Source organism: Mytilus californianus, unplaced genomic scaffold, assembly GCF_021869535.1.
Source record: "Mytilus californianus isolate M0D057914Y unplaced genomic scaffold, xbMytCali1.0.p SCAF_10, whole genome shotgun sequence".
Taxonomy (NCBI): Eukaryota; Metazoa; Mollusca; class Bivalvia; order Mytilida; family Mytilidae; genus Mytilus; species Mytilus californianus.
Window position 1 is genome coordinate 41398341 of NW_026262582.1, and position 72089 is coordinate 41470429.

At 32.6% G+C, this 72089-nt stretch overlaps 2 protein-coding genes across 3 annotated transcripts; one reads left to right on the forward strand and one right to left on the reverse strand.

The window, feature by feature from the left end:
• Window positions 1–7701: 7701 nt before the first annotated feature.
• LOC127718121 (N-acetylneuraminate 9-O-acetyltransferase-like) lies at window positions 7702–58588 on the reverse strand. 2 transcript variants are annotated; one of them, XM_052224074.1, is made up of 22 exons: window positions 58454–58588; window positions 56228–56324; window positions 54983–55169; window positions 54214–54324; window positions 53085–53136; window positions 49415–49492; window positions 48791–48881; window positions 48002–48119; window positions 47197–47321; window positions 45329–45399; window positions 44404–44515; window positions 38867–38975; window positions 36535–36624; window positions 35048–35167; window positions 30266–30322; window positions 26260–26416; window positions 25243–25322; window positions 20988–21092; window positions 19314–19454; window positions 16817–16894; window positions 14821–14913; window positions 7702–14137 (listed from the first exon to the last, which is right to left on the reverse strand). In XM_052224074.1, the coding sequence occupies exons 1-22, from the start codon at window positions 58584–58586 to the stop codon at window positions 13880–13882; spliced, it is 2463 nt and encodes an 820-aa protein (XP_052080034.1). In that variant the 5' UTR covers window positions 58587–58588; the 3' UTR covers window positions 7702–13879. The 2 variants fall into 2 exon arrangements, with proteins under 2 accessions (XP_052080034.1, XP_052080035.1); XM_052224075.1 differs by lacking the exon at window positions 30266–30322.
• An 11679-nt stretch (window positions 58589–70267) lies between these two features.
• LOC127718134 (tripartite motif-containing protein 45-like) lies at window positions 70268–71242 on the forward strand. The gene has a single exon (XM_052224092.1). It carries the CDS (start codon window positions 70389–70391, stop codon window positions 71094–71096), a length of 708 nt encoding a protein of 235 aa, XP_052080052.1. The 5' UTR covers window positions 70268–70388; the 3' UTR covers window positions 71097–71242.
• Window positions 71243–72089: the final 847 nt, after the last annotated feature.

The window sequence follows — 72089 nt, forward strand, 5'->3', positions numbered from 1 at the left end:
AATAAAAAAAAAGTAATCAACAGGTCAGGAAAAGGAATTAGAGAAAAGAAAATAACCATCAATGTTATCATCTGTTTTATATGACTTATCATACTTTTAACTAAAATGTAAAAAAAAAAAGCGTTTTGTGACATTTCGACTACACACAAATAAAAAGATCGTTTTTATTTTCTTTTTAATATTTTTCCTTGAAATTTCTACATATATATTTTTCATACACTTAAAAACATCTTTTTACGTTTGAATAAAATTTAAGATCGTTAAAAAGACCGCAAATGCCTATTGTTTTTCATTAGACACTTAACAAATACGCCGAAAACGTCAAAAACGGCAAGTGTGACATTTCAACGGATTTAATATAAAAACGAACAATATAGGACATATTTACTAATGGAAGACATAGAAAGTTTTATATCAATTGTATAATTTTGACACAGGAAGGGTAGATATGTAAATTGTGATTTGTGTCTGCAGCATTCGTTCGAATTTTGATGAGCTCTTTTTAAATGAGAGATTTGTGTTTTGTGACAGAAATAAAAATTTCAAATAATCGTAAATTCTGCGACGATCTTTTGAAATATTGAAACACAACTTTTTATTTTTTTCCTTTTCATATACGGAATAAAATTATATATTATTTTCAGAATAATCTATTTGAATTATTTTTTAATATTACTCTTACATTCTCCCCTATCCATATTTTTTTTTTACTTTTTTCGGCTTGTCCACAGAAAAAGTGAACTTTTTGTCCTGGTCAGACGCGTCCAGTTAACTATGACGTCATAAGTAAAATATACGGCATTAATACCAAAGACTACTCTTTCTAGAAAGACCTCTTTTTTAAAAAGTTTAAACAAAGACGAGAATAGCATTAAAACAACGCTGGTCATATGTTGCGGTGTTACTTGTCCACACGCGCAACATCAGCGTAATTAGGGATCATTCGAGTTACAAAAAGAAAAAAAAGTATTGAGTTTAAGGCATATTCCATTTCTACTTTTAATTACACACATTTTGATATATACATTAATATAGTTATTAATTCCGAAACTTCGAACAAATATAATAAAGGCGAACTGAAAAGCAAAACCCGTATTATCACCAACACCGTACGAGACGTCTATGCAATTCCTGTATGTCTATTCAAAGAATAGGCCGTTCGGAATCTAAAGGACGATGGGTAATTCTATTGTTCGTACCCAAAAATGAAAATAACGTCAGGTCATTGGTTGAATTTAAATTGTTTATGACGTTTTTAAACAATCACGACGCTTTGGTGTTCATTTTTGAAAATATTACCCAGAATGCATTAGATTATGAAATGGCAAATTGACAGATCCAGTTAATTTTATCTTTATTGCGTGCGTTTGTCATAGTAACACAAGTAACTGAATGTAGTGTAGAAAGAGGTTGGAGCCACTAAATAACATGGATTTTTTTTTATTCAGCCATCATTATGATTTCATGAAGTCAATAATACAATATCTGTTTTATTTGATAAATAATCCGAATTGAAATGTCAGAAGTGTATGCTTGTAAGGGTTGTATAATAAAGTTATCTGTGTCTGAAATATTTAGTATCAAAAGGTTGTCAATCAGAGCTAAATTCTGAATTTACAGTGTTCAAGTAAAATTCTATGTCCCTTAAGTTGTCCGATGGGTCCTCACTTAAGTAACATTACTCTTAAAGTATATCACAGAGGAGACTTAAATCATATCTTTCACCGATTTTCAATAAATCTTCATACATACCTTTTGACCTCGGTATAAGAATTCAGCTCATCGAGCCAACAGACCATGACGAAGATGATTGATCAATGGTAGTTGTTTTCAAATTGTTGATTTACATCAATTTCACTTGAAAGATTTTTATGTCATCAACTGTTGCTGTTGATTATCGTACTATATTGAGATAGGTGTCTCAGTTTCTAACTTTCGGCTCAGACAAGTAATTTAGTAATACACAAGAAACGGGCTGTAAAATTCACAGCAAACTGGGTTTTCTGTATTTGAATGTGCTTTCAGGCTCGTTTACCTGTCATGTTCTGTGCCTATTTTCCAATCTATCAAGGACCAAAAGTCCGGACCGGCAAAAGTGAAAATAGTCAATACCGAATTCCGAACTTGACCTTCATTTTGTTATCAGTAACGATATTTTACCATTTGAAAAGCCTTGATGAAACGATTCATAAGTTATTGCACGGAAACGACATAACGTGTCATTTTTTAATATATCAAGGACCATAACTCCTAATGGCAAAAGTGATAATCTTCTGACATCGGACTCGGACTTCTCTTATACTGAGTTTTACTGTACGCACTGTTGTGCGTTTGTTTTTTCTACATTGGCTAGAGGTATAGGCCGGGGGAGGGTTGAGATCTCAAAAAACATGTTTAACCCCGCCGCATTTTTGCGCCTGTCCCAAGTCAGGAGCCTCTGGCCTTTGTTAGTCTTGTATCATTTTTAATTTTAGTTTCCTGTGTATAATTTGGAGTTTAGGATGACGTCCATTATCACTGAACTAGTATACATATTTGTTTAGGGGCCAGCTGAAGGACGCCTTCGGGTGCGGGAGTTTCTCGCTGCATTGAAGACCCATTGGTGGCCTTCGGCTGTTGTCTGCTCTATGGTCGGGTTGTTGTCTCTTTGACACATTCCCCATTTCCATTCTCAATTTTATGTATAATAACATTTTTTTCTCTGTTTAAAACTTGGAAAATGTGTATATTTGCATGGAACATACTTCAATTCAGTCTTCAATTGTATTCATAAATAATCAACATTGTCTTTTTGCACCTTGCAAATCGGTTCTGCAAGGTGTGACGACTGGGATGTAGGTCGGGAAAATAAAGGTTTGTAGGATAAGGGCAAAATCCTACATATCTTTTTGTGTCCGTCCGTCGTGCCTAACTTTTTTCCTAATCTTCTCCTCTGAGACTACTTGGCAAAATGTTACCAAACTTAATCTGTTCCTTATATATATGGTATTTAGTTTAAAAATTGTATCCGGGGATTGGATCGATCATCAAACATAATGCCACTGTTGATAAATATAAAACATAGGGAGTAAAATGCAGTTTGTGGCTTATCTTTCAAAAACTAAAGCAGTTAAAGCAAATCTGACATAGTGTCGAATTGATCAGTAGGTCAATGTAGGGAGCGTCTTTTTACCACAGAACACCACAGAATACCACAGAACACCACAGAATACCACAGAACACCAAAAATATACCACAGAACTTCGAAATATAAATACTTCAGACATTATACTATTATTATTGTTAATTCTTTTTATAATTTGACATTTATTATTCAAATAAATTTTATTTTTCTATTTAGGGTCGACTCACTATCACTTCGCCCCCAACTGAATTAACCTATTATTGGGTCTATACCAAAAACACCTACCGGTATTAAAACCAAAATATACAAAAAATATTTAAAGTCACAAGTCAACAATTGTAATTCTGGGGTATATTTGTGACATTTACTTTTTTAAAATACATTTTAATTTTTTCTTGTTATTTTTTTTTCTTCCATTTTTTAGAATGTTTAGATGCATAACGTAATTATATTTTTAATCTATTTTGTATACACCAGAATTTATCGTTTTTGTAGTAGTCATTTTTGTTTAATTTCATGTTAAGAGCTGTAACAATATGAATAAGTACATGTATATTATTAAATATTGAATAATATATAAAGCAGTCCTTTAAGGGCTACCAAATACTTTCAAAAAGATATTTGAAGTAGTTGTTGGACAGTTATTTGAGTTGACTAATAAAATATTATAAGTGTGTCTTTATAATAGTCAAAAATTTCAAATTTGATGATTTTGGGACTTTTATTTTGATGTGTGTGTATCTTCTCCAATTTATGTATAGAGTTTATGCAGGGCCTTAAATTGTGTAGAGGCATGTTGGTGTTTTGTCTGTATCCTGCGGAATTTTCAGAAAAACCCGGACAACCAATGTTGTGTTTTTTTTTGGACAAATTTCGCAGTTGTTTGTTATTATCTTAACAAGAGTGCACACGATGAAATGTCTCGCCTGCTTTACTGACCATTGATTTTACTTTGATAGTGCTAAATATTAAGTGTACTACAAGTATCACATAAACTTAACATGATCCAAGAAAATGAGGTCACGGTACGATAAACCAAACCGGAAATACATGTACACCTTACAATCATTCCATACACCAAATACAGTTGACCTATTGCTTATAAGTTTCTTAGAAACGAACTTAACCAGGAAAACTTAACATTGACCAATGAACCATGAAAATGAGGTCAAGGTCAGATGAACCATGCCAGACAGACATGTACAGTTCCTTACAATCAATCTATGCATTAAATATATTTGACATATTGCTTATAGTATCTAAGAAACAAACTTAACCATGAAAACTTAACATTGACCAATGGACAATGAAAATGAGGTTGAGGTCAGATAATACCTACCAGACAGACATATACACCTAACAATCATTCCATACACCAAATGTAGTTGACCTATTGCTTATAGTTTAAGAAAAACAGACCAAAACATAAAAACTTAACACTGAGTAATGAACCATGAAAATGAGGTCAAGGTCAAATAAAACCTGCCAGACTGACATGTACATCGTAAAATATTTCCATACACCAAATATAGTTGACCTATTGCATATAGCATTTGAAAAAAAGACCGAAACACAAAAACTTAACTTTAACCACTGAACCATGAAAATGAGGTCAAGGTCAGATGACACCTGCCAGTTGGACATGTACACCTTTAAATACAATCAGTCCATACACCAAATGTAGTAGACCTATGGCTTATAGTATCTGAGATATGGACTTGACCACGAAAACTTAACCTTGTTCACTGGTCCATGAAATGAGGTCGTGGTCAGATGAAAACTGTCTGACGGGCATGAGGACCTTGCAAGGTATGCACATACTAAATATAGTTATCCTGTTACTCATAAGAGAGAAATTAACATTACAAAAAATATTAACTTTTTTTTTTCAAGTAGTCACTAAACCATGAAAATGAAGTCAAGGACAATGAGGTATGTCCAGTGCACGATGTAGTGACGATATCGCCGATATTGTCAACTTCGTTCATGATTTATACCTGCTCGCAACATTGTCTTACTTGTTGTCTACATCGTTGATATCGCCGACATCGTTCTTCTCGCTGTCTACATCGTCCCATTTCCTGTCTACATCGTTGACATTGTCGACATCGTGATGTTGACAACATCGTGACGACATCGTCTACATCGTCCCCCTTTCCTGTCTACATCGTTGACATCGCCGACATCGTGACGACATCGTCTACATCGTCCCCTTTCCTGTCTACATCGTTGACATCGCCGACATCGTGATGTTGACAACATCGTGACGACATCATCTACATCGTTTTTCTTGCTGTCTACATCGTTGACATCGCCGATATCGCGATGTTAACAACATCGTGACGACATCGTCTACATCGTCCCCCTTTCCTGTCTACATCGTTGACATCGCCTACATCGTTTTTTTTTAAATAAAGAAGTGTTTAGTTTATCAATTTCAATTTCAAATAATGTATTTATATTACGCCTGTGTCGATGTTCTTAATAGTAGAACTTATTTGGACAGTTTTTTAATGTTTGCAAATCTCTATCCTCCTCCTCCTCCTCCTTTTCGTCCTCCTCCTCCTCCTCCTCCTCCTCAACATCTTTGCGATGTTGACATTATAGATTACGTTGTAATACAGTGTTTTGACATTGTCTTTTTCGCGATGTCGGCAATGCCAACCATGCAGAGACAAGATGATGAAAGGATATCGACAAAGTAGTACAACACAATGTCGAAATCGTTGTATTCAAAATTAACAATGTAAACACGAGTAATGTGTTAGCGATATCGGCAATGTCAACGATGTAGACAAGAGTATGAAACGATATCGACAACGTTGTACAACATCGTGTCGACATTGTCTACTTCGCGATATCGTCAATGTCAACAATGTAGACAAGAGTATGAAACGATATCGACAACGTTGTACAACATGGTGTCGACATTGTCTACTTCGCGATATCGTCAAAGTCAACGATGTAGACAAGAGTATGAAACGATATTGACAACGTTGTACACTATCGTGTCGACATTGTCTACTTCGCGATATCGTCAATGTCAACGATGTAGATTAGAGTATGAAACGATATCGACAACGTTGTACAATATTGTGTCGACATTGCCTACTTTGTGATGTCGACAATATCGGTACTACTTTGTACACTGGACATGAATGAGGACAATGGACATATGACAGACGGAAACTTAATAACATACGGCATCTATATACAAAGTATGAAGCATCCAGGTCATCCACCTTTCTAAAATATTAAGCTTTTAAGTAGTTAGTTAACACCGCCGCTGCCACCGCATCATTATCCCTATGTCAAGCTTTCTGCGACAGAAGTCACAGGCTTGACAAAGACTATAACAGATAGCGAGAAATCTATACAGTAAATCTAAAGTATATGATAGAGACTAATATTTCAGTAGGATTTGACAAGTTATTAATTCTGACCATGCAAATTGAAACAAACAAGCATTCTGAGAGTATTGCATTGCAATACATAGTCCCCTACCGGTTAAAAATTCATTGTACTGGAACAAAATGCTAACTTGGTCTATAACTTGTCATGGTGTTAACTATATAACAAATATCAAGTCAATATCTTCAAGCATGACGAAAAAAAGTGTAAAAAACTGATTATTTAAGTGAATTTTCTATGTCTAAGGACCAAAACTCTGCACAAAATCAGACCAGAACAAAATTTGAACTTGATCTGTAACTTGTCATGATAAAACTATATACCAATTATCAAATCAATATTTTCAAACATGACGAAAAAAATTGCGGAAAACTGATTATTTGAGTGAATTTTCGAAGTCCTAGGACCATAACTCAGCACAAAATCATCAGACCGGAACAAAGTTCGAACTTGATCTGTAACTTGTCTTGATAAAACAGTACACCAAATATCAGTTCAATATCTTCAACGAGGAAGAAAAAAAACATGGAAAACTGATTTGCCGGACAGACAGACAGACAGACAGACAGATGGACGGAGTGCAAACCTAAAGTACCCTTCGACTTCGTCGGTAGGTGACTAATATAGGGAAAATTGGATATACTTATTGAAAAGAAAAACAATCAAAGACCTGCCATCAGCACCCAACTCTTGATATATCAAAAAGTCATATGATATGTTTGTCTTTCAGTTACTGTCTCATTGATTTCTTTATCTTTATTGGTTAATGGATTGTTTGTTGGTGTTTAATGCCATTTTCAGCACTTTATCTACATGTATATCATGGTGGCTAGTTTTTATCGGTTGATGAAGCCAGAGAGAACCGTCTACCTTCGGCAGGAAAACTGGCAATCGTTGAAGGTCGAATCACACCTCCCAATGAGCAGGGTTCAAACTCTCAATCCTACATTAGATAGGCAAGTGATCACTGCAAATGAACTACTTAGACCACTAAGCCACCGAGTCCTCAATATAGTTTTTCATAATGAAAGGGAAACTTCAGTTTTGAACTTTAAAATATTCAGTTATCTCATGATCTGTCATATTTTTTGTCTGTTGAAAATTAACTGGACATTATGAAAGGCTGTCGATGAACATGACAAAAAGTAAACAAGTAACAGTTACAGCGCTGAGCTTGTTTATTTCTTTTTCTAAAAACGTGATTATAACAATATTTTGCGTAGAAAATTAATATACATAACACAGGATAAACACTTTTCAAATTATCTTCGATCAGAATACATTATCAATGTTTAACAGTAATTTACTTTCAGTGTTACCCATTATAATGTGTGCCCTGTATACAAATGTTAACTGCCAAAAAATAATATTGAAGTCTATTAATCAGTTAAGTTTGGAAAAATGAAATTAATTTCAAAATTTTTCTCCATGGATACTGTTTTTTGATCATGAATAAATTTGTCTTTGTTTCATAAAATTCTGTATAGACTGTTCCATTAAAACATACATTGTACCCAGGGAAGGCACTTCGAAAATAAGGAAACCACCCACAGATTCAATTTTAGAGACCTGCATACATTTCAAACCAATTGTTACACCCACCAATATTGACAAATTAAAGTTTCCTTTTCTGGATCCCATGTAAGGTTTCATGGCACAGCCCCAAAGGTTTGACAAAGTTATTGGTATAGTAATAAAACTTTCACAATATACTTAATCTAAATGTTGACAACACAGACAAAGCAAAGTAGGATGGCTATGTCTTGATTCGGTGTCTAAAATAAGGGGAGACAAAAATCGTATTCCTTTGAATAGAAAATAATTGTCATCAGAATGTTTATCCTGGTTTAGAAAATGATAAATGTATTGCAAACCATCTTTATTTTGATTGACTTATATCAACAACTTTTGAAGGCTATATTTTCTAATTTAACAAAGACTTTTCTGTAATCGGTCATTGTATTATTTAAGTGTATTTCTAAAATGTAAATGTACCAAGCACAAACTGTAAGCGCATGTATAAAAGTATATAGACAATTTATGTAATGTACAAAAAAATATTAATAGTAATTTATTTCTGTGTTTATTACTCTGAACAGATTTCCAAACATAATCAGTTTCAGCAATCGAGTTTGAGATACACAGTTTTATAAATTGCAAATAATCTATAACATCATAAAACAAGAAAACAGGCTATAACATTAAATTCATCAATGCAGATTTAACAATAACAGGTAAATAAACATTCTCTTTATATGTACTGTGGATTCATTTATTGCCGTGGGTACCAATTTCGTGGATTACGGAAAAATTTTATTTTCATGGATATTTGATTTCGTGGTTTTACAAAAGTCTGCATACAAGCCTAATAATAATTTGTACTTTTTTGATATTTTTAAAAATTCCTGGTTCACCTGTGCCCTCGAAATCCACGAAAAATTTGTATCCCACGAATAATAATGAATCCACATTGGTTGAGGCATTTTCCCCATACAAAGTGCTTAACATATATGAATAAAGTATTTTTCCTACAAAAAGTATACTTAAAAAGTATTTTCATCATTCAACACTTTATACTTAACTTATTTTTCCCCAGAATTTATAGTACTAAATGTACAAACCACTGTTCATATAAAATATACAATAATCGAGATACATTTCCCACAAAATGTTTGATGTATTAACTCTTTTAAGTCTAATATTTGACATTTTTCTTTATCTTTAAAAATAACGTCATTTCAGTACAATTGTAATGAAAATTATTTTACTATAACATTTTTCTGTAATTAAGATGATTTCTTTATCTTGTTTACCCTTCATATCTGTATTCATATAATATCACCTAATAATGCCCCCCTTAGGCAACGGGGCATTAAGTGTTACCCTTGACTGTCCGTCCTTCAGTCTCTCCGTCTGTCTGTCCCATTTTCATTGCAAGCTTGAGCAGGGGCATTCGTGTCCTCAGACACATTCTTCTTTTATTTTCCACAATTATTCTTGATACAAGCATTAAAAACAATTTAAAACAAGAAGTTGAACACAATCTAGTGCAAAGTTTAACCCCTAGTGTTAATTAGACAACAAAATTTAACTGCCTAGTAGACCTGATTGATTGATAGTTGATGTTTAACGCCACTTTCAGTACTATACACAATTTTGTGGCTGTCAGGTCTTCTTGGTGGAGATAGTGGTGATTTACTTATCTACTCAGTACAATTCATCATAATAATGTTCTAAGACAAAAAATTAAATCAGTCATCAATGCAGAAGCTCAGTTGGTAAAATAAAAATTATAAGTATTGTCAAACAGGAAGTGACTGCCAGCCAGTTCTGCAAAAGAAAGGCAAAGGCTACCAAGGGACATTCAAACTCACATTTCGAAACTAAACTGACAACGCCATGGTTAAAAAGATAAAGACACACAAACAACAGTACACAAAACACAACATAGAAAACTAAAGACTGAGCAACACGAACCCCACCAAAACTGGGGGAGGGTCATCAGTCTAGTTAATTCGTCGTGTCCAAAACATGAATTGAATACTGTATAAGGTAAACAGGTAAATATAAATCAGGAAACACAATTCAAACGACCATTTTGTTCATCATCCCATGTTAATCTCCCAGTCCAAAACAAAAGATAGTTCAACTTGACCACCAAACTATAATGACCAATGGAATACAATGATTCAAATAAAACCGTCATGAATATTCATCAAAATTTTCAGAATTTACACAATTTACAATAATTCAAATAGTCCTAAAAATTACTCTGCCACAGATGAATGGACAGAGGAATTATGGGCAAGCTAATTGCAGTATACCTGACACTCCGTGGGTGGGGATATAATAACATACGTTGACCAGAATACTTTCTACTTTAATGTTGATTCATTATTACAAAACACACTATTTAAAAACCATATCAGAATTTAAATAGGACACTTCATTGCGAGTAGTCGTCTACCCTTCTCCATGTCCCATTATACCTAATCAATGCATTATAAATCAGTTCCTAGCCTGGACTGCATGTTAAACGTAAAATTAGATGATTTGTAAAAGTTTATGATAAGAATGCCCATTTTTTGTACTTAACATGATTATTCAAATATTTATTCCTTTGTTTTATTTTACAATGATACATACATATCCTATTTTTCAATATTTCTACCTTTTAACAACGGTGCTGTAAATTCAGAAATTATTTTGTGCATTTATATCACAATTTTTGAAGAATGGACACAAATGCGAGATTAATTATTGCGATTTCAGGCAAATCTGCATTGCATACAGATTTATGTATAGAAATCAGAATGCAAGTTTATATCATCACATTACTCACCTAGTTGCATCGAATTCATAAAAACCTTGCAATAATTTCAAAATTTACAATACTTTCGCATGTTGACAATCATTAAAACAGAATTCTTTACATTTTTTTCTGCTGTCATCTCCACAACATTCGGTTATTTTGCGTAGTAGAATGAATTGCGTAATCTTTTGTATTAAATACATAAACACAGTTTTTTTCTGCTTTCTATTTCACAAAATTTGCATAGCCTAATACTTTGAATAAAATTCAAGAACATGAACAATCATTGCGATAAAAAGAAAAATAATTCATAAAATAAATACACACATATAAAAATAAAAATTACATGAATATAAGGTAGCACACACTATAATTAATCCCTCATAATGTATCACACACAATAACTTATCCCTCATATTAAATATCATTACTTGACCTCTTAGATACTTAAAAACACAGGTAAATAAACATCAATTAAAATAAGTGGTTCTAAACCTCAATAAAGCACCCAATTTGTGAGGGTCAAGAAGGGGGAATCTTCCTTTCTGTATACATAAATTTTAAGTCCATTTCCTCTATACTTTTTATTTTAATACTATTCTATGTGCTTTATCCCTCCCCCACCTGTTAAGGATGTTCGCTCCTCTTGTTTTTGAATTTTTGTCAGATATTCGGAATCCTCTGGTTTTATCCATATAGTGCCATTATAAAATTTTGCACACTAACCTCTTCATTTCTTTTCATAATTTTATTTCATATAGTTTAAAAATCTTATAAAATCCTTGTTTTTTTTAATTGTTTTTGTAAGAAAAAAGGTGCCAATGTTAAATGTATGAAAAATCTAGAGAGAATCATTTCCTGCCAAATTTTCAATTGCTTATATTTTGAAAACAAGCACATGAACCCTTCATTTTTTTCTGCTTTTTCAGTTCCTTTATTTTTATACTATCAATTTATAACAGTCTTCTTTATTTTTATACTATCAATTTATAACAGTCTTTTAAAAAGCTTGTTATTTTGAAACAGAGTAGCGAACATCCTTAATCCATATTCTGTAAACTCTGTCTAGACCCTCAATTGTTCATTATGACAACAATCGGTTGTAAAGCCACACAATATGATTATGAAAGGTGAAATCTGATTACAGTAATTTAAAATAATTCAAGAAAGCCTCCCATATTTACCTCCACTTCTCTCTCCCCACTTCTAAAAAAAAATAAATTAAAAAAAATGATTTAATATTCTCCCGTAAATTTTCCCACAACATAAATATTCTGTATCATGGCTTTAATAGCTTATAAGGATCTGAACAGGCTCCTTTTTATTTTTTTTCTCAGGAATTATAACATCAATCAATGAAATTTTTGCCTCTAAATTTTTGAAGATTTGCATCATCACCACAAAACCAGAGGATCCCAGAGAGGTCTTCAAAATAGAAAGTAAAACAGAGAGGGGTCAGACCCTTTCACTGAAGCTCTGACACAAGACCCTTTCACTGAAGCTCTGACACAAGACCCTTTCACTGAAGCACTGACACAAGACCCTTTCACTGAAGCACTGACACAAGACCCTTTCACTGAAGCTCTGACACAAGACCCTTTCACTGAAGCTCTGACACAAGACCCTTTCACTGAAGCTCTGACACAAGACCCTTTCACTGAAGCTCTGACACAAGACCCTTTCACTGAAGCACTGACACAAGACCCTTTCACTGAAGCACTGACACAAGACCCTTTCACTGAAGATCTGACACAAGACCCTTTCACTGAAGCTCTGACACAAGACCCTTTCACTGAAGCACTGACACAAGACCCTTTCACTGAAGCACTGACACAAGACCCTTTCACTGAAGCACTGACACAAGACCCTTTCACTGAAGCACTGACACATGGTCTGCATCAAAATCAAATTGTGATAGAACTTCAATCAGAAAATTAAGTTTTCAATGATATTTTTCAACGCTGTGTATGGTTTGCTGAACAGTTTTAAAATGGCAAGAAAGCACTATAAACTACATTGATGTACACTCTACATAACATTCCAATTAATTTGACAATGTAAAACAAAAATAGGATTATTCTTTGCAATCACGTAATTATACAATACTATTTAGGGCTATTCCATTAAAATGTATGTGGGAGGGTAGGAAGGGAAGTTTATTTATTGAATGTGGGTCACGGGTCTTTTTTCAGTATGCGTCTATTACCATTATGCAAAATTATCTAAAAAATGGTTCTTGGTTGTAGGGATATTTTGAAAGTCCCTTCCTACCCTCCCACATACATTTAAATAGAATAGCCCTTATACATAAATGTTTGCTGTCTAACAAGAAAAAAAGTTGCAATTCTAAATTGCTTTAACATATCAAGCAGTATATAGAGCAATATATATCTGTTCATTCATGAAGATAAAGCATTAATACAGTGGCAGTTATGTTCTCTAAGTTGAGAGATTTTATTTTAATACAAAGTCTAAACAAATGTAAACAAAAAAAAGAATCAAAGGAGTTTGGCAAATTTCTATTTTGATTTTCAGTTTCGTCTAAATTTTGCTCAGATCAAAAATATAAATGCAGGTGCACATTTCTTGTCCAAAAAAATGAATCTGTGTAAATTCAGATTAATTTTGCCAACTGTTTTCAAGGAGTAACTGATTAACAAAGTTTGATGTGGATGACAGGGACAAGACAACAGAAGTGATCCCCAGGTGTCACTACAGCTTCAGAGTCAGGCAACACAAAAATAGTTTTTCCATCCATGAGCAGTTACAATCTATATCTTTTAACACATTACAAAGGTCAGTTCCAGAATTAAGCTCATGGGTAACATCGGAGGAACTTTTATCAGACCGAAACCACCCATAAAATAAAAACTTTCATTTTACCGGTACTTATAATTCTTACAAAATTCTAAGAAAAATGCAACAACCCATATTATATTAATTTAAGTACCTCCAATCCCCCTTACTGATAAGTTTGGAACAGCCTTAATCTAATAAATAGCAAAACATGGAAATTAACAGAAACAAATTTGTTAAAAAGAAAGCACACCATGAGAAATACATAATGGCAGTAGTATCAAACAAAATATAATAAAGTTACGTAACAATGCCTTCCACTCTGACGGAATGGCGTGTTTAGTCAATGCCCCTGTTATTTTAGAGATTTCATGACTTATACATATAAATATAAAAGAAGTAATTATAACATTTAGAACAGGATAACTTGGTATAAGAACCAGTACTCCATGGGTATCAGCAGCTAACCAAATATGGTACTGAGATATAAAAAGCTGAAACAAAAAATAGTCAAATGTTATGCAACAATACAAAAAATAGTCTGTTGGTATTATCAGTCAGCTGTGTATGAAACTGTGATATAAACAGATGGAAGATGGAAACAAAAGCAAAAAAAAAAATTTCTTAAATTAATTTTTTTCCTGGATTGAGTTCAAAATGTACTCTCTGAATTTTTGATTTTGTGGTTTAAAAAAAATTGACAAACAAGCTAAGATAAACCTGGTTATAAGTATTTCAAAAACAGGAAGCTGATTACAAATGATGTGAAAATGCATCTCACAGTTTAGCATGCTCACACAAAGCTTGGTGCTTTTGTATTTGCAGCTTTCCTGCTGGACAAACAGTACTAAGGAGTTAGAGCAAAAACTGGTCTGCTCCGAGTGATATTGTGTCATGTTAGGGTGACATGTCTTCCTGCAGACTGTGCAGATCTTGTGAACTAGGAAGTTTAAAATACATGTACAGGTAATTGTGTCCATCTAGTACAAAACAGGATTAATATTCTTATCTGAACACGTTCTCGTCCTGATATGCATGTAATGTTGCCACCAGACATTAAACACCATCCATCCATCTTAATATTACGTTTAAAAGTTCATGTATCATGTACATACATGTTTGCCCTAAATCAATTCGTTTTTCTAAAAAAAAAGATAATTTCTAAGTGTGTACTTACTTCTAATGATATTTTACCAAACCATGCAAAAAATGAACTGTACTTTGTTCTCAGCCACCCAGGAACATTGCGTATTAATATGAAAGATACAATCTGAAACAAATAAACATTTGTTATATGACAAACTGTCTACATGTACATGTGTGTTGAATTATACATTTTTACTAAAAATATAATGCAGGTTTGACAATATTTCATTTTTTTTCAAGGTATTTATCTTTCAATGGGAAAATTATATATGACTATAATTTGCAAGTATTATAATACTAATGATTTAAACAGTAAACAAAGAAATCTTCAAAAGAACTTAACAAAAGGCTTACATTCCATTCATTCTGACATCATCACAGCAAAGGTTGTTGCATAATGTACACTAATTTGAGTGGGGTTGCACAATATATAAAATCTATCACCCGCAATATAAAATGATCAAAATTATGTATTATCTTAAAGATGTCTTCAGAAATATATAATCACCCACAAATTGTTTAAGTGTATTCTAATCCCCTCTTAAAAAAATGGTTTTATACTAGTTCTTAAAACAAAAAAGAATTAGAGCCATGGAACAGAATTCAAGAAAAAGCAAAAATTACATATTTTTGCCAAGTGTTCATTTATGATAATTTTCAAAACTACAAGATAAAAACACATTATTCGGTAAAAGTAAGAAAGTGAAAAGTTTCTAGTAGACAGAATTAGAATCAGTCATGTCTATAAAGTTATATCTAAAATCATCAAATATTAATTGATGTAAAGTAATGAAACTGGAAAGAATTTCTGAAGCAGCGTTTTAAGTAGCAGTCCACAAAAGAAACATGCAAAATTGAAATTTTGTGATACACCTCATGAAAGACTACAAAATACAATTATGGCCCGCTGAGGAGGTGAATATCCAAAATTGTCAACCCGAGTAAGGGTTATTCCACGAGGGGAATAACCCTTACTCAGGTTGACAATTTTGGATATTCACCGACTCAATGGGCCATAACTGTTTTATTATACCGAACAAACAATTAAGTGTAAAATATTGTAACAGATTGTCAAAACACTTACGTTGGAAAACTATTTTGTGTCTAACATTTCTTGTATGTACAACAAAATTAAAGGTAGACTCTTTCTGTAAAATATAGATGGCCCTGAAAAGGGCCGTTTACAAGAGATATCCTCGGCACTAGATGAATTTCCAAGCCTTGTTTGATCTTGTTTCTTTGTCACTTAATGGGCTTTTAACCTGTCCACTGCCGTATTTGTTTATCTGACGTTAAGTGACATCATACTTTAAAGGGAGTTAACTCGTGATCATTGAGGGATGAAAAGGGTTATTCACTGGGGAATAATAGGGTTGTTCGATGGAGGCTTCAACTTGTCGGGGTTATTCACCACTCCTGCCAAATTTTTGGAAAAACATCGCAATTAAACTATGACATGTGATTTCGTATTAGCCAATCAAATAATTACTATATAACGTAAGGTATAATAAATGCTTATATTTGTCAATCAGTTGCAATATGGGTGTTGATGAAAGGAATGAATAATGTTTTCCATTTCTTACACTACAAAGACAGACAATTGGTTTGCATTTTACAATTGATATTTTGGGATTCTGTATTGAGTTATCTTTCTTTAACCATGAGTTCTATAGAAATAATATCCCAACTAGTAAGGGTCAATATGAAAAATTATATATGAATTTCAACATACTTTTATCTTTTTAATAAGGCCAGCCCAATTGAAATTTATATCAAAGTTGGTTTGAAGCATGTGAAGCAAGTGTGTGTGTGTCTGTTCATTCCTTAGGTTGCCATGATATAGCCTTTTTGTGCTGATGTGGCGAAAAGCAAACACCAATAAATCAATCATTCCCTTCGATCAACCAACATGGATGCAACGGATAAAAATAGAACATCACTTGTAAGCTTCCCTTCCCTCCCATGCATCACATTTTGCATGTTTATTAAATGAACACTGGTACTTAAAACATTAAAGCAGTACTTACAGGTACAATTGTCAGATAGGAATGAAACTGATTACACTCAACTTTGTTCTTACACAGGAATGTAAAAATCACATAACTCTGAAAAACAATAAAAATTATTACATAATCATAACACTTATTATAAAACTTTACTGTAGCAACCACTTGTAAAAGCATTAAGATATTACTGTATGTTTTTTATTCCTTCAAGGAGAATAACCCCCTTTTCCTGCAACAGATTGCTCGTAGGCATAATAGAGTGGGTGGCGCATATTCGCCTTGGACACATTTTCGTTGTTTTGCTATTTTTTCTGTAAAATTTGTGTGCCTTTACACAATACTTGCCTAAATAGATGGTAAAGGCTGTTTGTAATGTTACACAACTGTTGATATTCCTCTTTACCCTATTTCCAAGGTTATTGGCACATATTGAGAAATACGCAGGTGTTTTAAATGATTTTGGCAATTATGTAAGATTTATATGGCAATCATGCGCACTCTTAAAGTAAATATTTGTGAGAAAAATAGTATAGGAATGATCTCTCAAGCTAATTCATGTAATTGCAAACATTCGTTTTTATAATATACCAGGATAATGAGGATGGCCATATCATACATTGCGGCTAAAATGTGTCCCCCATGGTACACGAACAACTTGATTTCCTCTTGAGTTTGCGTTCGTTTTTAGAACAATTAACCAATGTTTTGAAGATAATTTCTTTATCAAACATTTCTTTCATATAGTTAAATTTCTGAAACCTTCATAAAAAGTTCCAAATACTCAATGTAGGTCGGATGTAAGTGGAAATGAACGAATTATGCAGCGAATATGGGTCTCTCACTCTAACTGTTTAGGAATATGCATGCAGGCAAAATAACTGTTTGGGAATATACATGAAGGCCAAATAACTGTTTTGAAATATTTGCGAAGCAAAAATAAGTCTTTTGAATTTGGCGCACATTTGCACATCAAAATAATAACTAGGTAGTGACGTCATATCGTTTGATGACGTCTGGAAAATATGGCTGCCACCTCAAGATTTGACCAAACAATAATTATATCTTTGTATTCAGTTCAGTATAATAATATAGTTATGGCCTTCATAAAAAGTAAATATAAAAATAATAATTCCCATATAATTCCTCAATTTAATAATTTTTTATATTAACTTTTCACGAAGGCCATAATTGTATAAAGTTTGTTCTTAGAGAGGAAACAAAAGACTATCAAAATGACTGCAAACTGAGTTTTCTATTATCTTTTAGTAGCATAATGAATGGCAAAAGGGAAAATTGTCTTTAATTTTGTCATTTGAAACAACATGTTAAAATTTGAAAAATCTGATCAAGTGTTCTCAAGTTAATGCACAGAATTGACAAAAACTGAAATTTTCCAATCAATCAAGGACCGTTACTCCAGAATGGAAAAGGTGAACACATTCAATATTGAACTTGGCTCCATCTTATCTTCAGTTAAACCATATATAAAATGCTGCATGCTGAGTAAAGCAGTTTAAGTCTTTGGTTTGACCTGGCTAGTGCTCAAACCAGTAACCTCCTACATTGCTGCGGTCTATTGTTTTTATGTTAGTTGTTTTTGTGCCTTGTACCATTTTTTTTAGTTAAGCCGATTGTTACTGATTTTTTATTTGTGCTTGTGTTGTGCTGTTACACCACTGTCCCAGGTTAGGGGAGGGGTGTGTGCTTACAAACATGTTTAAGCAGCCACGTTCTATATGTGTCTGTTCCAAGTCAGGAGCCTATAGTTCAGTGGTTGTCGTTGGTTCATGTGTGTCATATTTGTCTTCCGTAAATTGTTTTGTTATAAATTAGGGCCTTAGTTTTCTTGTTTGAATTGTTTCCCATTTTTCATGTCTGGGCCGACTATACGGTATGGTTTTTTCTCATTGTTGAAGGTGGTACGGTTGCCCATAATTGCTTAAATCCACTTCATTTGAACTTTGGTGGATAGTTACCTCATTGCCAATCATACCACATCTCCTTATTTTCATATTGAAGTCAGTAAAAGGCCATTAGGGCATTTCAATAAAGAAAAGGTGTAATTTAATTTAAAGCACTGGGCTGAAGTGGAGTAAGATACAATAGGCATGTCATTATTTGACCATTAAAAATTTTCAAGGATTTATTATGTGTGGAAACAGAACTTGCAGTTTACAAGTTTTTTAAAAAGCTTATTAATAACACAATCAACTGAAGAAAGTGGTTTTGTTATAGTAATAATCTATATCACATGTATTCTATGAAAAAAGTTCTTTTTTGTTTCAGTACTTTTTTGAAAGTTTTCAATTCCTAAAAAAAAATCTCTTTACATTTTCAAATTCCTAGATTTTGTTTTTCAATTCTAAAATTTTCAATTTCCGAATCAAAATTAATCTTAACCTTGTGAAATTCTCAGATAATTCTACAAAGTCCAAATAAGAACTAATGTTTAATGTTTAAAACTATCTTATCTTTTCTAACATACCCTTTCCCCCCTTTATTTCTATAATATACTCACACCAAGACCTAGAAGGCCTAAGAAAACAACACACGTTGAAAAGATTCGGGAAAATAAATTCTCATTGTTGCTATCATCTATAAACTTGTATTTTTTGGCTAACTCATATACAAATCCAAATGCCATTCCATAAACAACACTCTGAAATGTCAAATAAAATCATCAAGTTAGCAAATTAAATCTCAAATCATGGTGTAGATACAGAGTAAAAAAACATACATCTATTAACAATTTTCTTGCAAGTGGGTTTCCTCAAGTATTAACAATCTGAAATATAATACAGATCCGGTGTCAAGGTTTTGTTTACAAGGGTCTGACAGGGATCAATCTACTTTCTGTTATAATTAAAGAACCTTAGTGAGCGCGCTCACATACCCCATGTCCCCACATTGTTATTGGAGAAATAAAATAAGTGTAAGAAAAAAAAATTGTATCAGAAAAAAAAATTGAATCATAATTTCCTGTCAATATGCACATCTACGTAGTATGTCCTTATTATCTGAAAAGGTTTCATGAAATTCTGTTGTGTGGTTTGAGAGGAGTTGCGATGACAAAAGGTTGCAGTAGTATATTTGGCAAATAAGTTCAAAGGGGCATAACTTCTGGAAAAAAAATTGAATCGTAATTTCCTGTCGATATGCACATCTACGTAGTATGTCCTTATTATCTGAAAAGGTTTCATGAAATTCTGTTGTGTGGTTTGAGAGGAGTTGCATTGACAAAAGGTTGCAGTAGTATATTGGGCAAATAAGTTCAAAGGGGCGTAACTCCAGGGAAAAAAATTGAATCGTAATTTCCTGTCGATATGCACATCTACGTAGTATGTCCTTATTATATGAAAATGTTTCATGAAGTTCTGTTGTGTGGTTTGAGAGGAGTTGCGATGACAAACTGTTGCAGTAGTACATTAAAGTAAATAAGTTCAAAGGGGCGTAACTCCTAGAAAAAGAATTGAATCCTAATTTCCTGTCAATATGCACAACTACATAGTATGTCCTTATTATCTAAAAAGGTTTCCTGAAATTCTGTTGTGTGGTTTGAGAGGAGTTGCGATGACAAGAAACAGGACTGACGGACTGACAGACGGACGGACGGATGGACGGACGGACAGACAGACTGATGGGTAAAAAACATTATACCCTCCGCAACTCGTTGCGTGGGGTATAATAACTATTACATAAACAAAGCATATCTCTACCCCAACATTATGAAGGTACTGGTATGTGTCCTGAGGAAAAGTCATGAGGATCCCAATATTGTATTTAAGATGGAAAGTTATTGAGGTTGTCATCTCCTTATAAGCCATCTGCTGACACAAGATCTGCATTTTTATCAGATCTTTATGTGTATGAATTCCAATATTTTTACACAGCAATGACTTTTAATTTAATTTTGAACCTTTTATGTCAACATATTTGTGAAATAATCATAAGAAAATGTATATTGCTATATCTTAACTTTAACTGGTTGTAACACATTGATGCCCATCTTAAAGCTATACACAGGTAATCCCTAAAACTTGATGTGAATGGTTTTACTATTCATCATAAATCTATTTGATGACCGCAAATTGTACACAACACCTTAAAAGTTATAATCTTACATGTGAAAGTCTAAATAGTTACAACAGAAATTTAGAAACTGAACACTCCATGTGAACTGGTTGTAACTTACGTATCTGTCTAAAGACCATCTAAATCTCCACTCTGATATGGAATCATCTTGTAGCACAAATAGAGATTTGATTGGCCTAAGTAGAAATACTTTATCAAAAAACACCTGCAAATATAAAACAAATGGACTTATCCATTAAGGCTATTCCCTTTTTAGAAGTATGAAGGAAAATTTTATTATTTTTTTTTTTATGGTCAGTCTTTAATTTTTGTATATCCATTTGGTGTGTGTAAATTACTCAAAATATGCATGAAAGTTCCCTATAATCCTTCCAAACCCAATAGACCACTTTCGAGTTATGTTCTTCACCAGAAAAGTTCGTCAATTATGTGCGCCTTTATGACGTCATTTACCAGTTAGCAGGGACCTCCTGTATCCCTGCACTATCAAAGTTCATCAAGCGTCTTCGTGATCGTCAATATGCAGGCTAATTTAGAAATAATGTTTGTTCCGTAGGTACTTAATTACAATTCCCTTATGACAGCAGTGCTTTTTATCAATTATAAGAATTTAATTTGCCGAATAATTCGTGCAATATAGCATCATGTTTTTTCAACCACTCGCTCAACATGGGAAGGAAGTGCCAATGCCCCAAAACACACGAATGATGTTCACTAAAACCAAAGTTTTTGATGGAATTGCAACGAACTTGAAAGTGGTCTATTACATGGAATAACCATAAACACTTCTAATTCAACTTTCCCTATTGTAATTTTTGAGTCAATTTTCCTCCCTGAACAGGCAGTATAATATCCCCAACAATTAGTCCAATAAAAAAATTACATATTTGTGTCATTCATTTAACTTCTTATCTACCACAGGTACCTTTACAGTTAACTACTAAACACTGCTGATTAGTTAGCTACTGCAGCTGAATTGTAGGTTAACTACCAGAGATAATTTGAAGTGAGAGAATTTTTCACAAATTGTTAAGGCTGTGTTATGAGTACTCTTTATTAAATATTTAATTAATCAGTATTTATTGTATATTAATTGAAAAATGAAACAAATACCAAATCAATTTCTTTCTTTTCCTAATCAAGCTTGAAAGCTGCCGTAAACGGACGTACAAAATTTCAAAGTATTTGTCCATGTTTGGCTTCTTCATCCTCGGAAGACTCGCAATCTTGTTCCGACAAGCTAAATTATCCCTTCCTATACTTCCAATTTTGCTTTCTAATTGCATAAATCCTTCAAATTCCTCACTTTCGCTATCCGATTTGAACAAAGAAGCCCATTCATCTGCCATTGTTTTAATTGCATTCCGAACACATGTAAATTTCATCATAATTAAATGTAAACACACACAATTTATAGAAAAGGAATGTACAAGTTGAAAGATTATTCATTGGTAAAACTGAATTTCATTGGTTCATTTCTGGATTCTCCAACAGTTTTGTCCAATCTAAAGGGTTTTAACAGTGGTATATTTTACGGAAATATCCGTCACCAGGACTGTGCAAGTGTATGTTTACAGCGGATCTATCAGTCACTGCTAATACACACTTGATTATGCAAGCGGATTTATCAGTCACTGCGGACAGAACGATGATAAAAACCGTGTATATATCCGTCAGTGGTAGATAAAGAGTTAAATACCTATTTATGAAAATTGCATGATTGTCATATATGGACTGGTTCTATATTATAAAAACTTGTTTATATACATGTGTATATGTATATATATTTTTGTCAACATTATGATTGTTGCTTAATATTTCATGATTTAATAAAAATGCTCGGCTGGGAGCAGCTTGATACGACCGCAGAGGTCGAACCCTGAACAGTTGGAGCAAGTATGGACACAACATTCAAGCTTGATACAGCACTGAATTTGGATTGTGATTAAATATTTGACACAGCATAGGTTTCTGACACAGAATGAATGTGGTCTAAGAACTTAAAAATTTTTAATTTACCTATTCACACCATATCATTATTATTTGCTTTTATATATAAATCAGAAATAACCAATTTAAAATGGAAAATTTTAAAGAAAAAAAAAAGAAAATAAAATGCTCCGCTGGGCGCAGCTTGATACGACCGCAGAGGTCGAACCCTGAACAGTTGGGGCAAGTATGGACACAACATTCAAGCTTGATACAGCACTGAATTTGGATTGTGATTAAATATTTGACACAGCATAGGTTTCTGACACAGAATGAATGTGGTCTAAGAACTTAAAATTTTTTAATTTACCTATTCACACCATATCATTATTATTTGCTTTTATATATAAATCAGAAATAACCAATTTAAAATGGAAAATTTTAAAGAAAAAAAAAGGAAAATAAAATGCTCCGCTGGGCGCAGCTTGATACGACCGCAGAGGTCGAACCCTGAACAGTTGGGGCAAGTATGGACACAACATTCAAGCTTGATACAGCACTGAATTTGGATTGTGATTAAATATTTGACACAGCACCGGTTTCTGACACAGAATGAATGTGGTCTAAGAACTTAAAAATTTTTAATTTACCTATTCAAACCATATCATTATTATTTGCTTTTATATATAAATCAGAAATAACCAATTTAAGGTAGATGGGGTGTCTAAATTATAATCCATAGAATTTTTTAATAATTTGCCAAAATGTAGTTTATATCAAGCTTTTTAAAAAAAAATTATAAAAAGAATGGGTCACGGGGCTTATTTTCACGCTACAGGTTGTTCAAAATTAACAGATTTTGTATAGATTATGCATGGAAAACCCAATTTTCTGCCATAAAACGAAAACTACACCATAGAATTTTGAGATAAAATATGAGAAGATAGCTTTAATAGTATGCTTTCAGATAAGAAAAAGAAAAAATGGGGTCACCGGACCCGTTTTCTTGCTACATAATAAAATAGGTAAATTCCTAACACATTCTATTGTAAAAGTACCTTTATCTGAATTATCTGCCCTTACATTTGAGTTGCCTCCCCTTATGTGGCAAAGTTGGAAAAAATTGAATCAAACAAAAGTTTTCTGTTTTTTGTAAAATACAACCATAAATATGATAAAACATGTCATTTTCTATATTGAAATGAAAATTCTTACACATGAATTACCTACTACTCTAAAAATTTGCACATTCTATTAAAGATCTAGACCGATTGTTTTCAGGTATTACAATATCCAAGATGGAGGAAGACACCCTATCTACCTTAAAATGGAAAATTTTAAAAGAAAAAAAAATCCCCCCCCCCCCAAATTTTTTGAACCCCCTTATGATTCATCACCCCCAAACTCAATTCCAGCCTTCCCTTTGTGGTATGGTACCTGCAGTACAATTTCAGAGAGATCCATACACTTGAACACAAGTTATTGTCTGGAAACTAGAAAAATGCTTGTTTTTTGGCCCTTTTTTGGCCCCAAATTCCAAAACGTTTAGGGCAATTACCCCCAAACTCAAACCCAGCTTTCCATTTGTGATATGGAACCTTGTAGAACAATTTCATAAAGATCCATACACTTACACACAAGTTATTGTCCTGAAACTAGAAAAATGCTTGTTTTTTGCCCCTTTTTTTGCCCCTAATTCCTAAAATTTTGAGGCAATTACCCCCAAAATCAATCCCAGCCTTCCCTTTGTGGTATGGTACCTTGCAGTACAATTTCAGAGAGATCCATACACTTGAACACAAGTTATTGTCTGGAAACTAGAAAAATGCTTATTTTTGGCCCCTTTTTGGCCCTTTATTCCTAAACGTTTTAGGCAATTACCCCCAAACTCAATTCCAGCTTTCCCTTTGTGATATGGAACCTTGTAGTACAATTTCAGAAAGATCCATACACTTACACACAAGTTATTGTCATGAAACTAGAAAAATACTTGTTTTTTGCCCCTTTTTTTACCCCTAATTCCTAATATTTTGAGGCAATTACCCCCAAAATCAATCCCAGCATTCCTTTTGTGATATGGAACCTTGTGGTACAATTTCAGAGAGATCCATACACTAACACACAAGTTATGTCTGGAAGTTACAAAAATGCTTATTTTTGGCCCCTAATTCCTTAACTGTTGGTACCATAACCCCCAAAATCAAGCCCAACCTTCCCTTAAACTAAAGTTAGAGTGCGAAAACCAATGTGTCTTCGGATGACGACGACGACGTCATACCAAAATACGATTTTGCGGTCGTATAAAAACTATTTTTTACAGTTATTTTTGATTTCTCAAAGTACTGTATATTGATAACTTTGTTTTGATTTGTGAATGTAAAAGGTCTTATAAAAAGGGAAAAAGGCTATCAAGGTAGAAAACATACCTCTGACATGTAAAACAAAGCTATCAATGTTATTAATATAACAAACTTGGCCACCATGTAGAAATAATGTACTTTTCTGGCTGAAAATAAAATAACAGATATATGTATTATATTATAGTATAATTTTTGCTAAAAATTTCTTCAAATCTGTATAAAACTACAATTTTTCTTTCATATATTAATGTGTCCATAGTACACAGATGCCCCACTCGCACTATCATTTTCTATGTTCAGTGGACCGTGAAATTGGGGTCAAAACTCCAATTTGGCATTAAAATAAGAAAGATCAAATCATAGGGAACATGTGAACTAAGTTTCAAGTTGATTGGACTTCAACTTCAGCAAAAACTACCTTGACCAATAACTTTAACCTGACTTGACCAAAAACTTTTACCTGAACCAGACGGACAGACGAACGGATGAACGAACGGACACACAGACCGGAAAACATAATGCCCTTACTACTATTGTACGTGGGGCATAAAAAATCCCTTTTTAACCTGTATAATCAGGAAAATGAGATCTATTTTCAAATCTTCATTTTGTTATTCTCATACACACTAACTTTAATTTACACTCCAATTCATAGAAGATTATATTATCAAATTCACTGCACATTGAGAACATAAAAAATCAGCCGAGAACCACAATATGAACTTTTTTTAGTATATATCATTTGTTAAGTATCCAAATTTATATTGCTATGGTAAAAAGGCTTGTTTCAGAATATTTTCTCTCAGATTTAATAGAGTTCCAGGCAGAACCACCTTGGAAGTACATTTTGAAGGAAAAAAAGGCAATCTGATTAAAAAAAAAGATCAAGAGTCCATGCTTTGCTTACAAGGACAGTCTTTACAAAATTTTTGACTTACAAACCAAATAATCAGTTAGTCATGAATTTCTATAATTTCACATAAGCCTTGTGAGGCCTCTTTTCATGAAAATTTTACTGGCCTGAGTAGTAGGACTTGAGAATACTGCAAGGATAAAAAAAAGTATTTCCCATAATTTTCTCACCTTCAGTTGAAGCTGCAGTTACATGGGGCCATATTGCCATGGTGACATACACAACAAGGAACCAGTAGGAAACCAGTGGCACAAAATAATAAAATTGGTATGGTCTGTTCATAACAAAACACAGCACTACAACCAGGAAGTTTAAACGGAAAAGCACCTAAAATATAAGATGATGGCTTGAGTACATAAGTATAATTGAGATAGAAGCAAAGCAAAAATTAAATATACACGTAGTTATACATAAAATAAGACATAATTGATAAGTGCTAGTTAATGTTCATTGTCAGATATTTCATGCATATCTAAGACAAAATAAAAAGATAGTGATCGAAAGCAAGACCAGAATATATATCCATATACTGTAAGCAAAGAAGGTACAATGAAAATTTTTCACTGAATCCATTTTGTTTTTATATCTTTTACCCAAGATGCAGCAGCACCACAATTTTTGATTTGATAATATACAGAAGACTTTAAAATAGAGACTACAAACAGCTTTCTGTATTCACAGTGTTCAGTTTATGCAGTGTAAATTACAATAAGCAAATAGGGAAATATATGGGACTTTGATATTAGCTCTGTTAAGCATGTAATCTCAAATGTCAGCGTTTCAGTTTAAATAGTTTTCATTATATTGCACTCCTGCTTGACTACCAATCGAATTTTGTTTAATCATAATCTTTCCTGTTTCACCAGGCCTGGATCCAGGATTTGGTGTTAGGGCACGCTCCTGAAAATTAGGAATAAGAGGACCTTATTTTGGCACAAAACTAGCTGTAATTTTACCTTTATTATATATTTTTTTTCTTTTTTGAGAGGGAGGGGGCACACGCTGGATGCACTGCACCTTAATCTGCACCTGGTCTCATAAGTTTCAACTTGAGGTAAATTCACTATATTTAATTTTCACATGTTTCATACAGTAACTTGGTGCCACCAAGTTGGTGGTCATAATAAAATGTCTTAGAAATTCTTAATATTTTTTTTTATTCACACTGTAGTGAATCCTGTGTTCATGGACTGTGTGTGCTCAGTTGCAATTTTGGGTTTAAAATTCAAGAACAAGAAATTTATGTTGATTGATAAAGACTGTACCATGATCCTCATTTTAGCCTTAAGCAGGCAACAAAAAAATTCAATAAACTTGACAAGATTAAACACTGTAGCTCAGATGGATTTTGTGATTTTCATCAGTCCATGGAGGGCCCACTCAAATGTTAACATAGATTTCATTAAAATATTGTATACAAAAGGTTAAGTCATTCTAGTTTTCAAAGGTATATATAGGTTTCGATTGACACATTTTAAGCAAGAGCTACTGCCCTTTTGTCACCATGTCGGAGGTCTAAATGTGCAACAAAATCCTTCATAAATCAGCCAAATTCAACTTGTTATACTGATTGCTAGACTTTAGAAAAAGTGTATTTCTGAACAATTTATATTTCCCTTAGCTTCCTTAATTCATCACTACAATCTAGTAAGGATTTCTTATCATGCTTGCATGTATTGCATGTTTCAATTTGGTTTGTCATTAAACCATTCAAAATGGCAGCCAAGGGAAATAACTCAAATTCAAATTACATCATTTGAAACCTATCTACTGTATGTTCAATTCTTGATAAACTAGATGTGTTAGAACGACACGAATGGCCCCATCTCAAAAAGTTGAATAAATCTGCAATTTCAACAACACATGTGGACACAAACATGCATGGATAGTATCCAGCTCTCAAGACCAATACTAGTTTGATGAAAAATTTCCTTGATCAATGAACACAAACATGCATGGATAGTATCCAGCTCTCAAGACCAATACTAGTTTTATGAAAAATTTCCTTGATCAATGAGTAGTTAAATTTCAAACTATCAGCAAAAAGGAAGTGGATGTACTGCAGATCTAACAAGATGTGTTGAAACGACATGAAAATCAGCATAGCAGAACGAAACATAAACTTGATCTGTAACTCATCATGGTAGACTTACATATAAAAAATCAGCGCAAAATTTGATAGCGTATAGAAAAAAAGTCTGTATAACTGTGCTTTCAACAATTTTCAAGTCCAAAACCCGTTATTGCGGCAAAAATCAGCAGAGCGGAACGAAACTTAAACTCAATCTGTAACTCAGCATGGTTAACTCACATACCAAAATTCAGCCCAATATATGAAGGTGTTTAGAAAAAAAGTCTGGATAACTGTGATTTTCAACAATTTATCAAAGTCCAAAGCCCGTAATTTCTGCAAAAATTAGCAGAGCGGAACAAAACTTAAACTTGATCTGTTAACTCACATACCAAAAATCAGCCCAATATCTGAAGGCGTTTAGAAAAAAATTGTGTATAATGGTTTGTTGCAGAATGACGGAATGTCAGAATGATGGAATGACGGAATGACAGAATGATGGAATGACGAAATGACGGACAAGGGTAAAACTATATGGCCCCAACAACTTTGTTGTGGGGCCATAATAAAAACAACTTGCATGTCAACTTTGTAGGATATATAGGTTTATGGGAAAATCTAGAAGTTTGGCCTCCTCTAGATCTGTGCACATTTCTACCACGAATAGATGGAAATGACAAAAATCCATCTGAACTGCAGGGTAATCACATACATGACATACTACCACAATCGACAAATCAATTTAAACATGTTAAGAAATAACAAGAGGTGATTTGATATACAATATATGGGATATTCATATATAAAGGGAAATAACTCTAGCTGACGTCATATATCAGGAGAAATAACTCTAGCTAACTTCCCAAATAACTACAGCTGACTTCATACATGCAATATTGAAAGGAACTAAACATGCTAATGCAAAAGTAATAATCTGAAATATGTAAATGAATCTCATGCATATTCAAATCATTACAACAAGCAAGTAACCCAAGGTTATGTTCTGATTCTGCACACTTCTGGCGTTAAAACATTTATACATTGTTGTAAATGCATTTCATATCAATGGTTTTCTTTATTCAGAGAATTTGGTGTAAAAGGTAGTTCTATGATTTTTATGGTAAATTTATTCACATTTTTTAGTGACAGGAACCTTGATCTTTGACCTACTGTCAGAATACAAAAAGCTTAACTGGTTAGTCAGATCATTTTTTTCAATTTTAATTTATTTCATATACATATGCATGTGTATTGAAATCAATTGTCTAGTATATTGATTGCTTGATTAACAATGAAAACATTCCAATTTTACATAACTAATTAACACAAATAAATCTTTTCTATTAGCTTGTGGGAAAATCTAAAGAAAACCTGATTTACACAGTATTATGGGTATAGGTGTGTCAAAATAAATACAGTTGTAAGCTTAAATTTAGTTTATCATTTCATATATATTATCCCAAGTTTTTGGTAGGGTTGGTCTTCCTCAGTCTTTAGTTATATATGTTGTGTTTTGTACACTATTGTTTGTCTTTTGAGCTTTTTCTGTTTTTAGCCAATTGTCAATTTATTGTTCAACTTATGAGTTGGAATGTCCCTTTGGTACCGTTCACCTCTCTTTCACTCTAACTTATTATTGTGTGGACTTAAATGCAAAAATGTCAATCATAATTTCAGTATATTCTAACTGAGAAAATTTCAATGCTACTTTAAAACTTTATTTAGATATTAATGTAAACTGCTATACAGATGCATAAAATATCCCCCCCCCCCCCACCAAAAAAAGAAAAAAAAGCGTTCATAACTGTATATGTTTCACTGAAGTGTGCAGAACATAAAACATAAATGGGCTGTACCATTAAAATGAATGTAAATTGATTGGATTGTTTGTTGTTAACTTAAAATCCAGTGGCAAATATTTCAGGTACATAATAGATAAAAAAAAAGGCTAAATTGATTGATATTTTGATCTAAAAACATGTGGAAAGACTGAATTTGCTTTTTATCTTAATCTTAGACAGCTTGGAAAACATGCCTTCCACCTCTGTTACATTCATTTAAATGGAATAGCCCTAAAGCTATCAGACAAGAAGTGACCCACTTACTTCCAGCATAATACGAAATGTATTCTGTCGAGATTGCCAGTTTAAGCAGCCTCCCAACTGAAAATTTAGTATTATCTTACATGAACAAATTTAACAAATTAATAACTTGCACTGTAAAACAATAAGTAAATCCCACATCAATCATGATTATTTTTGTTCTTTGGGTCCTCCACCATAAACTTTGTGGATATTAAATTTTTAAAATAAAAAAAATAACCTGTGTCTAATTTGAAAGCACCGTCTTTTAAAATTCTATATAGACGAAAGAGTAAAAAGTTGTTTATGTCTTCCAAGAATCCAAAGAACTAAGTTTAAATAGTGTGGCCTAACCCTCCTTTTTTTTAACATAAGCATATATAGTTTTGTTAACTCTATAACTGACTTCAAAGCTTATCCAATTAAAAGTTGTATAGGGAAAATGGAAGGCATGTTTTATCTAAACCTCATTTGCTTGTACTCTATTGTACAAATAAAGTAGCAAAATATAAGAGCACAACGATATATTCATTTGACATCATCATGTTTTGATCTTTAAAATTAGTTTAATATTTGCCACTGGACACCCATCATCATCATATTATCTTAATTCCCGAAAGGATTCTAGCCCAAGTAATTAAGTGCCTCCAAACTCTCTTACATAGGGCAAATTCCCATGGAATAACCCAATAATGTATTTATACATAAGGAACTTTTAGATTCATCTGTATAATCCATAACAATTTCATTCCGTACTACCAGAAACTGGAGTCAACAGTTGATGAAAATGATCAAATTGTTGTAGCCCGAAGACTTTATTCTATACACCGATTTTGAATTTGTATGCCATTGCAAACAAAAAAATAAATATTTTCCAGTTATTTTTTTGCATCACAGCTGCAAACATGTGATGTCACTAACCGATAGAGATTGTTTTGCAAACATTATTAGGTCAACAGGTACAAAATTGATGCCAGTGGTAGCAAGTCCCCAAAATAGGTGTATAAAAAAACCTTTTGATTGTAATGTTAAAAGGGTATAATACTCTGAAATTAATAACTTCATCAGTCAACTACAAGTACATACACACAAGTGTTGTACAATGAGACAATACATGGTATCTTACTTTCAAAAAAACAAAACATGCTCAGCATCTATAAAATATGCCCATCATGCATCAAAAGCAAAATTCATGCAATCTATATATATAGCTATCAACTGAAATAGCCATTCAAATTTTTCCTTTAGTCAGTCTAAATTTAGCATGAAAAATCATGAAAAAATATGTTGAAACCATCATTGATACTAAAACAATAGACATGATAGAGTATTTCAATCATGAACATGTCTGTACAACCTAATAAAATGCTTCGCTGGGCGCAGCTTGATACGACCGCAGAGGTCGAACCCTGAACAGTTGGGGCAAGTATGGACACAACATTCAAGCTTGATACAGCTCTGAATTTGGATTGTGATTAAATATTTGACACAGCATAGGTTTCTGACACAGAAAGAATGTGGTCTAAGAACTTCAATTTTTTTAATTTACCTATTATGGTCCAATGTCCAAAATCAAAATACATGGTTAGATTCAGCATATCAAAGAACCCCATATATTCAATTTTTGTTGAAATCAAACAAAGTTTAATTTTGGACCCCAACTTGGACAAACTTGAAAACTGGTCCCATAATCAAAAATCTAAACACATGTTTAGATTCAGCATATCAAAGTACCCGAAGAATTCAATTTTTGTTAAAATCAAACTAAGTTTAATTTTGGACCCTTTGGACCTTAATGTAGACAAATTTAAAAAACGGGACCCTAAATTAAAAATCTAAAAACACAGTTAGATTTGGCATATCAAAGAACCCCAATAATTCAATTTTTGATGAAATCAAACAAAGTTTAATTTTGGACCCTTTTGACCTCAATATGAACCAATTTGATAGCGGGCCCACAAATAAAAAATCTAAATACATGGTAAGATTCAGCATATCAAAGAACCCCATATATTCAATTTTTGTTGAAATCAAACAAAGTTTAATTTTGGACCCCAATTTGGACCATCTTGAAAACTGGGCCAAAAATCTAAAATCTAAATACATGTTTAGATTCAGCATATCAAAGAACCCCATATATTCAATTTTTGTTGAAATCAAACAAAGTTTAATTTTGGACCCCAACTTGGACCAACTTGAAAACTGGTCCCATAATCAAAAATCTAAACACATGTTTAGATTCAGCATATCAAAGAAACCCCAAAAATTCAATTTTTGTTAAAATCAAACTAAGTTTAATTTTGGACCCTTTGGACCTTAATGTAGACCAATTTAAAAAACAGGACCCAAAATTAAAAATCTAAATACACAGTTAGATTTGGCATATCAAAGAACCCCAATAATTCAATTTTTGATGAAATCAAACAAAGTTTAATTTTGGACCCTTTTGACCTCAATATGAACCAATTTGATAGCGGGCCCACAAATAAAAAATCTAAATACATGGTAAGATGCAGCATATCAAAGAACCCCATATATTCAATTTTTGTTGAAATCAAACAAAGTTTAATTTTGGACCCCAATTTGGACCAACTTGAAAACTGGGCCAAAAATCTAAAATCTAAATACATGTTTAGATTCAGCATATCAAAGAACCCCATATATTCAATTTTTGTTGAAATCAAACAAAGTTTAATTTTGGACCCCAACTTGGACCAACTTGAAAACTGGGCCCATAATCAAAAATCTAAACACATGTTTAGATTCAGCATATCAAAGAACCCTAAGAATTCAATTTTTGTTAAAATCAAACTAAGTTTAATTTTGGACCCTTTGGACCTTAATGTAGACAAATTTAAAAAACGGGACCCAAAATTAAAAATCTAAATACATGGTTAGATTCGGCATATCAAAGAACCCCAATAATTCAATTTTTGATGAAATCAAACAAAGTTTAATTTTGGACCCTTTGGACCTCAATGTGGACCAATTTAAAAACGGGGCCCAAAATCCAAAATCTTAATACACGGTTAGATTCAGCATATTAAAGAACCCCAAGAATTCAAGAATAAAACCCCATTGAAATTGATCAAGAAATAAGCAATTTATACGAAGTATCTTCTTTTGCACAATACTGTGCAATTGAATATTTCTTGCTATTGCGCAATACTGTACAATTGACAATTTCTTGCTATTGCGCAATATTGTGCTATTGGATATTTCTTGCTATTGCGCAATACTGTTAAATTGAAGATTTCTTGCTATTGCGCAATACTGTGCAATTGAAAATTTCTTGCTATTGCACAATACTTATTATATAATAATTTACACATCCTGTTTGGTGTGTATCTCCTACCATATCATTATTATTTGCTTTTAAATATAAATCAGAAATAACCAACTTAAAATGGAAAATTTTAAAAGAAAAAAAAAGGAAAAAAAGAAAAAAAAAAAAAAAAAAAATCCCCCCCCCAAATTTTTTGAACCCCCTTATGATTCATCACCCCCAAACTCAATCCCAGCCTTCCCTTTGTGGTATGGTACCTTGCAGTACAATTTCAGAGAGATCCATACACTTGAACACAAGTTATTGTCTGGAAACTAGAAAAATGCTTATTTTTGGCCCCTTTTTGGCCCCCAATTCCTAAACGTTTCGGGCAATTACCCCCAAACTCAATTCCAGCTTTCCCTTTGTGATATGGAACCTTGTAGTACAATTTCAGAAATATCCAAACACTTACACACAAGTTATTGTCATGAAACTAGAAAAATGCTTGTTTTTTGCCCCTTTTTTGGCCCCTAATTCCTAAAATTTTGAGGCAATTACCCCCAAAATCAATTACAGCCTTCCCTTTGAGATATGGAACCTTGTGGTACAATGTCAGAGAGATCCATACACTTACACACAAGTTATTGTCTGAAAGTTACAAAAATGCTTATTTTTGGCCCCTTTTTGGCCCCTAATTCCTTAACTGTTGGTACCATAACCCCCAAAATCAATCCCAACCTTCCTTTTGTGGTATTGAACCGTATGGTGGAATTTCATGGAGATCCATTCACTTAAACTAAAGTTAGAGTGCGAAAACCAATGTGTCTTCGGACGACGCCGGACGACGACGACGACGACGCCAACGTCATACCAATATACGACCAAAAAATTTTTAATTTTTGCGGTCGTATAAAAACTGGACAAGGGTCAACAACACCATCTTGATATAAAATTCAGGTTCATTTCTATCTAAAGGTCAAAACAACATGTTGATAGAAAGTTCAAAGTTCAGACCAAATAATGGCTAATCTGCTTCAATTTTTTTTTAATATTTTAACTCATATCAATCAATAAGAAAGTCTTGCAGCCTGATACATGTACCAGAAATATGTTTTTCATCCTTTGTTCCTTAGGGCTATTCAAGAAATAAATGTAGGAGGGAAAAAGGGGGGTGGGTGGAGTGGAAGAACATTTTATTTCACCCTGCCATGCATAAAATTTTAATTGATTAATAAACTCATATTAAAGTAACACTGGTTTTAGTTTCTAAGGATAAAGCCATACAAATTTAATTTCTCGGATGAATACTGCTTATATATTCTTATCAAAACCAACAACATTTTTTTGTCAAGTAAAGGTTATTTTAGACTGACTGTACTTTTTCATTCTGATCTTAATCAGATCTCATCTTCTAGCCCCCTCTTGTATACCAAATTTTGAAATTTTTTCCCAATCTTAATAAAAAGATGCAAACAAATCTAACATGTTAGTGTACATGTGTTACCCAAATTTCTACCAGTTAGACATTAAAGACTTACCATACTACATCTGTATAAACTATATTCTCCTTTCTTCCAGAAGAATGAAAAATGGCCGAAGCCAGTCAGAAATAAGTAGGAGGAAACAAGTACTCGTATCTGCATGTAGATCGGCAAAACCTGAAATAAATCATAAATGTACTACTGTAGGCTCTTTATTTTCTTGGATATCAATTTTCTTGGATAGAGGTAAAAATTGTATTTTTGTGGATATTAGATTTCCTGGTTTTGCAAAAGATTGTATAAAAGACTATCAGCAATGTATACTTTGTTTTACATTTAAATTTGTGGATTCCCTTTACCCACAAAGGCAACGAAAATTGGTACCACACGTATATTAATGAGTTGGTGAGTGATATGACAGTGGAAGAATACAGAATCAAATAAGACAACCCTGTTACAGTTGCTACACAAGGAGCTAAAATTTATGACCACCCAACAATCCATGTCATTTGTATTCTGGTGGATAGTCATTTTATTAGTAATCATACCACATCTCCTTATGGTTATAATTAAAGCTTGGGATAAGAAATGATTAAAATTGTTTATTTTGTGCTTTATTCATTATAAAATTTCACTTTTTCCAACCAAAATAAAACACAATGTTGGGAAATAATAATGCCTTTTCACATCTTTGAGGTCATACAAAAGATGATGTCAAGACATTGTCAACAAAGTTACATCAAAACAGATATACAGTGAAACTTCTCTGAACCTGTCCCTCTGAATACCAGTTCTCCCCTCATACTGGCCAAATGAAGAAGTCCCGGCCGATTTGTATTCAAATAAATGGTCATGTAACCTTATAAATCGAGCCACCACTTTAAACAGGATACCAGTCACTATTTTCTTATTTGGTTAATCAAAATCAATCAAATTTAACCTCATAAAACCAGGCTTGTCATCTGAAAGCACCAATGCTTACATATAATTGTTATGTAAACAAAGAATATAATACTTATCTGGACAATTAGGACACCAGCATGAGGACTGCCCACTATTTACCTGTCAAAGTTATCTCAATACTCAAGGTTAATATATTCTGACTGATTATCACCCATGCTAATAATAAGTGGTAATGTAATTCTTGATTTAAATTTTCAACAAACCAGCCGTTTTCAGTGGTCTGTCGGGTGGCCGTTTTGAGAAGTTTCACTGTAGTTCCTTGCATTTTCTACTTCATTTAACGAAAAGTCAATGTAATAAAAAGTGCAACAAACCCAAGTAAACAAATGCTAAAGATAATTTGGCTCTATCATTATCATTACGGTTTCTTTTCTGAGGTCTTTATATAATCATTACATAAAAGTAACCAAGCAACATCTATGATGTACACACAATGTAAATAAATGTGTTGTTTGGTCACTTGTTGAGGTATTCTATAAATATCTTACTTGTGTTGCTGTATTCAAATGTTGTGTACATGTTTTTTCCAAACAAAATAATGACACGGTGATTTCAATGTTATGTAAGTTACCAATGCTTACCTTACTGGCTCCTGTTAAATGGTAAATTAATATAACAAGCTGCATCCAACCTTTCCATTCATCTGTCTGGTCTCTATGTAAAACTACAGTCTGAACATAAAAAAATATGAATAATTTTAATCAATTAAAGGGCATTTATAATTAGCTGTAAAATTCATGTTCACCGATTTGACTCAAATTCTCATATTTTATTTATAACATACTAAAGCGTATATCCAAATTACAATAAGTCTGAAATAAACAATTAACAATGCATGGACAAGATAATATATATTAACATTTCATGTGTTTTTCAGTCTAGACGCCATCTAATTAACCATCGAGATAGATAGCCACCTCGTGCAATTGGACTTTTCTAGGTCTGTTTGATTACATGTTATAGTTTCAAAAAAGTAAGTTAATCATCTTTTTTACCTGTATAAGAATGATTTTTTGTGGATCGAATCAGTCAACGAAATGGTTCACCTTTGTTTCACTTTCAATGTTGACATTCTTTTCCTTTTAATGGTTGAACACGACTAATACATGCGTAACCAATCTCTAACTAATAGGTTAAATTGAAGGTCACATGAATAAGGATTCAATGAGGTTGAATTATTCACTTGCAAGTTAATAATTCATCAGTGATGTTTCTTAGCTTATTTTGACAAAATTGAACTAAAGTGGCTGCTAAAAGTGAATTATTATTTCACTATTTCACTTTCATTAATGATTGAACAAAAAAAATCATAAGTTACTTTTTTTTATATATCTCATAGCCAATGCCCCTTTAAGGCAAAAAAAATTTATATTTTTACGGTTTTGGTAATTGGGTTGATAGGTCGTAAAAATTTTCTTTTTTTTGTGTTTTGATGGTTCCAGTTCCAATTTTGTCAATTAACGAAATAAAAATGTTTAATATGCTTTTGATCGATTCTGAAATTTGATAAAATAAGTTAGCTGTTACAACAAATGATATGTTGCAGAATCTTTTTGAAGAAATCTTTCTAAAAAATCATAGTGTCAGTGTTAAATTAGTTTGTGTGTTTGTTTCTTGGTGATTAACCCCAATTCCAGTGACTTAAGCTATATCATGACAGTTATTTTCTATTGGAGGGGGAAGCACAAGTACCCAGAGAGAACCACAGATATTTAACAGGAAAACAACAAATTAAAGTTGGTCGGTAAATCCTTAAAACAAACTTTTTTTTCAATATTTATGCATTAAAGAACTGTTTGAAGCATATCCCCATTTTAACTTATGATTGTTTAATTAGATTATACCAGAATACAGGTTTTTTTCATAACTCTTTTATCTTTGGACTTGTGAATAACATTAATACCACTCAAATTACAATTTCAATTATGAACATTTCTGGGTCTGACTAGTATAACAAAATCTACTTTGAGTCAAAAGCAATCTGATTAAAATGCAGATCCTCTGTCTAAGCTTTGCTTATAAGGATCTGACAACACTGTAACACCCCGTTTTACTTTCTGTTCTGGTAATTATTACATCAGCCAATGAAATTTCAGCCTTCAAATTGTTGAAGACGTGTATTACTCCAACAAAACCTGAGGATCCCGAAAGTTCTTTGAAATAGAAAGTAAAACCGAGCCTTTTCAGATCCTTGTAAGCAAAGCTCGGACACAGGATCTACATTTTAATCAGATTGAGTCAAAAGATATATTTACACTTGGACGCCATGATAAAGCAAAGTTTGCTGAAAATAGTGTTAAACCCTAACAATGAATCAATTAACTCGACCTTTATTCTACCATGACTGCTTACAAATTGCTTATAAGCTTAGTTCCATCATAGAATTGTGTCTGTCTAAAGAAATAAGACATGTTAAGTGGTTAATAGATATAAGAAGATGTGATATGAGTGCCATTGAGACAACTCTCCATCCAAGTCAAAATTTATAAAAGTAAACCATTATAGGTCAAAGGACGGTCTTCAACACGGAGCCTTGGCTCACACCGAACAGCAAGCTATAAAGGGCCCCAAAAATAACTAGTGTTAAACCATTCAAACGGGAAAACCAACGGTCTTATCTATATAAAAAACGAGGAAACGAGAAACACTTATGAACCACATCAAGAAACAACAACTACTGAACATCAGATTCCTGACTTAGGACAGGTGCAAACAATTGCTAAATCTATTTATTGTAATTTCAATATTTCTTTTGGCCTTGTTTAACTCATCTTTTTGGTGCCATCTTAATTTTCATCTTCTCATTGTTCAAGACAATGCTCATACTTGAAAACTATGCAGTAGAATTGGTATCGAGGGATTCGTCTCTTGTACATTTATGCCATTTATTTTTATGTTCAAAGAACCACATACCTGTTCAGTACTCTCTGTGAAGAAAAATCCAAGGATCATCACATAAGCAAATGGTAGGAAGAAGTTAACATGTGTGTAGTACTTATTCTCTTTCATAAAGAAGTTCGTTCTGTAAATATATATATATTACAGTTTTTATATATATAGCAATTAAATTTGTTCAAATTTATCTGACCTGTCTCTGCCTATTTATATTGTTCACAGATGTCAATCTTAATTACAATGCTTGAGCAAACATTTATACAAACAAAGCAAACAAGCCAACCAACATCTTAATCTACAAGCATTAGGAAATTAGCTCTAAAGCATCTAACAACATAAGAACATCTTCATAAGAGTAAGCATCTAATGTTTTAGAATCTAGTTGCTTTATTTTAATAAAATTTTGAAATTTTATTCAGTTGAGTTGTTTTGTTTCTCTCTTAAATGAAAGCTTGACAGATTAAGATACACTGTTGACAAATATTCAGAACGAAACTAGAAAATTAGAAATTATAAACATAAGATATTATTAAACAAACTGTACTGTCCCTTAACATGCTTAAACATTCAAACTGTACCAAACATTTTTTTCAGTAGATTCTACAGAAAACATACATTCAGTTATTTTACTGCACAAAACACAAGAAAACACAGATAAGTCAAACCTGGGAAAGTGCAAAATGAACAAACTTAAACCTGTGTAAATTAAAACTCTGTCTAGACTTGAGAGAGCTTCAAAGCCTTTGAAAAATTTATTCACACCTTTTCTATCCTCAGACAGCTTGACATATTGTATAGACATATGTCTAATGTTGAAGACTGTGTACTATAAACCAACTTATTTTTGCGGATATTTTATTTCGCGTTTAGCCCTTTCTAGCCCAATTCACGGCGATTTAATTTTAATTAGACAAGGAAAGATCCAAGTTTTGAATTTTCGCGACGATTTATATTCGCATTATTTTTCTTCTTGTGAAAGTCACGAAAATAAATCACTCACGAAAATTAGTTGGTTTATAGTATTGACCAATAGATGTCTGTCAGGTGTAAATGTCATTGGAGTGCTGTTTTATTAAAATATTCCATAAATCTTTTATTCACACTAAATTAAACTCTTACATAAAAAAACACACTAATTTTACGAAGTGATTTAACCTAGGTAAAATATACATCTGTTAGTCCAAATAAATCTCCCTCAGATCCCCAGCGGCTAGGTTTAGTTGAGTTTTATTGTATCTAAAATCCATTTACAGCTGAACAATAAGAGTGTGTGAAAGAATGAAGAATTTAGGTGTGATTGTTTGTTAAGTTTGAATTGAAATAATCTGACTGAAATACAGGTCCATGCTTCTCTTACAAGGATCTGACAACACTCAGTTCTACTTTCTGTTCTGGTTATGAAATTTCAACCTTCAAATTTTTGAAGGTGGGTATCATTATGACAAAACCAGAGGATCCCAAAAGGTTGTTAAAACAGAAAGTAGAATGAAGTGTTGTCAAATCCTTGTAGGTGAAGCTTGGACACAGGATTTGTATTTTATCAAGGTGGCTTTGGAATCTTGATTAGCTATTTTCTACCTATTTCAAGAATTACAGATGTTAGCGTTGACAAATCAAATAGACCTTATCGCTATTTTGAAATCTGCACCGCTTGACCCAAGAATATGTCCCTCTTGAACTATTGACGTCATACAACAATCACTTTTCCATTGTGGCGTCAGATATTTTCTATTATGACGTCAAAATTTTACAGGAACCTTTGCGATGTGCAGTAATGGCAGAAAAATAGCGATAAGGTGTATTATAGAAATGAGACAAGGATATCAATAGAACCATTTTGACCAGTTAGATTTAATATTTATCATATATAATAAAGAATATTTTTTATAGAAAGGAAGTGCAAGGATATCTACAGAACACAATTGACCTGTTAAATTTTATATTTACCATTGCTTATAAAGAATTTTGGGTTGAATTAATAAATAAGCAATCTTTAATTCTGCATACAACTACCAAAAAAAATTACCTAGCTGTAAAAACATATAGAAATAAAAAAGCATTTCTTTATTTAAATCTGTAGCAATGCCACTGGGTTAAAATTCTGAAAAAAGCAAGCATATTGTATAGGAAAAAAGAAGACAAGTAGATATATGTCTAAATGCTCATTTCTTTTAATAACTATGTGAAGAAAAAACTATAGCACAATGCATGTACATAGTGTTGATAAAAAATGTTGCAAAAATGTTCTGTCAAAATCAAAGAATGAAAGTTTAAACTCCCTCTATGGACATATCTAAAGAAGACCTATCAAGAAACATAACCATGCAACCAATGCTTTTATTGTGTCATGAAGCCCCAAACATGTGGATGTGTTTTCTTTATTGTGTGAATTTTAGTAGTATATTGGTAGATATATAAAAGAACAGAGTTGCAATGTCCCCTGCATTGCACATATTTTATCTGTCCAAGGGCAATTCCTACAAAAGTACCTTTTTTTTTGTTCTTTAAAACAATTTATTAATATCTTCGAGAAATGAAGGCTTCAGAGCAAATGCGATGCGAAATCCTTTAATTAATTTTTCCGAAGGGCATAACTCGTTAAAAATATTTGATCAGCACTTATTTTCGAAAGTATAAAAGACATTGCTGATATAAACCTATGATATAAGTTTCATAAAATTCTGGCAAGAATTGTACACATGAGAGCGCTAACAATGCAATTTTCCATATAATCAATATTTCCAAGGGACATTACTCTTTTAACATGTTTAAAAATAATTGAATGGCACCAATTTTCAAATGTGTCTGAGACATTGATGATATAAACCTATAATATAAATTTCATACAAATCTGGCAAGAATTGTACACATGAGAGCACTCATAAGGCAGTTTTCCATATAATTAACATTTCCAAGGGGCATAACTCTATTAAAAATAGTTGATCGGCACTGATTTTCGAAATCGTCCAAGACATTGCTAATATAAACCTATGATACAAGTTTCATTAAAATCTGGCAAGAATTCTACACATGAGAGTGCTAACGATGCAATTTTCCATATAATTAATGTTTACAAGGGGCATAACTCTTTTAAAAATAATTGATCCTTGCTGATTTTCGATCTTGTCCAAGATATTGCTAATATAAACCTATGATATAAGTTTCATAAAAATCTGGCAAGAACTGTACACCTGAGAGTGCTAACAAGCCTGGACGGACGGATGGAAGCCTGGTATTTCCATGTCCCCGACAACGTGTTTTGCTGGAGACAATCATGGGTGACACAGATATTAACCTAAACACAAAATTTATTTTATTCAAGTATGAAATACATGTATGTCATGATGACCTGAATGTTGCTAAATATTGCAGTTTTAGGTTAGAGGATGTAATGCAAAATATCTCTGATATTTGCAGTGATATTGTTGTCTTTTTTCAAAACTACCTCTACCGTTAAATGCGTTTTTCATTGGGAAAAATGCATAATTTTTTTGAAATTGGGAAGTTTATTTTTTTTTAAACACATCTCCGATTTTTTGCTGACCTTTGTTGTCTTTTTTGCATAGTTTTTTCGCGTATATTTTGGTTGTCAGACATTTTCAACCTGAAAGGTACTTTTTGGGGAGGGGAAAGAAATGGAAACAATGATGGTACTTAATGCATTGAACATGTGTTACAAACACCGTGATGATTCTGATCAGAAACCCAGATCTCAAAAGCGCTTTCATAATATCAAAATAATAATATGAATACGAAATTTACAACCATTACTACCAATGCCATCACTGTTTGGGGAAAATGTAAAATTTATTGGGAGGAATTTTATGCCATTTTTATTAGTAATTGGGAATTTTCTTTAGGGGAAAAAGCCAAATTTCAGATGTAATTTGAAGCAAACAATATCACTGATTTGGTTAAAAATTGTTGAAAGTGGACTTCATTTTGGGGCCTTTTATAGCTTTCTATGCTTTATGGGTTTTGCTCATTGCCATACGTTGACCTATAGTTGTTAACGTCTATGTCATTTGGTCTCTGGTGGAGAGTTGTCTCATTGGCAATCATACCACATCTTCTAATTTTTATATTAAATGCAAAATTATCAAAAATCATCAGTGAAATGTAGGTTACAGTGGCCAATTTGTAATAGAGATGTAATGCATGTATATTTACGGAAATAAAATTTTGTAATATAACCAATTTATCATCATGGTTTCCTGAGAAATAAACATTACATGTAATACAAAAATTTACAAAAGTCACTCAGGCATGGAATGTAGGTGAAGTTAACTCTATATAAAAATAAGGAGATGTGGTATGATTGCCACCACTTTAAATCAAGAATGTTTTATACAAGAAAACTATGGTGGTGATGTATCACGGATACTCTTTATATGTTGTTCTTCATTACAAACTTAGCCAAATTTAGAATGGTGTATAGGTGGGTAATAGACCTTTTATTGATTGAGCTTTAATTTGAGGGCATAAACAGCATACTTGTCAACTGACCCGTATATTGCAGGTCACACGCGAGAATTTCACCCCATACTTGGGATTTTTTAAAATACCTGCCGGGTCGCTAAATAACCTGGGAATTTGAAAAATGACCCGTTTTCATCTGGATTCTTGAACCATTAGACTGATTTCATAAGTGATTTTCTTTCGAAATACTGGCAAATTCATAATTCTTCCTGGACAGGAAGTTCAACTAGCTGTGTTAACTGTCAAATTAAGTGACACATTAAGTGCATGGCTTCACTTGACAGCTTTGGTGTCAAACACACTGTTAATTAACACCAATTACCTTAGATTAAGGTCATAAATAATTTGTCTATTTCAAAGTTGTTTGACGATAAATTTGCATTACTTCCCCTTTTTTTTCACCTTTCACAATATACTCCTTAATTCTATGTTTTTTTTTGGTAAAAAGATCAAATCTAAAACAAATTGAATGCAAATACATATCATTAATATTTCAATGGCTTATTATGCAATGAAAAAATAAAATTAAAGTTTTAAATTATTTTCAGTTAGTACTTCACCATGTGAACATATTTTGGAAACTGTTCGATTTAAAATGAAAAGAAATGTCCCCTAAATACTTAAATTCAGCTGAAAAAAAGTTCGTACACGTAATGACCTGAGATTTTCTTCTCCAATGCAGGTCATGACCTGCATTTTCATTTTCATAGGTTGACAGGTATGTAACATGTATAGTCAAAACTGTATATAAAAGGTATCCCTTGAGACAACAACAAAAATTGACCTTACATGAGAGATGACCTTTGAATTGAGGTTCGAAATTCATAGGTATTACTACAGTGGGAAAAGAAATGATGACCTGCAAAGAGAGGTTTTTGCTTATTGGAGGTGACTTTTAAGGTTTTACTGTATTTCATAGCCAAGGGCATCTCTACCTATCTCAACTATGTTGTAAGCTGGGCTTAAGAAAGTCTGACTTGTATAAATTAACATTCTTAAAAAATATTATTGATAAAAAATGTATTGCAATTAATTGATCCTTTTCTGAGTTACTTCCCCTTATGAAGTATACTTGCCTATCACAAAGATAAACATATCCCATAATCATTCCAAGTTTGGCTAGAGATACCATAACTTCATATAAGGATTCATATGGTTCTTTTGGTGCTCCATTTTTGTTGCCATTCTCTGTAATATAAACAATAGAGATTTTGTGTCACGCATCCAGTCATGAAATTTCATACATATTTATAATTTTTTTTAAACTTTACCACATGTACCTCTTGAACTGTTCATTATTACGTATAAAACATTGAACTGTAAAATCTTTAATTGAATATGTCATTGTGCTTGTAATTTTTTTTTTGCATGGATTTGTTTATGAGGGCCTGAGGGAAGATGAGCAATTGTAACCAACTGAGTTTACTTTCTTCAAATAAAGAATTTATTATTATTATAAGTAATACACTATAACCCATTTTTTCCCCCACTACATTAATGATTGTCATTCTTCCCTCAGTTCAATTAAATGACATTTCTTTCTTACTTAGCCACCAAGTCTGAAAAAAAAATGTCTCTGTGACGCACAAATAAAAAAGGTAGCTTCGTGATTGGCGCCTAGGATAGAGTTATGCATTGGCGAAATAACTTTTGTGTTCATGAATCATTATACATCTTGTGCATGTCAACATGATTTATGGGGTGAATAACATGTTGTCATGGTTAATAAATAAGACTTTTTTTCTCATTTGAATAGTTTCACATTTTGTCATGTCTGGGCCTTTGATAGCTTACTATACAGGAGGGTTTTACTCATTGTTGAAGGCCTTATAGTGACTTATAGTTGATAACATCCTCTTCCTTTGGTCTCAAGTGGATAGTTATCTCATTGGTAATCATACCACACCTCCTTATTATTATGTTTCTGCATTTACCATCATCTGGAACATTCAAGAGCCAAATTTAGAAAATCTTAATGGCTAACAATGATAATGGACTTACCTGTTCTCGGCTTAATGCCATTTCTTGGAAGTCTTCTCTTGTAGAAAAACAAAGCAATGGCAGATACAAAACTAAAAAGTAAAACAAGAAACTCTAAACTTAAGAATACAAATTTTAAATTACAGGCAACAGTTGTATGTTCATGTTCAAATCTGATATATCCATTCAGACCATACAAATTAAATATGGTACTATTATTCCTTGAAGGGGCATTAGTTATGAGATATAAAAAAAAATTAAAATATGATTTTTGTTTGTTCAATCATTATTTAATGAAAGTGAAATAGTGAAATAATAATTCGCTTTTAGCAGCCAATTAGTTCAATTTAGTCAAAATAAGTTAAGAAACATTGCTGATGAATTATTCACTTTCAAATGACCCATTAGCTCAAGATTGGTTATGCATGTTTTAGTCGTGTTTAGCCATTGAAAGGAAAAGAATGTCAACATTAAAAGTGAAACAAAGGTGAACTGATTCGATCCACAAAAAATCATTCTTATAAAGGTAAAATCGATGATTAACTTATTTTTTTAACCTATAACATGAAATCAAACAGATCTGGAAAAGTCCAATTGCACGAGGTTTCTATCTATTTATATTTATGTTTATGTTTATATCAGGTTATGTGAAGGTCGGCAGTCGTCGGAGGTCATCTCAATAGTTAATTAGATGGCGTCTAGACTAAAATACACACAAAATGTTGATATATATATCATTGAATCTATGCATTCCTAATTGTTTATTTCAGACTTATTGTAATTTGGATATACGTTTTAGGATGTTATAAATCAAATATGAGAATTTTAGTCAAATCGGTGAACATGAATTTGACAGCTAACACCCCTTTAATAAGAATTTGTTTTGCATAAGTTGGTTTATGAGCTTTTACAAGATGTGATTTCCACTGTTTGGTCTTAAGCATATCTGTTGTCTATGAAAGTGGTCTACCAAAATTCTCTTTTGTTTCATGCAGACGAACACTAATCACTCCTGACCAAAAAAACTGGTCTTAAGCATATCTGTTGTCTATGAAAGTGGTCTACAAAAATTCTCGTTGACTGATTCAATCCACAGAAAATCCTGACTGGAACAGCATGCAGTGTTTACCATCATCTCATTATTTTAGCAGATACTTTATTTCGCATTTGATGCATTAAAATGTTGCATGTTTAATTTTTTTTGGTCAGGAGTGATTAGTGTTCGTCTGAACGAGAATTTTTGTAGACCACTTTCATAGACAACAGATATGCTTAAGACCAGTTTTTTTGGTCAGGAGTGATTAATGTTCGTCTACATGATACAAAAGAGAATTTTTGTATGACTTTTTGATTTCATATCACTGGTATTTTGAAGAAAGACATGAACATATATCTATATTTATTGCTATTTTCATAAATATGCCTTTGATCTTTATGTTCACTAATTTTACATCTAAAGCTACTAGATTAAGATAAGTTTTTCTCAAATGAATAAAGTTCAAATGTGATGAAGCTCAAGCTAACAACATTGATGTTGTCTTATAAAAAATGAAAACAACACATATTAAATTTAAATCGTATGAAGCACTTTTCTTGATTTACCTTCATCAGGAGTGCTCAAAGCTGAATATTTGAAAGCCAAGGATGTATAAGGACCTAAACAGTTGAAGAGCAATATGACCAATGGACCTGTAAAATAGCAATAATTAGTTCATCTGTGCTCTTTTAAACTCTAGGGCAATTTTCTCGGCTAAATCTCATCTCATGGCTATTGTCCTTCAATAAGATTGTAGCTGAGAAACTCATGATGTTCCAGTCAGGTTTTTAATATCTAAGCAACATCCTGGTCACATGGTAAATTATGGCACTGATACACACACTACACTCACCAGACAAGGAAGAAAGCTGCTGTAATAATTTGCACTGTGGTAGCTGTCTCTGGACTACGACAACATGTCCCATCATTATAGTTCATATGATCGTTACAGTACATGTTCAATAAAATCTGTACATCCTAAAAAACAAAACAAACAACATTTACCTATTCGTCATGTCAGATTATTTAAAAACAAAAACTTAAAAGACTTATAATTGCAGACATCTTTAAATTTTCAAGAACATTTATAAGCAATCAAAGTAATGGATTTTGAACTGCAGACATCTTAGAATTTTCAATAACATTTTATAAGCAATCAAAGGATGTTTGCTCTTCAATTCAAGGCAATGTAAAGGAACTAAAATGGGTGAGTGCATTTGTCATCCGAGGTACTAGTGTTTTTTTTTGGATTAAAGAATAACTGGATGGAAGGCCACAACCTCTACCTGAAATTACAATGTCATCCATTTGATATTTTATTTAACTTGCTGAATTTATTCAACATGTCTTTATAATAAATGGAAAAATACATTGGATACGACAAATTGTAAATTTATTCCTTAGAACTCAAATTTTATACCTCTTTTCACAAATACCAGTTTGCATTAAAAAAAAAAACAATTCTGAAAATGAAAAAAGTAAGAATTATCTACCCTATTATTTTCAGGTTTGTAATTTGCAACAAGACATATTTTTGCCTTTGTGTTAGTCATGTTGTCCCAATCAGAAACAATTAATGATCTATCACTTGTTTATAAAAGAGCCATAGATCTGAGTCTCCCTTAACCACATGTGATCTCCCACCAATAATGACTTACTAGTTGTAGAGCTGGTTTAGATATATGTAACCCATCGTCAGGTAAATCTTTTGCTGGTTGTCTGATTCCCTGTGCCACCAGTCGAGATGAACTCCATACCTTAGCCTGGCTCTCATCTCTTTGATAAAAAAGAAATAATTATTGATCTTAAATCTTCTTTTACAGTTTCCCTTTTACAGCAATCTTACAAATAAGCTTTCTACCAAAATTGACCACATCTTCTTGGTTGGTGTAGATGTGTAAAATCTCAACAAGGTTGGCAGAATAAATCTTTTGCATGCTGTATTAAATTGAAATCTTTTAAAAATGAAAATATTTTCTGATATTGAATATCATTCATGGAGAGTGTTATCATGTGTCTATGTTTATACTTGTTGACATTTCTTCGTTTTATTTCTCATAACACTTCTGAATGTTGTTCATATAGAATAACCGTACATTGTTTCAAACATGTGTCAAAGTATGCAATTTATTTATACAAAGACTTAGAATCAGGCAGAATGTGAGGCTCTCTTTGTTCTAGCAGAGTATAAATAACATTTATATTTTGATACAATGTATGGTTGTTCTCTTTAAAATGCAGCTCTCACACCTGCTCCAAAAGAAACCAACAATTTTAAATTTTAAGCAGCAATTCAAATATTCTGCATTCTTTCAGGCTGCCAGAAATAAAACTATACAGAAACTCAGAATTAACATTATTTAATATACACGATGCTTTTTTATGGCATTTTTTTTATAATGATAAATAAGGCCTGTTAAAACGGCATTAAATTCATTAATACTTACAATAAATCTATAGCCACTTTGTTATACTGGTCAATCTGTCTGTTAGTTATCATGGATCTGTTTAGGCCTAGTCTATTTTCATCAACAGGATCTAATGAAGAAAAGAAAAGAATTAAAGTGCTTGGGAGCACTGGAGAGTAAAGATAGCATTCATTTTGCAGTGGGAACTAAAAATTAAACATTGATCTGATCATTGGAATTAATGAACAAAGAAAGATAACTCCAATCTTAAATATTACTTTAACAATGACACCCTTGATATTTTTAGAACATATACTAGATTCATGTACCATGCACAATTTATGTAATTTTTTCACATGTATGGTGATACACGTACACATCATTTTGAAACTTAAACATCTGGGTATATATTGCATTGATAAATTTCTTCAGGAATGTTCATGGATTGCTGTCTCATCATTTGCTCTTAATTTTTGAATCTTCACACATATATATATATATATAAGGCCATAAAATGAATTTCAAGATTTCCATCGCCTCTCCCTCACATGGACAACCCTCCTTCATTTATTTTACATTTACATAAATCAAAAACATGTTAATAGGCAACTCAGAAACAATTGATTTATACAAGAAACTATAAAAATGAGTGTACTATGTTACCTTGTAGCATCCATATTATATCGGTATTCTTGTCAGCTTTCAAGTTTTTAAATAATGGCTGTATCATTGTTAGATTTACTGAAAACAGAAAAAAACAATAAACTTATATAATGCACAAATTCTCCTTCTTAACAAACAACTAAAAGACTCATTGCAATGAAAACTGCAGATTTTTTAATCCAATCAAATCATTATTAAGACATACAATTATCACATACTTGGAAATACTTTCACAAGACTCATTAAATTATTCAAAGTAATGAAGTTAAAGGTCGTTTTATCTACACAAAGTAAACAGAAGGAAATAAGTCAATGTTATATTGAATTGTATTTCAATGCAGTTTTTCTTTTGTCCAGTAAAGAAATTGATGATGAGGGCAAATTTTTGGTAGTCTCTATTATATTCATTCATTCTTTCTAGACTCAGTCATGTGGATTGATAATTGTTGTTTGTATAATATACCGTCCAAAGGCATATCATATTCAAGACAATGTGGTCATTTTTGTATAATATACCGTCCAAAGGAATATCATATTCAAGACAATGTGGTCATTTTTGTATAATATACCGTCCAAAGGCATATCATATTCAAGACAATGTGGTCATTTTTGTATAATATACCGTCCAAAGGCATATATTTTAAGCATATATTCAACACAATGTGGTCATATTTGTATAATATACAATCCAAAGGCATATATTTAATGCATTTTCAAGGCAATGAGGCGATGTACATGTAGGTCTTGATATATGACCCATGCCTGTATGTTGAAGACAGTATGTTGGCTTTTAGATGTCTTTTTTTCATCATTAGGTTGCTGATAAATTTGATTATGCCCAACACTCTATTCACTCATACAATAAGAAACTGAGACAAGAGTAAAGAAATAAAACATGAAAACAATGTTATATGTGGAAATTATTATCTTTTATAACAATTAACAAAATCTAAAAGTTTTATCATATACAGTATCATATAAACATTGTAATAGAGATATTGATTGATTGTTGCTTGTTCAATATCAAGGGAGAAATATTTCATGCATATTCAGGAAGAGAACAAATAATTAATAAACAATAGTTTATAGGGCAAGCAAGGTAGTTAGACTCATATGATGGATGGGAAATTCAGACTTCCAATAGAAAATGAGGGTATGGTTGATAGGGCAAAAATTTTGCCTAGAAACAGGCAGGCAACCTTCAAATCCCTCTGTAAGATGTTGCAAGGGTTCTTTAACATGCGGAGTATGGCACTAGTCCTACAAAGGGCATAGGATTAACAGCCCCATTCAGACTCTGACATTGTTCCATATTCATACACCCCCAAAACAAAACATACTTTTGCAAATAGAAAAATACCGCTTTAGGTTGCACTTTGTAAATACAGCTGTTTCTCAAACCACGCCTCTTTTGGGGAGATATATAATATTCATAGATATGTTAATTTGATAATGTACTGGTTCCCATTTATGATCTCTATGTTTCATCTCATAGAGACATCACTTGGGAATGTAACCAGTACAGAAAAACATGGTAGCGCCTAAATTTTAATTCTTAGGAGGTCCAAATATGAAGGTAAGGGTTGTATAGCATTTTAGTATAAGTTTAAACTCATAGAAGTTCAGGGCAAATAAATGTTGAAAATATGCCACACAGCCCTATATTTTGACCTTTGAATAAAATAGTAGTGCATATAAACTTTCTGTTCTGGGATATTATTTTTCACGAAACTTCATAGTAAAAGTGTCACAGTTTTAGCCGTAAGGGGAGTTTCTATGGGAAACTGCATTGTCTATATTTACAGAATTGCAACCTATATAGGGTTAAAAAATAGAACATACAGAATTTCACAAAATCTGGTTTATCGCAGAGGTTTTAAAGAATTTAACTCAAATATGAAGTTTATAGATATTTCATGAAGATTGAGAAATCCTGAGCCTTAACTATGATGACTCAGCATAAATTCACAGTTTACAGTATGCATGGTTTACTTAGAGGCCCTGAATTCAAAATAAATTCATAATATATGCCTATTTGTGTTTTAAATTGTTCAGAAGTGCTTATATTTACTCTTCGCAGTCATTGCAACTCATTGATCCTTCCTAAATAATTTTGTTGGGTTATTTTTGTCCTGTCGATAACCCAAAAGTAAGCCATAACACCTAAATGTGTTTTTTTGTGACCGCGGCATTAAAAAGTACAAGCTAGAATTACAAAAAGACCTCAATAAAACTTTCAATAGTGTGTTCTATCCTAAGTATACACTAAATATTCCACCTTGCTAAAAACAGGGAAAATATTTAGGAAATGTGAGGCCCCAGGGGGCAAAAAACAGAAAAAAATGCCTACCCTGGGTCATAAAACAGATAATTTAACTTGTAAATGCTATGCTTTTATTATTTTCAAGGTCTTTTGTAAACAAAACAATAACTGTGCTGGAAAGTTATGCAAAAATAAGATGTAAGAAGTCACTTCTATCAAGCTTTTATTGAATTTATGCACCAGACTGATATCTTCTTAAATACAATTTTGCAAATATGGCTTTGTTTAGACACTTCTAGTTCATACATTAACTAACTTATGTTAGTTATATGGTTAGAGATGATACTGTTGTGACAAGAATTCTTAACTGACCATTTGAGACAGAAATTGTGAACTTTCATTGACAAATAAGCATACAGTAAGATGTGGATTGGAGACACAGGCAGGATTGGATACTTTGTATAATCTTGAATGTTGGAATGATTAGCTACTAAATAATACATTTATAGTATTCTAAAATGCTTTCAATTTGTTATCAGAATAGTTTCAAACATGTTTTAGACATTTTATGTCAGAAAACATGCACATAGGATAAGCTAGCAATAATTAAAGTCTTGTTTTCAAATTCTTTAAAAAACTGAAACAGGGGTAGGGGTATAAAATGTACTGTAAAAGGAAACTTAGAGTATATGCAGTGATTTCCTTAAGGCTATAATTCTGATAAATAAGTATTGTTGCAATAAAAAGTGTTTTTAGAAGGTTTTCTATTTGAATAAATGTTTGTAAAGGTTGCACTTTGTAAATACAGCTGTTTCTCAAACCACACCTCTTTTGGGGAGATATATAATATTCATAGATATGTTAATTTGATAATGTACTGGTTCCCATTTATGATCTCTGTGTTTCATCTCATAGAGACATCACTTGGGAATGTAACCAGTACAGAAAAACATGGTAGCGCCTAAATTTTAATTCTTAGGAGGTCCAAATATGAAGGTAAGGGTTGTATAGCATTTTAGTATAAGTTTAAACTCATAGAAGTTCAGGGCATATAAATGTTGAAAATATGCCGCACAGCCCTATATTTTGACCTTTGAATAAAATAGTAGTGCATATAAACTTTCCGTTCTGGGATATTATTTTTCACGAAACTTCATAGTAAAAGTGTCACAGTTTTAGCCGCAAGGGGAGTTCCTATGGGAAACTGCATTGTCTATATTTACAGAATTGCAACCTTTATAGATAGTCGCAAATACATCAAACTAGGATAATTTCTTTATACCAATAAGTCAAGAAAGTAACAAAATCATGAAAATAAATTGTGGCGAACTTGCCTAGAAAGGGCTTAATGCGAAAAATAAATTGGTTTACAGCATAAAAACCAAAAGTATTACAGTGTATGGTTACCTTGGAAATTTTTTAATGCATCCTCACTGGCATTATTCAACTTGATGCTCCACTGAAAAATACAAAAACATTTCATTTCTTAGATTCTGATTTTCATTGATTAAGCGCCAGTTCTTGTAAGAACAGGCAATTTAGAAGAATTGTAAAACATGGCCAAATAAAACCTACCAACCTAACCATCCTAGTTTAAAGTTACCCTCATCCTGAGTTAGAAATGGTCTTTCATTTCTGCGTATCTGGTAATTCAAGAAATCTCTAGATAACTTTTGGTGAGAATTATAGCAAATTACAGAGTTAGCTCCCCATAACTGTTTATAATTGCTAGTGCATTTCAACCAACTTATATCATTTAATACCAGAACAGGAAAAGGAAACAAATGTTATATTCGTGCATCATTATGCATTTTGAACTTAGATGAATGTAAACTTGAGCAGGTTTTTGTTTGTCATGTTTTCACCACTGTCTGATTCTTAGGCAGATTGGCACTTAAATAACAACATTACTTCATAGTTTAAACATTTGATGCAAAGCAGAAATTAAGAATTTGTCCCTAAAAGCATACTTGAATTAGTCCTTATTAAAACCTAGGATGCAATTGTGGAAAGATCAACAGAATCTTTTATGGGTTTTATGTAATTTGAATCAATTCAAATAGGCAAAGTCCAGCAATAACTGCCTGTGTGATTAAAAAAAAAATACAAAGATGTAAGTATCAAATTCATATCATGCCTAATGAATCTAATTGGTTTTAATCCTTTAAGGAAATAATTGTTTCGCTTCTGAGAGTACCAGTAGAAATACCATATAATTTGTTACATGCATATTTGCTCTTTTCTTTGTTGTATTGCATCAGAAAGTGTGTTTTCTGCTTAAAATAATGGTGCTTCATTTGTTAAAAAGTCTTTGTTCTTACTGCGCGCATATATATGCATGCTGAAAGCCATATTGTGGGGAAGCAGCAAATACCAATTTTGAAGTGTTTGTTTTGACTTGGTCATGGATCAAACCTATGACCTTCCACATTTGAGGCAAGCATGCTACCATAAGACCACTGAGGTGGTTGTTTACATAAAGACTGGTGTTCCGAGAAACCAAGAACTATTTATTTGTTTTAACTATTAGACTAACCGTAGCACTACCAGTAATTATCTGATTTGGTCTGTTCAGTGGTTCATTCATTAACCAAGATTTGTAAACATAAAACATGGATGTATTGACCATAGGATGCCACAAAAAATCCTGTAAAAAGATTTGTAAACATAAAACATGGATGTATTGACCAGCAGATGCCACAGAAAATCCTGTAAAGAGAAAACTTACAATCTGAAAAATATTTTTTTTTCACAAATTAAGTTAACTGGTTATGACAGGGGACACAGTCTGACTTTAATAGTGCTTGTATAAAAATGTGATTTTTACAGGTTGTTCTTTTGATGTGCTGTTACACCTCTGTCCCAGGTAATGGGAGGGTTGAATGCTCTCAAAACATGTTAAACCCCTACCACATTCTGTGTGTGCCTGTCCCAAGTCAGGAGCCTGTAATTCAGCAGTTGCCATTGGTCAATGTTAGTCACTGTCGATTATATATTGTATTATATTTTTTTTTTTAGTTTGAATTGCTTATATTTTGTCTTTTCGTCATTTCTGGGTTTTTTAATATCTAACAATACAATATGGGTTTGCTTAAATTTACATCATTTGGTCTTGGACGGATAGTCGTTTCATTGGCAATCATTCCACGTAATTTTTACTGTTAAAACAATGACAAAACTGTTCAATGGTAGGCACTAATGGGGATTTAATATAAAATACTGATTATCAATATTGCATCATTCAAATCATGCAAATATCAAAATACTGGCTGCTTGGTTGGATGATACCCTTGGAGACTACTTACAGCAGACACTTTGATTTCGTCATCCTTGAAGTGTAGATTTGTGTGGGCTTTTTGGTTTTTGACTGGATCATTACTAAGTAGATTTACAAACTCAAAGTACAGCTGTCTTATCCTTGAGTCTCCAAGGAAGGCTATATGGTTCCTCTTCCCCCAGTAAGAAATATAATGCATACACATGCGAGCATCGCTAAAATGAAATGAAATTTTATTCTATGAAACAATGCACAGAAGACTATTAATACATGTACAAAATGTATAGTACATGTACTATAAACTAATACATTTTTTTCACATTAAAAAAATGAAGATCCAAGTTTGACATATACAAGAAAATTTATATGTTCAAAAATTTTTCCTCTGGTGTAATTCACGGAAAAAAATAGTTTGCCAAAATTGATTGGTTTACAGTACAATTAATCATCAGAAGGAACAAAATTCCAATGGCAAAAACTGCTTCACAGATTTTCTCAAATTAGAGATAGGATTTTACTAGTGATGATACATGATAAAATCATATACACTACATGTATATGTAGTTACGTGTATCTCATATATTAACAAATTGTGCAATTGGAAAGTATAACTAGAGGCTCTAAAGAGCCTGTGTCAGTCATCTTTTTGTTTTGTTTATCTTGTATTGCTGATCATTTTTTTCTGTTTCCAGTTTCTCTCTTTTTTCTTTAGTTAAATTATAATTTTGCCCAAAACACAAAAAAGGTAAAAAAAAATCATTAAAGGCAATCTATCCTATAAAGAGTAAACAAACGGTTTTGGCAAAATCTTACTTAATGGAGATCTTGTCTTGTTGATCATTTTTGCTTTTTGAAGTGTCTATATTTCAAAGTTTTCAAGATAGTAGGCAAAAATGTAAAATATTGGTAAAAATAAAAATTGTCATTAAACATGTTAAAGAGCAAGAACTGCTACAAGGAGACGACTAACAATTTCAGCTATTTGACTTACTTGTAGATCGTCTTGCTGATTATTTTTGCATATCAAAGTTTTTATAGATCTATTATAGTTTTTCAGATATTAGGCAAAAACACAAAAAAAATGGTAAAAATCATTATCACAGGGTAATAACTCCAATAAGGGGTCGTCAGACAATTTCAAGATTGTGAACTAATTTGTAGATCTTGTCTTGCTGATCATTTTTCTTATATAAGTTTCTTATATACTGATGCCAAGTGAGGAGAAAAGCTCACTTGGCCTTTTAGGCTAGGTGAGCTAAAAAGTAACACCAACCTCTTTGTATATTTATGCATCATACATCCATAGGGTTGCCATGTGTTGTAACCAGGGAAGCGTCCATCGCTTAGTAACCACTTACAAGTATCATTACCTGCAAAATTAAATGAACAATTTGATATATTTGAACAATGTACAAAATGTAAAGAATTATGGATTGATCCTGGCTTATAAGAAATTGCCCTAATCAATGCATATAAAAATCAGGCAAAAAAAACATATGCTTGTTTCCTGTCTCCTGACCCTCGGACTTTTATTTTTTTCTCTTGTGCATTTGGGGAATCATAACAGTATATAGTATACATAAAATCAAAACAATTTATTTATACTTTATACTGTTATGATGAACTCTTGTACCTTATTTTGCTGTACAATAACATTCAGGACATTTGTTTCAGGAGACCGATTTTGGAGCGGAATAAGAGTTGTCGCCCATACAATACTTCTGTCATTTAAGAATAAAAATACGACGACACAACAAGCAAAATTGATCGATTCTGCGGACAGACATAGAATTTCATTAAAAGTGCCAACTGCTTAAAAATAGGAATGATAGCAGAAACGATTCATGCCCATTGACCTCAAGGAAATAAAATATTTTTTGAATAAGACTGGGGATTCCTCCTAGAATTCATGTAGGAAAATAGGTGATAAGGTACGAAGTGAGATACCTCCTCTCTATATGATATATCAGTGACCGCTGTGGATAGTAAATTTGGAATTGATAGTAAATAGCAAATACAAGTTACATGTATTTGCAGAATATTTATCATGTGTTTATATTCGTATAATACAGAAAAACGCGAAAATAATTGATATTGATAGAAATAAAAAAATAACGGATTTTAGAAAAATATAGAAAAACAGAATATATTACTTGCAAAACATCATGCATGATGAAATAAGTACATTAAGGTTAATCATAACCTTTTGGCTAATATGGCCGTATTTACATCACAAATTATACTCTGAGTACAGACAAACCTGTGCACCTGGAAAAGTCTTTAAGGCATGAACATGATGAAAGGAACAAGATTATTAAATTTTAAATGCATTTTATGTTTCAAAAAATTATAAACTTTTCTGGATTTTGCTATTCATTTTTTTTTTTCATTCCTGCAGAAGATGCCAAAATAAACTAAGGGAAAGAGGTTAGAGAAGCTCCCCTCATATAATAAATTTTGTGAGTAGTATTGATTTAAATGGACAATAGCTGGACAATAGACATCTGCAAACATAACTGAGTGGACCATATCAAATGAAACTCATGATGGAGTCATGTTTGTTTATTTTCCTATCTTCTGCAGAAAATAGGTAAGTTTTTCAATTTTCTGAAACATAAGACTATATATAACTTATATATATCTAGGTCCTGCCATGCCTTAAAACTTTCCTAGATGCATCAGTTTGTCTGTACTCATAGTACATTTTGTGGTGTAAACATATTTTTCAATTCCTTTTGATGAACCTTAACCAGGTGCTGATTTGACTAGGTACCGAATTGACTAAAACTGGTGCCTGTTTGACCAGTCGAGGTTTAACCATGTGTCAAAGTAACTAGATTTTCATTCGATTTGGGACACACATTTATTAAAAATTTTAAGAGATAAAGCATATCTATAAGCCATTTCAATTGATATTTTATAGTGTGTCTTTCTATGTTGTGATGTTACACTATTGTTTCAGATAAGGGTGAAGGATTGGTACCATTAAAACGTTTAAACCCGCTGCAATTGTTTGCACCTGTCCTAAGTCAGGAATCTGATGTTCAGTAGTTGTAGTTTGTTTATGTGGTTCATAAGTGTTTCTCGTTTTATATATAGATTAGACCGTTGGTTTACCCGTTTGAATGGTTTTACACTAGTAATTTTTGGGGCCCTTTATAACTTGCTGTTCGGTGTGAGCCAAGGCTCCGTGTTGAAGACCGTACTTTTTGGTATTGGTTTACTTTTATAAATTTGACTTGCATGGAGTGTTGTCTCATTGGCACTCATACCACATCTTCTTATATCTACCTATAGAATATTTGCGTCATAAACTTTAAAATTTTTTTTATCTGATTGTTGGTGTTTAAAAGGAAAGTGCCACAGCGTAGCCAAAAGTCTAAAGGGTGCGGATCTCTCCGTAAACAGCCAAATAAGAAAAACTATTAAAGAGGAGTAAGTTTGAAAACACATAATGACATTGGTGGAAAGAACTATTTAAGTATTTGGGTAAACTAACTGTATTTTAGGTGAATGACTCCATGGTACATAAGGAATCCTGTGACCATAAAGAGGGCAATAATTTTTGCATTTTCGATGTTTAAATAGTAAGTTATTTCGTGTGTTGTCGTAGGTCGTTGCTGCTCAGCCATTTGTCGACAAGAATCTTTTTATATCAGATTAAAGCTTAAAACATTCATACATTAAACGTAGATTTCAAACGCAATTCTGACTTAAGTAATTTTAACATAAATCAAAGTGCAAAAAGCACTTGCGGCAAAACTGATTGTGACAAGGGAGATAATTATAGATGAATGTAACTTTTATTTAGTTAATTGAGGATATCCACACATTTACGTGTGCATGACTGTTCTGGTGTGAATTTTCTCTGTTTAGGTCTTCTATTTTATTAACTCCTGTAAAAATTGCTTATTGATTTGGGTCGATAAAAAATAATGAAATTATCTATTAATGGAAATATGAATATTACATTTTCGACAAATGTTTTAATTATCATTTTAGTGTAAACTAATTCTTTTATTATTTCATTCTAGGAAAAAGGTAATATAAAAAGGTTTATAGCCGACCATACGGTATGGGTTTTTCTCATAGTTGAAGGCCGTACCGTTGCGTATAATTGATTACATTCACTTCATTTGAAATTTGGTGGATAGTTGTCTCCGGCATTGGCAATCATACCACATCTCCTTATTTCTATAAGGTTTTGGCAGCAATTTGTCACTATTGATATATTATATGAGGGTCGTAATGACGAATAACGGTAAAAAAATCTTGCCAAATAACGTTAACGGTAATGTTTGGTACATGACGATAAAATGTACTCTTTCTTTAAGACAATAAAAAATAAAAAAAATCGACTGATTTTGACGAATCACGTTAATTTCTTTCCAAAAATAACGTTACCGGATAATTATTTGAGACCTCTGACGAATCACGATAAAACATTTTAAACCACTACCTCAGAACAACTGTGAACAAAATGTTGAAACTGAAGTAATTCAAAATGTCAGTGAAGAGATAAACAACAAACCCAACAGGGTACAAAAGGAAGATTATACACAAGATGAGTCCAATCTAATGGGTCTACAGCAATCTTCAAATAATGGTCACCATTTTCGGATCACAAGCCAAAAAGGACTACCCCCAGAATTATCAGAAAGAAAAACAAACCATCATGAAATTTAAGTAAGAACATAAACATCATAACATGCAATATTGAAGGATTAAAAACCAATATTGCATATCTTCACTCTTTAGATCTCTCAAATACAATACTATGTCTACAAGAGCATTTCCTATGGGACTTTCAAAAAAACGAAGTAAAAAAACTCATTCCAACAATGGAAGATCATACTAGATGTTCCGATACAAATGATCCTCTGGATAGCTTCAAGTTACCGAAAGGAAAGGGAGGAGTATCCATACTCTGGCCATTACAATGGTCCAGCAAAATTAAAAAAACTAAAAGATGGAAATGAGAGGGTTATAGCAGTTAATATTACATCAACCAATGATATATGCCTTATCAATGCCTACATGCCAACACATACAACGAATTCACAACATGAATATATGGAGTGCCTGGACATTATTTTTGACATAATACAGAAGTATGAAAATACACACAAAATAGTGCTAGCAGGAGATCTGAATGGTACATTACAAACTTCCAGAGCAAATAAGCATGATAAAATACCAAGAAAATTTATTGGCGATGTAAACTTGACTACTGGTGTTGAAATAGAAAATACCCATACCTTTTTTCATCATGCTGGAAATTCATCCTCACAAATAGATTATATACTTGTACAAGACAAAAAGTTAGTTACAGAGTATAAAATTGAGGAAAAATCAAGTGCAAATACATCTGCACATTCAATTGTAAAGATGGAAATAGCCTGCCAGATGACAAATATCAGAAACTCAAGTAACAAAAACAACAAAGCAAAATTCAAAATGCTTTGGGAGCAAATAGACAAAGAGAGCTACAACAACGCTATACAGCAGGATATCAATTCGATTGAAGAGGAAAAAGATATCAATATTCAATTAAAAGTATTAATGGAAACACTAACTAAGGCAGGAAAAAGAACAGTCCCAACTAAGCTGTTACAAACTAAAGGGCCAAAATGGAAAGCCTCGCCAGAAGTACTTACAATTTTGAAATCATGTAGGGAAATATATAAGAAATGGCAAGACATAGGGAAACCAAAAGAACACCACCTAGCAATTGAATTAAAAAATGAGAAAAAGAAACTGAGAAGTAAGCAAAGAGCAGAACATGCAATAGAAAGACAAACATTTTACCAACAAATAATGGATAATCCGAATACTCAGCTATTTTACAAACTGATAAATAGAGGCAGAAGCAACAGTCGAACTACAACCAACTGTCTGAAAATAGATGGAGAGTATATCTTTTGTCATGAAGATAAAAGAAAAAGATTTGCACAATATTATGAAGATCTCAGTGTCCCAAAAGAAGAAATATATGACAATTCCTATCTTAATCTATGCAAAATTCGACAAAGCTATGTACAAGAGGCTTTAGAAGAGTACGAATACAATCCTGAACTCTTTACAGACACGGACATAGAGAAAGCAATAGATTGCCTCAACACTATAAAAAGTCCGGATGAATTTGGACTTACAGCTGAGCATCTTAAATATGCTAAGAGTACCATAGCACCAGCAATGAAGGCAATTTTTAACAACATTCTAATATACAGAAAGGTACCAATATTTTTCAAGTCTGGTATACTTACACCAGTACTAAAGAAAGAAAAAGACCCAACAGAGACGAGTAACTATAGAGGCATAACAGTAACACCAATAACTGGGAAAACCTTTGAATACTCATTTCTAAACAAACTGATGATAGAACCAAAAACAGACCTCCAATTTGGATTCACCAAAGGTTTATCGCCAATCATGGCAAGCTTAATTATTTCAGAAGCTAGATATGAGAAAAAAAAGGGGAATGACAATTTCTATATAAACATTCTAGATGTAAAATCAGCATTTGATGTAGTCCAACACACTATACTGATGGATAAAATGCTTAATCAAGAAATCCATCCAATATATTGGAAAATACTAACAGACCTATATACTGACTTAACTACAAAAGTTAAATGGCTTGATGGCATAAGTAATCCTTTCCAAATTAAACAAGGTGTAAGACAGGGAGGAATTCTATCAACCCATCTATACAAAATCTTTGTCCAAGATCTTCTGGTAGAATTGGAACAATATTCAATAGGATACCAGTTAGGAAATATATACGTAGGATCACCAACTTGCGCCGACGATATAGCCTTTATATCGAATGACAAGCATGAACTACAACTAATGCTAAATGTGCTCGGTAGATATGCAAACGAACACCACTACAGTATACATCCAACAAAAACCCAAATCATAGATTGTTCCAAAACAAAAAGTGATTACAACTGGAAACTAGATGGAAATGATGTAACAATAGCTAAATCAGGTGTACACCTAGGACTAACGAGAGCTGAAAGCAACGAAAGTCACATAAATGTACAAGAGAGAATAAAATTAGCAAGAAGAACTAAATACGCCCTCATGGGATCATGCTGTCATGGTACAAACGGTCTAGACCCACCAACCTCATATCAAATTTACAAAACCTATGTCATTCCAAGGTTAATTTATGGACTAGAAGTGTTACCTCTAACAAGATCTGATATCGAACAGTTGGAAAAATTTCATAGAAAAAATCTTCGCCAGTTACAATCTCTTCCAGAAAGAACCGCTAATTCGGCAGTGTTACTACTGTTAGGAGCTCTACCAATAGAAGCAGAAATTCATAAAAGAGCTTTGTCTCTCCTACATGCACTACTAACATGCGAAAATGAAAAAATACATCAGCTTATGGAAAGACAAATAACAACAAATTTTGATAACAAAAGTAGCTTCTTTTCAAGAGTTATGGATATAGTAGATATGTATGAACTTCCAACCATTATACAACTTCAAGGCAATGTTCCAAAGAAAGAACATTGGAAAAGAACCATCAAGCTGACAATAGACAAATTTTGGAAGGACAAGACCTTAACAGAATCTGAAAGAAAATCTAGCTTAAAGTTTATGAATACGGAAAACTTCGAGATCAATAAACATCATAAAGTCTGGAAAGTAAAGCATTTGCCTCGTTTTGAACTTAGAAAACCAATAATCAAGACTGGAATGATAACTGGAACATACATACTTCAGGCAGACAAACATAAATTCACTCCCTATACAGTAGAACCAATATGTCAATTATGTAAAACTGACAATGAAGACATAACTCATTTCCTGACAACCTGTCCCATACTTAGTACTACGAGAGAAAAAAATATTTCCTTGATATAAGAAAAGAGATCACTGATAAAATCACACCAGCAAAATGGAACTGCACCTTCAAGAACAAAACTGCGATAGTACAACTGCTAATAGACTGATCAAAATATAAGGAGCTATTTGATAACTGTGAAAAATTCATGGAAAATATTGAAAGCAAAACCAGAAATATGTTATTCCAAATGCATATAGAAAGATTAAAAATTATGGACAACAAATAGCAAGACACATATTGCATATATATATACGTATATAAATATACATATATCTTTAAGTGGAGGAAATGACAATCAAATGAGAATAATGATTATCATAAGTGACATATATATACCAACACAGAGTCTGTCATTTAATAATTGTAAGAAATTTAAATAATTAATAAGCATTCCTATCTTTTAACTCACTAATACATTTATGATAGGGTCCATATCATGTATATATCCTGATGGTGACAAAACAAGCTTCTATTACTTTATTATGATTTTTATATACATTGATCATGAAGTACATATAACATTCCACTGAGAAAACCTGCCTTTTTAGATTTTACTAAATTCTTACATCTTAACTTATTATTTTAATACATAGATCTTATTAAATAAAACCTCCTTTTAATGTATCTTTTATGCATATTAAAAAGCAAATTCAAATGAAACATATTTTTAATTATAAATAAAACTGAGATACATACATACATGTAAGTGAATCTACTTGTATGGTAGATTAATTTATAACAAAAAGGTCCATGTAAATATGCCTTGCATGACACTCTTATTTTTAATTTATATGTGCTGTACATATGTTGGAAAAAGAACATTTTTGTTTTATCCTTTTAAATTTTAAAGTTAAGGCAAAACTCCATATATATTTGGAGGTGCTCCTAATTAAAGGAGGCTGATACTAAGAAGAAGAAGAAGGAGATGTGGTATGATTGCCAACGAGACAACTATCCACCAAAGTTACAATGAAGTGGATGTAAGCAATTATAGGCAACCGTACGGCCTTGGAAGTATATTTCAGTGTGAATAAATTTAGTGGCTAGCCAAGCTACCCCTGGTTGGTGTGGCCAATGCCTTATGAAAGAATAAGAAACAACGTTTTTGAAACAAGAGGCTCCTAAGAGCCTGAATCGCTTACCCGGAAAGATATGCCATTTTGGTATTATTTTTTACTTCATTGCAATAAGTTATGTTATTTTCTTAGATCTTGTATTGTGGACCTTTTTTGCAGTGCACAGTTTGTACCTATCTATTTTAGTTTTCAAACAAATGCAAAAACACAAAAATTTGTCAACAACAGTCATTTAAGGCCAATAAATCATTAAGGAGTCACCCGATTGATTTCCCCATATCAATATTTTTGTAGTTGATCATTTTTGCTATTTACAGTTTCTGTCTATCTATAAGAGTTTTAAAGATAAATTGATAACAAAAATTGGTAAAAAAAAAGTGTTGTAAGGGCAACAACTATAAGAACTCATTCAATGGTTTTGGTCAAATTGGCATTTTAGTATATCCTGTATTGCTGATTAATTTTGATGTTTACAGGTTTTATATATATTTTATAGTTTTTTAGATGAGTGGTAAAATCACCCACATGTAAAAAATCATCTTTTAAGGACCATAATCTTTAAAGAGTCATTCAATGTTTTTTTCTTCATATTTTTTCAAATCTTTTTGTTAGGGTTGTACTGTTGATAATTTCTTTTTGTCGAAAGTTGAAAGTAAGTGGATCTTGATATTCTGAGAACAGTTGTGGCTTATTTTTGTTCCAATCAAACTGTCCAACTAGCTTCAGAGGAGGATTAACATTTGTTTATAGGATGTCAAGGACAACAGCCAATGGAGCAATATATGCCCATAGCTTACACTGGCCCTGTGGGAGGAGTGTGCTAAAGTGAAATTATATTATAGCATGGAGCAGTCTAGTCAAAATATGAGTTAATTGCACATGCTGATAACCATAAGTCACAATGATTTATTTCAACTGATTTTTAGAGTTTGTTCTGATGTTACACCACTGTTCCAGGTCTGGGGAAAACATGTTTAACCCCGGCGCATTAAATATATTCCTGTCCCAAGTCTGAGCCTGTAATTCAGTGGTTGTTGTTTGTTGCTGTATATCATATTTTTGTTTTGTTTATTATTTTGTGCATTTATTAATCAGTGTGTTGATTTTCTCGTTTGAATTGTTTTACATTTGTCATTTCGATGCCTTTATACATTGATATGCAGTGTGGAATTTGCCCATTTCATGTATGTACGATATTTAATAAGAACTTCATTATTTGGTCTATGGGTGACAGTTGTCTCAATGATAATCATACCACATCTTTTTATTTTGATATAAATGGATTATCAAGCTGATATTTATGGATAGATGAAATAAAAAAACAATCTCCAGAAAGAAGCATTTTTCTCACTTTTTACCTCTGAACCTTTTTAAATAATTAAATAATTTGTTTGAAGTTTTATTAGTGAAATTTGACTTATCAAAGTATGAAAGCGCTGAGAAAGACAGTTGCCGTATTACAAGAAATGTTCCCCCTTTTAGAACAAGTTCTAGATTAGTTCCGTTATCACAAGTCACAAAATATTTTCATTCCAAATATTATCAGTAAAACAAAAATAAAAGAGAGGCAAAATATACCAAATGAACATTCACTCTCATAAGTCGAAAAAAAACTGACAATGCCATGTCTCAAAAAAAAAACGACGAAAAGACAAACAACTGTACGCAAACCACAACATAAAAAAGTGACTGAGCAACACGAACCCCACCTGAGACCGGGGCGATCTCCGGTGCCCTGGAAAGATATGCAGATTCTGCTCCACATGTGACACCCGTCGTGTTATTCATGTAAATACAAACCCGATGATACGTCTAATTCAGGAGGTCACATTCGGGGGAAAGAGGACAGGATTGGGGTTACAATAGAAGGAACATATCCGTCGTCATCTGTAAATAAAGGCAACAGTAGTATACCGCTGTTGAAAAGTCATAAAACGATTAAGAGAAAACAAATCTGGGTTAGAAACTTAAACCGAGGGAAACACATCAACTATAAGAGGAAAACAACGGAACAACAGAAACACTGAAAAACTGATATGCAACAAAAACAAACGCCAACATACATAGAAACGGACTATATTATAACAACTGCCATATTCCTGACTTGGTACAGGACATTTTAAGAACAATTGGTGGGTTAAACCTGGTTTTATGGCTACACAAACCTCCCGTTTATATGGCAATGTTAAAAATACCGCAAAATAACAACATTACGTGACAGGAATACAGTACAAACAAACGCAAGAACACCAAGGAAAGAGAAACACATAAATAAATAATATAATGGTACATTACAACATGTAAACCACAGAATAACAACGGACACCTCCCATTAACGACAGCACAGGACACCACAAACACAGAGACGTATTTTTGTGACGTATATATAATCTTGAAAGTCATACAATTATATGGAACGAGATCCAAAAATTCACAATTATTTTCACAATACTAGTCCAAATAATTATCATGATTATGACTGTCTTGAAAGGCTATCTTAAATTAATGCTGTGACGACGTCATAATTATTTGGACTAACACAATACTTTATACATGGAAAATGGAAAGTAACTCGACTATACTGACAAATAAGACATATATACAAAATTCAAACAACAAGCGATAAGACATAACAAAATATCCAACCGAACTTACAAAAGAAACATCATAACTAAATACGTGAATGTTGGATGTATTAATACCGAGACACGTCGTACAGCAATGCAAATTCACACTCGGCAAAACAGTCATATTCGGGAATATGTCACGTTCGGTACTTAGAAGACAAACGACGTAGATGGTAAACCACAATCTAAGACGTGGTACAAATGTCGTTAGTTAGTTTAGACACAGACACATCGTATAGATCAACCAATTCGTGATGGTAAAACAGATATTCCATAACGTGAATAACGTCAACCAACATTTGTTCCACCCGTTTATTTGGGGCTCAGATCTGGCCACCGCTAGAGCTCGGTGCACTATCAGTGGAGCCCAGAAATAACAAACATTTGCCCAAAATATGTCCATGGGGAAATTCTCTTTCCTTATTCAAAGAACTTAAAAGGCCTTAAACATTATTCTAGAACACTTCTTGAGTGTTCAAATTAATCCGAAACCATACCAAAAAATAATAAAAAAATACAAAATACAAAGGTTGCAGGTTTGTCACTAACTGGAAATTAAAAAAAATATATGTAAATCGCAAACAAATTTCGTGGTGAGTGTGTGGAAATCTCATATTTAATGCATTGTATATAATACAAAGTAATTTTGAAAGTAAAATAAGAAATGTCTCCCCTTTTAGAATAAGTTCTAGATTGGTTCCGTTTTCCCAAGTCACAAAAATAGTGTAAAACAGTGTCAACAGTTAAATATTTTAAGGACTCTTAGCTTAAAGAAAACATTTCCACTCAGTCCAAAACACTCAATTAAAACGAAGAACTATATTAATAAACTCACCATAGATACCAATTTTCGTTTTAAATTTTCACGGTACATCAGACGCGCATTTCGTCTACAAAAGACTCATCAGTGACGCTCGAATATTCAAAGTCAAAAAGGCAAAATAAAGTACGAAGTTGAAGAGTATTAATGAAGACCCAAATCCCGAAAGGTTTTGCCAAAAACGGCTAAGGTAATCTATTCCTGGAGTAAATAATCCTTAGTATTTCGGAAAATTGTCTTACTTTATACAAAGTAATGTAGACCCTGCCCCAACCATTGAATTACGAAATTTCACGTGCTGAAGCGACCAAGAGTTAGTTTTATACATATTTATATTTAAGAGTCAATACAGGGCCTTATCCATGATGTCTCATGGGGGTAATTTTGAGACACGAAGCTGTCATACTTTCAATCGGAATCTCATATTTAATCGTTTTTCTTAGTGAGTATGCGTTTACGTCAGGAGCCGGTCGACAAAACTATTTAAACAAAAACCCACACTGGTTACTGGTATCGTGTCTTTTGGGTCCTGGGATTCTGTCGAACTCCATGTACCCCGGCAACTCACCGTTGCGTATCTTGTCATTGTATGGATTATAAGAAAGGAATAAACACTTTTATTCGATGGTTGTTTCTATTGCATCATCTTGCTTACATGATTAATTGATGTAATATAGATTTGCTTCAATACAGTGAACTGCATACTTTCGTAAAATACGCATTTTACCATCACTTGATCACATGGACCGGTTTATACTGGATTGGATCTTAAACACGGCACCTATCTTTTCTTTGCTCCCAAGGAACCATAATTTATTCAGGACTAATAAATTGTTTTAATCCATAATTTGGTATTTGCCGTTAAGTCACAAAATGCACTGGTGCGTAAATAGTTTGACGAGCAGATCAAACAATCTAAATACATGAAATGTGCCACGCTTTAAAAATGATTTGTTGAGGGGCAGAAGGACCTTTTTCGGGACGTCGGGATTGGGCCTTTATTTTCGCGGGAATTCGGGATTTACACCTATTGGGACTCGGGAATTAATGATTAATTTTACGGGATCCGGGAAAGAATACTTTATTTTTTCGGGAATTAATTCGGGATGACACCCCATCCTACCGCCCTTCTTTGGTAGACTGTATTTAGAAGTTCTGGGCAAATATCAATGGAAAAAATAGGTAAAAATTTAGAAAACAGTCGGGTTTGCATTTGGAATAGCTTGGGTGGATGTTTGACTGCAAATTATGGATAGTAAAGAGACTGCATTAATACAACACAAACAATTAACTGTATCACTGCGCCTGGAAATGAAGTCTGCTATATAGCTGTTATCAGATCTTTTTTTTTTAAAGTGTATATAGTGATTACAAATTACAATCCATGTAAGTAAGCAGCCTGTTGTTCAGTGGTTGTCGTTTGTTGGTGTGATTCATAGGTGTTTCTCGTTTCTCGTTTTTTTATATAGATTAGACCGTTGGTTTTCCTGTTTGAATTGTTTTACACTAGTCTTTTTGGGGCCCTTTATAGCTTGCTGTTCGGAATATGACAGTTGTTGTCCATTCGTTTGATGTGTTTGTGCTTTTGATTTTGCCATTTGATTAGGGACTATCCGTTTTGAATTTTCCTCTGAGTTCAGTATTTTTGTGATTTAACTTTTTTCGGTTTGAGCCAAGGATCCGTGTTGAAGGCCGTACTTTGACCTATAATTGTTAACTTTTTATACATTGTGACTTGGATGGAGAGTTGTTTCATTGGCACTCACACCACATCTTCTTATTTAAATATTGTATTTGAGGAATGTAATTTTCAATATGAAATCAAGCAAAAATACTTTTACTCGATCTTGAAACAACTAAATAATGGAAAACTTGTGCACTCTATTTCAGGTCGGTAAACAAAATGGCATAAACATAATACCAATAACGGCAATGCTTTTACTAATTTATCTTTTAAATACCTTAAAGCAGATCTTACAATGGCCGTTCGTAGACCTTGATGATGATGATGATGATGATGATGATGAGGAGGAGGAGGATGACGATGATGATGATGACGACGACAACGACGACGACGACAAAGACGATGACGTTGATGACGACCATGATGATGATGATGATGATGATGATGATGACGATGATGATGATGATGATGAGGAGGAGGAGGAGGAGGAAGTGAATGAAACAAAGAATAAAAAAGTTGGTAAGGACAGACAGACGGATTGCATATAACTTTGTTTACGGTAGTATGATAAAGAAGGGAGGGAAAAAAATAGTATATTATCTTAAAAATGTATAATAATAATTAAATGATATAAAATATATTCTTACTATCCCTGCTTCTTTAATTTGTAAGGTGTGTTTATCGAAAATCTGCCGGTAATTTATCTGTTTGGAATAATTTCAATTTAAAATTTGCAAAAAATATTTGTCAGCAATTTTCAAACACTTGATCAATTGTGAAAGAGTGGTAAACCTGGCGTTGTTCCATACACTGTATGGTACTTAGCCTAGCCTAGGGGTCTTTTTGTTTATTTACTAAATTAATATATCGTAAATGCATTATTACAACAGATAAATCTGCGTACACTGAATCGTCAGAGAATGACGATTTTGATCTGATTAGAGGAGTGCTAAGTTTACACAGGTTACAATTATAAAACAATATTCATAACTGATCCTTTTATCCTTCTACTGTAGCATAAATAGTTATTTTACATAGGATTCTAGGTTATGTTGAGTTCCACTAAGACAGATTTCACTGTAGTATAAATAGTTAAAAATTTAAATTATTTGTTGTATATATACTGACTAAAAGATAGTCATTGTTATTGTTAGAAAGATCAATTTTCTGATATGTTAAGACAAATAATTTTCCCCATGCACAAAACATTTTACAAAAGTTCAAAACTGTTTAATGATTCCATTGGTCAAATAGGTGTACAGTGATTTAAGAATACGTTTAGTCTCATGCAATATAAAAGAAGAATTAAGATGACTTTAAAAGGAGTATGTTATAGTAGAAATATAAAAAATATAAGCTATTCATGATAGGAAAATTATACATTTGCTACATAATGGCTTATTCTCTAAAACCGCATTCAGCTCGAAGAGCCCAAGTTCTAAAAGATTGTGATCTGTGTAAGGCTAACGCTAACGTTCATTATAAATGTGTTCAGTGTAAGAACTATATGTGTAAAAGCTGCAGTAAAATTCATCACAGCGAAAGAACTTCCCAGAAACATGAAGTTATTGATATTATATCATTGCCATTTAAGACGTCAGAAGCTTTTCAGTTAGGGAAGATGGACAACTTTACATGTAAAAGGCATAAAAAGAAAATGTGTGTTGCTTTTTGTGAAGATTGTGAAGTGCCCGTATGTAAAAGATGCATGGATAAGATACATGATGACCATAATGTTTTAGAGATAATTGAACACTGTCAAAATCAAGCTTATGTTTGGGAAAGCAGAATTTTAAAGGATTTATCATTTTGCCAAAATGAGATGAAACAAATTCAAAACATTGATAGCAAATACGAGTCAGCTCACGAAAATGAACTGCGTATGATTGATCAAAGAGAATATGAATTTAAAAATGCTATACATAAATATGCTAATGAATTGCGTGATGTAATTGAAAAAGAAAGACAATTACAAAAACAACATATGGAAGATTCTAAAAAGAAAGTCACAGAAACTGAACAAATCCTGACTACCAAACAGGATCAGCTCAGAACATCAAAAACAAAGTAAAGAAACAAAAAGAATTTTCAAAACAATTGAAAATATAAAAAATGACATTCCAGATTTAAACTTTAACTCTTTTTCTCCTAATATAAAAAAATTCTACCCAGGGGAGACAACTATTGATGTGTCAAATCTATTTGGTGCAATTCAGATCACTGGGATATCAGAGGAATCAAGTCACATTGACTTGAAAGTTAATCAGAGCTATACAACAGATTTAGGACTTGTAAGCAGTATAGTTACCCTGGACAATGAAAATGCATGGCTTTCTGATGACATAATTGAATCATTTCAGAACATAAATGTTAGTGAAAAGATAAGCATATTGACGGAAATACCGCTTAAGGTTCTTGATACAGCTTTAACACCAAGTAAAGACATTCTCCTTTCCTTTTTTCACACTACTAATGTCTGTCTGCTAACAAAATTAGGAGAAATTAAACTTTTCATGTTTGTATCACCTTTCAATACCTATGGTCTACATGCTACTAAACAAAAGGAGATTATTTTAGGTATGGCTGAGGCGAATGCCACATTCAATATAACAGATAAAAGTTGTAGGAAAGTAATGTTCTTTGGAATGGATGGGAGGCCTAAACAATCTTATGAGTATGACATACATAAACAAAGACTATTTACACTTCCTGTAAGAATCACATCTAATCATATTAACAATGACATACTGGTTATAGATCGTACTTCCCCTGATGATGGTAGAGTTGTGGTAATAGACAGGAAGGGACAGTTTAAGTGGACCTACTATGGACATCACCGAGCTAACTTTGGGTACAAACATTTTAACCCTTCAGGTATTGTAGCAACAGCAAATGGTCATGTTATCATAACAGACTTTTTAAATCATGCTTTGCACATCCTGTCAAGGGAGGGAGATATACTTTCATGTAAACTTATGGAAGACCAAGGTATATGCTATCCATACTCAATTGATATTGACAATATAGGACAGTTATGGGTTGGTTGTGACTCAAGTAACGATAA

What these genes read in the sequence shown, in the direction of transcription:
- LOC127718134 (XM_052224092.1), top strand. Translation starts at nt 70,389, where the DNA reads ATGATAGGAAAATTATACATTTGCTACATAATGGCTTATTCTCTAAAA.
- LOC127718121 (XM_052224074.1), bottom strand. Translation starts at nt 58,586, where the DNA reads ATGGCTGAGCAGCAACGACCTACGACAACACACGAAATAACTTACTAT. An exon ending in ATGCATAAATATACAAAGAG is followed by an intron (nt 55,170 to 56,227) that starts GTTGGTGTTACT and finishes ATTTCATTTTAG; the next exon opens with CGATGCTCGCATGTGTATGC. An exon ending in TGGCATTAAGCCGAGAACAG is followed by an intron (nt 44,516 to 45,328) that starts GTAAGTCCATTA and finishes TTTATATTACAG; the next exon opens with AGAATGGCAACAAAAATGGA.